General features: G+C 35.8%; 5 protein-coding genes, 1 long non-coding RNA gene and 3 pseudogenes across 8 annotated transcripts in view; 8 read left to right on the plus strand and 1 right to left on the minus strand.

The window, feature by feature from the left end:
- Nucleotides 1–4561: 4561 nt before the first annotated feature.
- Nucleotides 4562–17343, plus strand: LOC130720530 (protein ALTERED SEED GERMINATION 2). The gene is made up of 20 exons (XM_057571184.1): nucleotides 4562–4795; nucleotides 4974–5042; nucleotides 5317–5394; nucleotides 5550–5684; nucleotides 5769–5876; nucleotides 6071–6199; nucleotides 6976–7091; nucleotides 7175–7292; nucleotides 8875–8980; nucleotides 9774–9919; nucleotides 10039–10206; nucleotides 10334–10444; nucleotides 11842–11953; nucleotides 12340–12716; nucleotides 13824–13914; nucleotides 14396–14491; nucleotides 14569–14639; nucleotides 14729–14856; nucleotides 16565–16676; nucleotides 17029–17343. Exons 1-19 carry the CDS (start codon nucleotides 4724–4726, stop codon nucleotides 16650–16652), a joined length of 2319 nt encoding a protein of 772 aa, XP_057427167.1. The 5' UTR covers nucleotides 4562–4723; the 3' UTR covers nucleotides 16653–16676; nucleotides 17029–17343.
- Nucleotides 17344–23005: 5662 nt separating this feature from the next.
- On the plus strand, nucleotides 23006–24237 carry LOC130748095 (protein FAR1-RELATED SEQUENCE 5-like). Its single transcript, XM_057601233.1, has 2 exons — nucleotides 23006–23045; nucleotides 23117–24237. The coding sequence occupies exons 1-2, from the start codon at nucleotides 23006–23008 to the stop codon at nucleotides 24235–24237; spliced, it is 1161 nt and encodes a 386-aa protein (XP_057457216.1).
- Nucleotides 24238–24400: 163 nt separating this feature from the next.
- LOC130748097 (protein FAR1-RELATED SEQUENCE 9-like) lies at nucleotides 24401–25285 on the plus strand. Its single transcript, XM_057601246.1, has one exon. It carries the CDS (start codon nucleotides 24401–24403, stop codon nucleotides 25283–25285), a length of 885 nt encoding a protein of 294 aa, XP_057457229.1.
- Nucleotides 25286–37188: 11903 nt separating this feature from the next.
- On the minus strand, nucleotides 37189–40241 carry LOC130732116 (uncharacterized). Its single transcript, XM_057584228.1, has 2 exons — nucleotides 39271–40241; nucleotides 37189–38391 (listed from the first exon to the last, which is right to left on the minus strand). Exons 1-2 carry the CDS (start codon nucleotides 40087–40089, stop codon nucleotides 37189–37191), a joined length of 2022 nt encoding a protein of 673 aa, XP_057440211.1. The 5' UTR covers nucleotides 40090–40241.
- Nucleotides 40242–41185: 944 nt separating this feature from the next.
- Nucleotides 41186–43542, plus strand: LOC130720557 (serine/threonine-protein kinase-like protein At1g28390). Its single transcript, XM_057571214.1, has one exon. It carries the CDS (start codon nucleotides 41511–41513, stop codon nucleotides 43020–43022), a length of 1512 nt encoding a protein of 503 aa, XP_057427197.1. The 5' UTR covers nucleotides 41186–41510; the 3' UTR covers nucleotides 43023–43542.
- A 1677-nt stretch (nucleotides 43543–45219) lies between these two features.
- LOC130748109 (serpin-ZXA-like) lies at nucleotides 45220–47092 on the plus strand (annotated as a pseudogene).
- Nucleotides 47093–68211: 21119 nt separating this feature from the next.
- On the plus strand, nucleotides 68212–69049 carry LOC130732117 (serpin-ZX-like; annotated as a pseudogene).
- A 137-nt stretch (nucleotides 69050–69186) lies between these two features.
- Nucleotides 69187–70121, plus strand: LOC130748118 (serpin-ZXA-like; annotated as a pseudogene).
- An 801-nt stretch (nucleotides 70122–70922) lies between these two features.
- Nucleotides 70923–72089, plus strand: part of LOC130720592 (uncharacterized) — a 4717-nt gene continuing 3550 nt past the window's right edge. The window contains exons 1-2 of one of the 3 annotated variants that reach the window (XR_009013187.1): nucleotides 70923–71372; nucleotides 71666–71791. This is a non-coding gene — a long non-coding RNA (uncharacterized LOC130720592). The remainder of the gene's footprint in view (nucleotides 71373–71665; nucleotides 71792–72089) is intronic. The other 2 variants (XR_009013186.1, XR_009013184.1) reach the window with 2 other exon arrangements.

Consider the following 72089-nt stretch of genomic DNA (forward strand, 5'->3'; position numbering starts at 1 on the left):
GACAATTGAAAGAGCTACGCAATGGCTCAGGTCATAGAGACCCGAAAATTATTTTTGGACACGGTACCCAAGCAAATAGGTTTCGGCCACTATAGAAAATAGGGTTTTCGAACTTTTTCTTCGATCTAAATCAATTCCAAGGTATTCTTAGGCGATATCTAGGCCAGGGAAACTCTCAGAAAAATTATCGGGTCGAAAACTGTCGCAGGGGTATTTTGGTCATTATTTTCAGCTCAGAATTTCAAAATTGGAATTTCGAAAAACAAATTGGATGGGATCGATCCTAACGACATTTATAACAACTAATCCTACTAAAGCTAAGCTCAGTCGTGAATTTCCAGCTTAAAGAACGGAACTTTACCCAGAAATGGGTTTTTCCAACAGAAATTGATCCCGGCGACATTTAGCAGAAAACAACCGGATATTCACGCTCTAGAGCACGTAGGCAATAAGTTTAGACACTAAAATCAGCTTATTTGGACAGTTTTACAAAAAGCTCAAAACTTTGAGCACAGAAAGACATAGAAAAAGTCGACAGATCTGACGATCAGAAGTGAGGGATAGCATCAGTACCTCGATGTCTACGCGTAGCAACGAACGGAACGACGATCGGTCAAGAATTGGAAAAATCACTTTTCTTCCTTTTTCCTCTTCAATGTCTCGGCCGTGTGTGTGTTGTGAAGCTATTTTTTTGATTTTTTTTTCATTTTTCATACTATATATAGAAAATGGAAAATGCGGAAAAATGAGTATTTCGCGAATCCGATTTTTCCAACTGATTCCAACGTATTTTAGACACGATATTCTTCCCGCTGAATCTTCTAATTCTCCAAAGAAATATCAGTATGATTTTTTGTTTTCGAGGCTTGTTTTTAATGTGTACCGGCTTAAAATGCACTTTATGCACTTTATGATTTTGACCTCGGATGCAGAAACTTCCTTCTGAAGAAAGATCTGGAACGTCGATTAGAGTGGGCGTACGCGAATGAAATCTTTATTTGAAGCTCTGAATAGAAAAAGTCTTCATCGTCCGTTGATTTTAGGGTTTCTGAACTATCAGTGATTCGGTTTCGGCAAACTTCCGAGTATTGGAATTTGACGTTCTTACATTCTAGGGTTTCGTATCGAAACGCTCGTTTATAGACGAATAAGAGAAGTTCTAACATTTCTCTGAAAATTTTTGGAATTAGTTTTCATCGTGCCTTAAAGAGTAAATTAGCTATTTCCTAGCGTTCTTGACCTAGGTTAAAGCGAATACTAACTGTGCTATAACCTTTATCGACTTGGATACCATCCTTAGCTTTTTCCTGAACTTTCTCCTTCACAAATTTATTCCATTCAATAGACACTTGTTCAGGTTTTCCTTCACGTTACCTCAAATTAATCGTGAAAAGGAATTTTATTCGGTTTATTCCAAACTTAAAAACTTGGGTCTCACAGTCTGGAGAGGACTCCAGTTCTGAAGACTAGAGTCTGGAGATCAAGTGTTTGCCAAATTTGTGCTAAAAAGGGGGAGTAGTTTGGCGCAGTTTGAAGATTCAATCTAATATGGCTTGTGATAATTTGTGCTGCTACTGAGAAGACCTATGTTGCTACTGAGAAGACTATGTGTTTTGCTAGTGTTAGCTTTGGTCTGTTTATTTTGAAGACAAGTTCAAGACAGTGGCTATGTTTGTTTCAAGTTGCATCTTCTGGTTTTATGTGGTTAGCTTTTGTGCAAGTAACTTCTGATAGTGTTTTTTGGTTTGTTGAAGTTCAAGCTGATCAACTGTGAAGTCATCATATGCTAAGGATTGATAGTACTTCTGTTTGTGCGTTTTTGCTGCTAAGTGTTTTGTTCCAACTATGTTAGTTGTTGGTATGGATGCATCATGTGAGGGGGAGCAATGCTTAAGGGGGAGAATTGATTCTCTATATTTATCCTCTCGTGGTGTGAGTTGTTTTAGACAAAATTTGACAAAGGGGGAGATTGTTGGAACATGGTTCTTTGCATTTTGTCAAAACAACCGATTGTCGAAGTAGATGCTGTGGCATCTGATTCAGCGAAGCTAGGGCATTAGTCATCAGCTTGTGTTTCTGTTGTGGGCCCTCTGAAGATTTACTGAAGATATGTTTTTTAGTTACTTGAGGAGCAAGTAGCTATTCCATAAGGGTTTTTATTTATGGGTTGTTATTTGTTGAAACAATCTTTGATAAAAGATTGGTTTCTATATTTACTTGTGCAATAAGTAAACAAAATCTATCAAGATTGCGTTTTGAATTGCTGTTGCTACAATCTGTTACTTCAACCCATGCTAACCCTAGAGCCCATGCTACCGCTACTGAAGTCTATAAAAGGATGAAGACCTAAAACATGAAGACCACCGAAGCTAAGAGAGAGATCAAGTGTTTTAGGATTTGTGATTGTGCTTTGTCCTTTGTTAGTTGTGAATCCTCTTTGCTCACTTATTCTATAAAGCAAAGTAGGGTTCTGTGTGTTTGATTGCGTTCAAACTCTGGTTGTTTATTGTGTTCACCAATCACTGTGGCAGTGATTGAGAGAAAGTGAGAGGGGCTCTCATACTTAGGTTGAGATTCTAAGTAGAAATACACTGGGTAGATTAGGAAGTGAACTATGAACTGTTGTGTTCATGAGTGTCTGTAATTCCTGAATCTTGAAATAGTGGATTTCCTTTCTTTGGGTGCAAACCCTCCAAACGTAGGTGAAAGTCTTTCACTGAACTGGGTTAACAATTCTTGTGTTTTGTTGTTTCTGGTTTAAGTTCTGTTTTACTGTTAAGCGATTGTCGAACCTATTGTCCTAGCATCGTGCAGGACATTCATACTACAGGGAACCTGAATTACAGTGTAAATGATGCGTGCTAGATTTAGACACGCGTCAGGTTTCAACCAATTTATTTATTTATTTTGATTCTAATTTTACCTAATAAGTGAAGAGAGAAAGATGGAGAAATTAACACTGAATGGATTAAATGAGAATGAAATCTGAGATAATATAAGATAAAAATCAAAGGAAGTTACATATGTTTGTATAGTTTCACGGTTTAAATGACGAGCGTAAGATTTAGACTGGTGGTAGGTTTACAACCAATTTTTTTTTTTTCAATTTTGATCTTAAATTTTGCCTAATAAATGACAGTGAATGCACCAAATGAGTGTGAAAGCATAGATAATAAAAGATAAAAACACAGAAATCATATACTCCCTCTATTCCTTTTTAACTTAGTGTATGATATAGGGGCCAAAACCTTATTTAACCCTTAATTTAATTACTTTTGCATTGCATAGTTTCACTGTGTGTCCCCGTAGGATAGCTAAAGTGCTAGGAGTTGGGGACAATGGGTTGGGTAGGGGAGGTCCAAGGGTCGATTCCTGACGGGTGCAATTTATCTTTCTGATGTCCAAAAAAAAAATAATTTCACTGTGTATATGAACGTGTCAGTTTTAGGCACGAGTAAGTTTTCAACCTAATTTTTGTTTTGATCTCAATTTTTTTCCTAGATCGTTCTTTTGAGGATTTAACCCACGAGATCGATCTTATTATTCCCTAAGTTGCCTTTGAAGATTTTCAACCTAGCGAGTTTTTTTACCCTAACATTTGCATTATATGTACTCGATTCTTAAACTCGTTGAGTTTATTTCTACGTAAGCATAATATTTTTTGACGAAGTTTTTGGATTTCTACTTCATTTAGTAAATTACCTCCATTCCATATACCAATGAAAATGTGGTACTTTTGAGGAAGACCGCACAATGTGGTATTTATTATACTTTTTTTATTTCAAATTTTAATTATCATTAATAATAAATATTTTCTACAGTAGTCAATACATTAATTAAGACTAAATGCATAAAATTGTATACTTTTTTTAAAATTCATACATTAATTAATTTAAGGGTTAAATAAAGTTTTAATCCTTATATAATGCGTTAAGTTTGAAAATGGTCCCTCTCCGAAGCGAAGTTTGAATTCAGCCCCTACTGTTTGAGGAACTACCTGATTTTGGTCCTTGTGGAGGTGATGGTTCGGTGGCCTTTACCAGTAGCTCACTAATTAACATCGGCTCGGCTACCTGTCCTTTGGACCCAAAGCTCGCTTAGAAGTGGATTCGAACCACTGACACAAGGATTTTCAGTCCTTTGCTCTAACCAGCTGAAATTCGGAAGGATTGGTGAAGCCATGTGGCAACTACACATATGATTGGTGAAGCTATGTAACAAAAGTCACCGAACTTCCACCTCCGGTAGTTTCTCAAAAAGTTGAGATCGAGTCCGGAGAGGATCATTTTTAAACTTAGTGTATTATATAGGGACCAAAACTTATTTAACCCTTAATTTAATTATGCATTTTCTAATTTTCTTAAAAGTAACTTATAATTGTTCATGTAGGATAACTGAAGTGGTAGGAGCTGAGAAACATATGGGTTGGGTAGCGGATCCAATAATTGATTCCTGACGGATGCAATTTATCTCGGATGCAATTTATTTCACCGACATAAAATAAAAAAAACTTATAATTAAGGGTATATGGAGTAAAAAGTTTTGCATAGTGATGAAAAAAATTCCTTTTACATGACTCGTGAGTAAAGAAAGAAAAGTGTGCGCAGCAGCGAATTCCAAGTACAACCGACCCAGCTGCTTGGAATTCATGAAAACCACGCTGATCGTCTTGCTTCTATCAGCGATTTCTTACTTCTGAGTTCAGACCTTGCTTTCTTCTTCAATGGACTCTGTTCCCTTTCGCGATGGCAACATACACAAACTGCTCCAGACACGTTACCTCAACACTCGTCTAGTATATTCTTCTCCCCTTTACTTCTTCTTTTCAATGTCTTCTTGAAACCCTCAATAGTTCACGATTACCTTACGAATCCCTATTTTCATTTCCGTGGTTCAATTTTCATTTTCATTTTCAATTTTTTTGGTGTGTTTTGTGATTTTGACTGAGGAAATGTTCTTCTTGTTTTGTTTAGGATGTTAATCATACTTTGCAGACACACTCTTCGTTGATTCGGAGGCTTTCTCAAGACAGAGAGTTAGAGGTTTGGTAACATGCCTAAAATTACTGTGAAATTAAGCTAATCCTGTTATGCCTATTGCATGTCTCAAACATTTGATTGTTTATATTCTACATTCGTTGATTAGACTGATCATTTTCAAAGAAGCATGTGTATTTGCTGACATTACCCACACATCTATTACACACTATACTTTCAATTTTAATGTTATTCGTGTCTACTTCACATTTTACCCCTGTTAAGGTTCCATGTCTGTACCCTCATTCCATTTGTTGCCTTTTGCTCATGATTTGGACAGGGCCACCTTGGCTGTGTTAATGCGGTGGCTTGGAATTCCACAGGTTCAATGCTGATATCTGGATCAGATGATACAAGGGTATGACAGTTTTTTTGTCTTTTGTCAAGTGGACTATAATCTCATGTACTAGATGGTAGCTAAGATGTAAACAAAGAAAAAGTGTTGAAACTAGCTGCGTAATGCATGGGGTGTTCTTTTATATCTTATTGAAATGTTTGCATGGAATTTCGCAGATCAATATTTGGAGCTACTCTAGTAAAAAACTTTTGCATTCAATTGATACTGGACATTCTGCAAATATATTCTGTACCAAGTTTGTACCAGAAACTTCTGATGAGCTTGTAGTCTCTGGAGCTGGAGATGCTGAAGTAATGCTCTGATCCATTTGAATTTTTTAGTGGCTGATGCGATTTTAATTCTCTAATTTCATATTTTTTTTTTCTCTTGGGCAGGTTCGGTTATTTAACCTGTCTCGCTTAAGTGGGAGAGGGTTCAGTGATGAGGCCATTGCTCCATTCGCACTTTATCAATGTCACAGTCGAAGAGTCAAGAAATTGGCTGTAAGTTATGTGGTCTAGGAAAATCCCTAAATTAGCATAGTTTCAATCACGTTATATCAGGGGGTAAAAGATCATCAACAAAATCCAGACTTTTCTTACTAGGGTGGGCAAAAATTAATGGATTTGAGATGTGGGAATATCTCATTTGATTTGCATCCTGTAGGTTTTCGTGTCTCATGTGTTCCTTTCTGCAGGTTGAAAATGGAAATCCCAATGTGGTGTGGAGTGCTAGTGAAGATGGGACCTTAAGACAGCATGATTTTCGGGAAGGTACCACTTGTCCTCCAGCAGGATCTTCACATCAAGAGTGTCGAAATGTTCTAGTAAGTGGTTTGATCCATTTGTATTTGCTCCTACTTATCCATTTTAAATGCAAATGAACCTCATGTAGCATATTAATGTTTGGATTTAGGTTGGATATTTAACATTCCCTACAAGTGCATATGTTTAATTCATCTTAAAAAACTATTTTCCCCATGATCTGTTATATTTGAACTTATAATCGAAAGACCATCTGGTTTGCTGAAGATTAGTTTATCTGCTACATTAGGGAATCTACAATAACATCAAGCATATATGAGGCACGTTGATCTCATTAATAAGCTGTTTCTATTCTATTAAAATAGAAACTAGCCTTTGTTGGGGGTTACTTGTCATATATATCGATTGTAATCCTTTCTTCATAGTTTTTTATGGAAGGTTGGATGAAAATACTGAAATCTGCTTTAGAATATTATAGGATGCATCAAATATTTTATGTTATTTATTTTTATTTTGAGTAAAAAAAGGTTTTTTCCTTTTTACCAATTGCGCATTTGGTAGTCCTTTTACACTAACTGGGAAGTTGCTCTTCGATGGAGGGGGGGGGGCACCTCTTTTTGGTTCTTCATGTAACATTGATGACAGCTCTATGCTTCATCATGATTGTATCTTCAATTTCATGATGTTCTCATTATTTCCTTTTCTTAGTCCCTGGGAAATTTAAATGGCTTTTGTACTGATGGTAGTTAGGACGTCAACAGTCATTCTATGTAGTTCTAAAGCTGGAATACTTGGTGTTTTTCATTTATTGATTTCCATATTAAATATTTAATGCCAGCTTGACTTACGGAGTGGAGCTAAAAGGTCACTTGCTGATCCTCCTAAACAAGTCCTTGCTCTAAAATCTTGTGATATTAGCTCAACTAGGCCGCATTTGCTCCTTGTTGGTGGGAGGTAAATCTTTCCGCTGATGTTAAATGTTCTTGACTTCATTTTTTTTTACTTTGAACTGAGTTAAAATTATTTATTCATTGCAGTGATGCCTTTGCACGTTTATATGATAGAAGGATGCTACCACCCCTGAGTTCCTGTCGGCAAAGAATGTCTCCACCTCCTTGTGTTAATTACTTCTGTCCAATGCATCTTTCTGACCGTGTTAGTCCTTTGCTTTACTGATCTACTATTATCCGCTATCAAAGTGTTTATATTCAGTCAAAATCTGTTGAGTATTGGGAATATTACAAGCCCATTTTTTAGGGTGAGAAGAATTCTTCGGGAAAGGAATATAATGCAGTAGGATGACGGGGCTGGCATTGCTTATTTATGCACTTTTCTAATTTCTTCTTACCTCTGCACTGTTTTTGTGTGTGTGTGTGGGGGGGGGGGTGGGGGTATAATTTCATTTTCTTTTGCATTTCTCCTCTCTGAGATGGAAACTTCTCATTGTTATGGATCAAAAACCCTCATCTTTGTTTCTCTGAATTTTTTTTTTGGAGTTAGACTTGTAATGGGTAATGGGCTCCTCACATAAGCTGAAGAAGGAAAACACACGGAGAATCTCTGTCCCTTTCCATCTATGAATTTTACCACACTTTATAGTTTATAGTTTATAGTATGATTGTAATATGATACTTGTAAAAAATATTGGGGTATCCGTGCATGTTATCATTGGTATAAATAAGGGGTGGGGGTGGGGGTATAATTTCATTTTCTTTTGCATTTCTCCTCTCTGAGATGGAAACTTCTCATTGTTATGGATCAAAAACCCTCATCTTTGTTTCTCTGAATTTTTTTTTTGGAGTTAGACTTGTAATGGGTAATGGGCTCCTCACATAAGCTGAAGAAGGAAAACACACGGAGAATCTCTGTCCCTTTCCATCTATGAATTTTACCACACTTTATAGTTTATAGTTTATAGTATGATTGTAATATGATACTTGTAAAAAATATTGGGGTATCCGTGCATGTTATCATTGGTATAAATAATCATGTGGAGAAACTTGTGGATATTGTTGATATGGCTTACTTAAGATTGTACCATGAAAATAGAAATCTAATTCTGTTTTTAGTTATAGGAGATAGATATATCAATCCCTAAATTTTAGGGATTTTAGTATTTGAATTGTGGCTTGTTTATCATGTGTTGAGAGGGTTTCTCTCGAGCAATCTAAAAATATTCAAGTTGGTATATAAGCCTTAGAGTCATAGCATTCACTTGTGAAATCTCCAACAACCATGCTTCATGAAATTTCGTGTGAAGCTCAATCACCATTGCTCAGTCTGGCAAACCTCATCCAACAGCCTCTAAAATGTCCATCTCCCATGAATCAAGAAGGTGATGAATGATGATAGCTATGCCATGTCCTGTGATGGTGGCCATGTAGGTGATGGCAAGGTGGCTGTGGTAGTGGCAGCCATGGCTGGGGTAGAGAGAGTCGTATTGTTAATTTTATACTAGTGGTTTTGGGAAATGAACTCAAGATTCACAGGAGACTCCATATTAAACAATGCTGCAGTCGGAAATGTCTTAAGTAGTTTCTATCTCCAGAATGCCTAAACCAAATCCAAGTGGCTTGTAATGCATGTCATTCATTCTATATAACCTAACTCTAGGGTCTTCTATAAGAACTTATTCCCTCACCCTTTTGCCTCCTTTGGTATGTTATGCAGGTCTAGGTCTTTCCTGCTAAATTAAGGAAATATTTTTGCACTCAAATTGTTTTTTTGTTTCTTCCAGGGACATCCAAGCTTGCACTTAACTCATGTTACATTTAGTCCTGATGGACATGAGGTTCTTCTCAGCTATAGTGGAGAGCATGTTTACTTGATGAATGTAAATAACGGTAAAACGTTTTATATTGAATCTCATTTACTTATATGTCTCTAATAGTGTGAATCAATGTGATGTTTCTACATTCAAATTGTATGGGTATTGGGTAAATTTTAAAATTACTTTTATTATCCAATTGTTTGATTTACAAACGTCAGGAAGGGGAGTGAATTTTTCATGCATAGTGTCATCTTATTTAGTTATGCTATGCTTGTTATCATAGTAATTGTGATGTCACATAGTCAGAGATGTACAAAGAAGTGAGTGCTGGTAGTGTTTCTGAAGTTGGTTGGATGTAGGAAATCTAAATAAAGCTTGAGCAATTAAATTTTATTTCCTTTTTATAATTTTTTCTTGTGTTTTGAGTTGACTTTTGAAGAGGCCACTTTATGCTGTATTTCACTCGTGAGTCTTGATGTCTTCAATGATGTCAGTGCAAATGTTAATCTTGCATACATTGGGACTCTTCCTTTAGCTTTCTTGACCGGAGTTCTCCATGCATATTTTTGCAACCATCAGCATTTTTATCATTTTGACTCATATGATCCTAATTTCCTAAATGAGGATCCACTTCCTAAAATAATTCATTAAAATAAGCATTATTTGTTATATCTGCTGGACAGGTTTTCTTTGCTAAACTGTCAAATTTAAGTTAGGTTTTGGGTACGGTGTAGATTTGGTTGTTTTCTAAACTCTAGTCTGTAACAGTATTACAGTAGTAGCTTCTATTATGTTAGAGTCTTGTTATATTGTTTTAGAGTGGACTGTAAGAGAGTTGAGTTCATATTTTTGCAACATATATGCAGCTGGAGTGAATGAGTTGCAGTATACTCCAGAAGACGTTTCAAAGCTGATGACATACTCTCCAACAATTAATGGGGTAGAATTGCAACCGTTTGTCTCCAATGTCTTCCCAAATGGATTTTCTGTTAAAAATAACATTGCTGCAAAGGTGTGTAGTGATTTATATTTTTTAAGATGAATTTTGGAAATATGTCTACAAATGATTTTTCTAAAGATTTGTTTCTATAGTCTTGCGTAGTGGTTTGTTAACTAACTGGGGTTTTACAGCTTGAAAAGTGCAGGAAACTATTAAAGTTCGCTAAGAGGTCATTGGACGACGGGATGCCCTATCATGGAATTGAGGCATGCAATGAAGTTATGAATGGCTACAGTCATATTATTGTGCCTGCACTAAAACATGAATGCTTGTGTATGCGTGCTGCACTATTGCTTAAGGTTCTTCTTACTATGACTGAACCGGGTCTTAGCATTTTTGTTTTTCCTTTCAGTCTTGATTTTTACTTGTAATTTTTTTCCATCTTTTCTGGATGGAACATGTTTTAAAATTTACTTCCTTGTCCAGAGGAAGTGGAAAAATGATGCTCATATGGCTATAAGAGACTGCTATGCTGCCAGGAAAATTGATACTTCCTCCTATAAAGCACTTTATTATATGTCAGAAGCATTGTCACAGGTAATTTTAGATATATGAACTGCATTTTAAGAATGTATTTAATTTGAATCTTAGTTGAATAATATGTCATGCTGGCTTTCAAGACTGTCGTACTAGCATTATTACTCACATTCAGAATATGATAAGTTAGCAGTGTCATAATTGTTTTATTAAAGCAAAAGTTTCAAAATAGAGAAAAATGGGAAGTGCACTCATATGGGCGGAGTTAATAGTAGTGGGATATAGGATTTTTTGAGTTTGTGTATTTTGTCTTGATATTTTGTTTTAGAAAATCATCGTGTGTGAGCCCGTGCGCATTGTGTGTGTAAATTTGGGTTGTATAGAAGTGCTGCAGTAGTGAGAAATCGAAAAAGAAATATAGAACCAAAGAGTAGGTCTCTGTAAAATACATCATTGAAGATAAAAAAAACCAAGCATTAAGCCTAGCTTGATATGATTGAGGTTGACACCAAATTAGGGGTGTACAAGACCCAGTCTGGCCTGCCAACTGTCCTTGCCTGAGGGCATCAGGTCAGATGATTTTAAGAAAAAAAGAATGAAACCCTGTTATCTAATCACAAAACCGACTTTTAGGGTCATGTCTTGTTTGACTCTCAAGTCACCCATCTCATCCTTACTATGTATAATTTTTAACATTTTACTATTATATTTTATAATTTACTAATTTACCTAGGGTTTCCGCTTTGTCACTTTTTCTAGAAAAAAAAACTTGGTTGAAAAAGAGATATCCATTTACTATATGAATTTTTCTGTGCTTTAAATTAATATAGATGAAATCAAAAGTATTCTTTTGTCTCTTTAATATCTTTTACCTTTTTTTTTACTTGAGTGGGAAAAATTGTTATTATTTTTCAATATTTAAGGCTACAACATAAGTTCTGGTATGGACAATAGTTTTTACATAATGGATAGCACCTATAATTCTTTGATGAGATCGGAAATTTACATTTGATTTATCTTTCGGGCCAACATGCATCTTTTTATGACCCGGTCTTAGTTAAGCCCGTACCTCATTGGGTTCCTTCAGGTCTATAGACGGGTTAGAGTTTTAAAAATTTGACCGGTCAATATTTAGGATCATGTGAGGGACAAACATAACCCGTGATCATGTGAGGGACAGACATAACCTGTGCCATGAACAGGCCTAACCATAAGCTTGTATAGGATTTAATAAGCTTCAATTTAAAGAAATTCGAGACCTATAGCCTTTATTTTCTGAAAAATTAGTTACCAATATCTATATTTATGCTTTTGACTTTTGTTGTGAGAGACTGAGAGACTTGTATGGGCCTTTTGGACTTTTTTGACGCCATTTTTTTGCATCAAGCATACTTTTTTATTACATAACCTGTAACCCTTCAATGCTGATACACTTTTATTTCCTTGCACTCTTGCAGTTGGGTAGACACAAAGAAGCTTTAGATTTTGCTGTTGCTTCCCACTCTTTGGCCCCATCCAAATCTGAAGTTGCAGAAAGAGTTGAGAATGTGAAGAAGGATATTGCTTTAGGTATGGATAAGATAGGCTGAATTTATTACAAGAATCCTTGTGTTCGTCGGAATATAATATAAAACCATTCATGTAGCCCTTACCTAACAGCTTAAGCTTTTAGGATAATTGGTTGCTTAACAGTGTTGAATTATTGCATTTTTGTTTATCTCTTAGTATGTGCAAATTAGTCGATACTTATTGACTTAACCACGACCCACATTTTTTTATAAAGACCATTGAAATAAGTTCTTAAAAATTACGTTATTGTCATAACTGGTAAAGAACTTGAGTTACAAAAATTAATCTAATACTAATTATCGCTTTCTATGTCCAGAAATTATTATACCCCATTTTTTTTTCTTTTTATGATCTTATATCGATATAACTGGTTTGCTATTTAACAGCTGAAGCTGAGAAAAATCGTAAGACGGATGATGGAGCATCAAGGTCTGACCGTCGAGGTGGAAGGATATTATCATTAAGTGACATACTCTATCGTTCAGAGGCTAATAGTGATGGTTCTCAAGACGATCAAAGATCAGAGAGGGATGACTCTGATTATGATGATAATGATGATGATGATGATGATGATGAGGAATTGGAGTTGGACTTTGAAACATCAATATCTGGTGATGAGGGGCATGATCCTGAATCAAATATTCTTCATGGGAGTTTAAATCTTAGAATTCACCGAAGAGATGACTCCAGAGAACCTGCTGGTGCAGAAGACTCATGTGAATCACCCTCATCATCATCGCAGAATGGTAGAGCGGCTTACCAGGTATTTTATTATCTTCTATAGAAAGTAGGAGAATAGTGGTGTTTCTTTTCTATTTAATTTCATGCGAAAGAATACAAATAAATAGACAGAGAAGAGAGAGAAAGTGGAGATAAGGCTTCTCCAAATTTATCTTAACTCTCATAATCAAGGAAATGACAAAAATGAAACATAAGGATAAAGTACAAACTTATCCTAATGCTAACTAAATAATCCCTGTCCTTTGACACTCCCCCTCAAGCTGGTGTATAGATATCAATTATCACCAACTTGCTTATCAACTCAGAGTCTTGTATTGGGAGTTAGAGAAAATATTAGCAGTTTGTTGAGTTGTAGTAACAAAAACGCGAAGACTCCTAATTCCAGATTTTCTTATATAAAATGAATGTCAAATGTCAATTTCTACTTGTTTAGTTCAGTCATGCTGCATTGGATTATGAGCAATGCTGATTGCAGCTTTGTTGTCCACCCTATAGCATCATAGGTTCTTCAAGCTTTCCTCTTTATTTCTTCCATATCTCATTTTAGCCCTTACACTTCACAAATCCCGTGTGCCATTGCTCATAACTCTTCTTTTGCGCTACTTCTTGCTACTACATTATGTTTTTATTTCTCTTGAGTTTAATTTCTCAGCAGTTGAAGATCCAACAGTATAGACTTCAATCCCTTTTTACTTTTTCTCTTTGAACAATAAACCTCATACTAGATTGCTTTTTAAATACTTTGAGATTTGATAGACAGCTTCTAGATGGTTTATTTCAATGACAAAACACGCAGCATCCAACTGGAACCTCATACTAGATTGCTTTTTAAATACTTTTTTGATTTGATAGACAGCTTCTAGATGGTTTATTTCAATGACAAAACACGCAGCATCCAACTGGAACTACACACTTGTTTTGTGAAATAAAATGTCTAATAATTATGTTTTTTTCTTTTTGAAAATTTGGAATATCAATTATATATTTACTATGTTTATGAATTTTATATATATGCATACATGTATTGGTTCACATATATTTGTACATCACTGGTTGCTTTTATTATTAAACTAATAATAAGCTACTTATACATTTAAGACAATTTTTATTTTTATTGTGAATCATGCAGCCTGAAGCAGCTGTTGATATGAAGCAGAGATTTATTGGCCACTGCAATGTTGGGACAGATATAAAACAAGCCAGTTTTCTTGGTCAAAAAGGTATGCTGTTGTCTGACTTTGTAAACTTAATCAGGTGTAGAAGTTATTATTTTATCATAATTTTATAACAAATACACTGCAAAAGGAATGCATTCTCTCTACTATATTACTATCACGCGGTATTCTTGCCTTGTTGGAGTTTGCTGACAAGAAATTTATATTATGTACAAAAAAGAATTATCAATTCAATATCAATTACTACATTTACATGGTAAGAATCAAATCAAATCCCCTTAAAGTAGGTGAAATTTTATCCTGTTGAGTTTTTTTTTTACTCAGAATTTTTTTATTTAGAAATGGAAAGCATGCGACTATTTTTTATTTATCTTGTTTTCCTTGAGCATGTGACTGTTTTTTATACTTCCTTAATGGTTGTCCATATTTTTATTATTCGTTTCAAGAAAGAAAGTAGTAGGCTTGACTGGACAGTTGGTCTGTAGTTGCATTTTTTATTTTTGTCTTCTCACTTGTTTATTTGTAGGTGAGTATGTTGCCAGTGGAAGTGATGATGGCAGATGGTTTATCTGGGAAAAGCGAACTGGTAGACTCATAAAAATGCTGAATGGCGATGAATCCGGTAACATTGTTTTCCCTAAGGTCGGTATTTAGTAGTCTCCTTGTATGGGTGTCTGAAGCTATTTCTTCCTCCTACAGTTGTAAATTGTGTACAATGCCATCCATTTGATTTTGTTGTGGCAACTAGTGGAATCGACAGCACAATAAAGGTGAGAATGACGTTTCTATAATGCATTTTGTGTTGAGTAGATAAATAAAAAAATAATCTCTGAAGCTTTCTGGTGGTGAATTATTCTAGATATGGACTCCAAGTGCTCCAGTTCCATCATCGGTGGCTGGTGGTTCATCAGGACCAGAAAGTGGTGATGTGTTGGCTGCTATGGAGAGCAATCAACAAAAATTATCCCGTAACCGCAACTCTATCCTGTAAGGATCATGAAACCTTCTGTTTGATATTTGCATCTAGGTTAGGTAGTTTAAAAGCATCATACGTTCCAAGCCTGTCTGGAAATAAATTTGATGATGGCAGTGCTTGGCAATAAGCATGACTTACATTTAAGTTTATCACTCTGGTAATATGAGGAGTCATAATCAACGTGTCCAACTTCACTCCTACATTAATTGAACTAATTTGTTACTAGAAATTGGACATGATAAATTGTTTAATTCTTCTCTCTTTCTGCGCTGCATAGATACGTTTGAATAAATTGGCCTCTCCCTTGATGCTTCCAGAAGGAATAACCATTTAGGATAGGCTTAAATAAGTTTTTGGTCCCTAACCTTTACCATATGTTTGGCATTGGTCCCTCGCCGGAGCAAAGGTGGGTTTTAGTCCCTAACCTTTGTCAAAAGGTTTGGTTTTGGTCCCTCCGGAGCTCTGGGTCAACGCCGGAGCACCGGTGGCCCATGTGGCATGCCACGTCAGTTGAATGAGCCTACGTGGAATTTGTTTTTCTTTTTTATTTAAATTAAAAAAACCTAATTAATTTAAAAATTTGTTTAAAATTCTAAAAAAAAAAAAAAAACTTAATTTAGGCAAAGTCACTGTTTTAGTTGAACTCACTAATTAAATTATAAAAAAAACCTAATTAACCTCACTAATTAATCTCTTCCCTCACCAAACTAATTATTGAACTCAGCCACACCACCAGTACCACCTTCAACCCCACATCGTAATAAAACACAATTTCTCATTCTTTAAAAATAAATTAAACACAAAATTAGTTCTCATTTGCCAAAGGGAATTTTAGTTGAGTGCCACTAACGTTGGAAAAGCTTGATGAGGAAAACGTGAAAAAGCTTGCAAATTTAGAGAAGCTTGCAAATTTAGTTCATTTTCCAAAAGAACCCAGATGAAGAAAACCCCAGAAACCCAAATGAAGAACCAGCAAACCCAGAAACCAAAGAACTACCAAAACCCCAACTTAGGAAACCTAGATCGGAACCAGAAAACCCAAATCCGAAACAGAGAGAAGGGGGATCGAGGAAGAGAAACATGAAAGATGAGGTATCGAAGAAAGGGGCACTGAAGATGGCTCAGGTTGCTCTGAACCTTCAGTCGCCCTCATCCTCCTTTGCGCTTCTCATTTTTTGTCACAATCTGTTAGCGATCAATTTTTATATGTAAAAATCATTTGGTCATTAACATGTAGTGGCTAATTTTGCAATAGATTTTGTGAGGGTTATCACAGAGCTTCACCAAAAATGAGAACGAGGTTTCAAGGCGGTGTTGATTAGGTTGTGTGTAAAAATAAGAACTTTAATGGTTTGAAGGCGGTATTGATTAGGTTAGGAATAGTTTTTTTTTTTTTTTACAGATTAGGAATAGCTTAATTATTAATTATTTTATTAATTTTAATTAATTTCTCTTTTTTATAATTTAAATGAAAAAGAAAAAAAATAACACATGGCCTCGTTAATCCCACGTGGACATGCCACATGGGCCACCGGAGCTCCGGCGTTGACCCAGAGCTCCGGAGGGACCAAAACCAAATATTTTAACAAAGGTTAGGGACTAAAGCCCACATTTGCTCCGGCGAGGGACCAATGCCAAACATATGGTAAAGGTTAGGGACCAAAAACTTATTTAAGCCTTTAGGATATATTCTGGGTTAATTGATTGCACTTTCTGCAGGCCCTTTGAGCTTTTGGAGCCTTTCAGAATGCATGAGTTTCCTGAAGGGTCATTACGCCTGCGCCCTTTTGAATGCGCCCAAAGCTAAGGATTCGCTAATTCTCACCTGCTGGTAACTCCTCCTTTGTTCTTTCTCTTGCAGTAGTAAATATTCACATCTCCTGTGTAAGTATAATTCAGAAGCTATTAATATTATAAATGTCCAAAGTGGGTTCCCTTGGTGATTACAACAAAATTTTGATCCCAAGAAAAGAGTCCCATCATTTGGTGTAAGTAATGTTCGAAAATCGAACCAATTGGGATTATTGGTCCTGGTTTGCTTGGTTCAATTTGTTTGATTTATGGTTCAACAAGTTTTGAACTGGACCACATAAGACACATAAATCGTGTGACGTTTGATCTGAATTCTGACATGATTTTTGATTTTTTTTCCAAGACATTATATGCATTGCTTGTTTCTGCAGTTGACATTATCTATTGAACAAAGTATTTTAAGGGCGCGCAGAGTAAGTTGGAACATTGACAGTAAACCTTGGGTATCTTCTCCATTTTTTTTCCCAGTGCCAGAATATTATCCTGGGTTTATTTCCCATACCATTATTATGAAAATTTTGTACAAATTTGCGAGTTGTCAATGTTTGATGATATAGAATGTATAGTTTACTAGTTATCTGGACTCTGGATTAAAATATTGAATTAAAATTTTGTATAGTCAAATGGCCCGGGAAATTATTTTTACTCGAGGTTTATTACTCTGGTAATTTTTTTTTTCAACCTTACTCTAGTTCCTTATCTTATGCTTGAATTCTCCCTTTATGGTAAAATTAGGGATGTGAAGTTCTGTATAAATTTATATTGTAAAAATAAAATTACTCTTATTCTAATAGTTGCTGCAGAAAAGATTCAATAAAGCTCGCAAATGTGTTACAAATAGCTTAAAATCTGCTCCTGTTAAATCCACCTATATGGAGAGAATAGGAAAACACATCACTGTTTTTGGATATTTCACCAAAGAAAATCTGTCAGCAAAATTGATTTAAAGGGACGGATCCTAAATTAGGATGATAAAATTCAGGAGTGTAAAGATGATACAATAATTCACTATTGGAGGTTGGAAAATAAATGTACGAAGTAATCTAAAAATGAATGTATTTCTTAAATTTTTTATTGCATTACTATAAAGGAGCAATGACATTACTGCGCAAAGTACAAGTATAACATGTTTTTAGAAGTGAATGGAGGAAAGTTACAAGCAGTAAATATTATTACACGAGTCAAAACAAGTAACTGAAAAATGAGGTTCATTTTGAACTCATTAGAGCATCTTCAATGTAAGGTTCTTATTTCTTATTTTTGAGTTAAGAACTAAGAACTAAGTTCTTAACCATTGGAGATGATGACGTGAAGTTCTTAGTTCTTAAAAATAAGAACTAGGTTCTTATATAATAATGTTTTACTTTTGAGTTCTTAGCATAAAAAGTTAATTTTTTTATCTCTTATTCATTTAATTTAAGTATTAAATTAACATTTAAATTTAAATCAAAATTGTATGGAAATAAAAAATATGAAAATAATGGTATTGTAAGACCGGATGAATAGTGATAAAAACTAAGAACTCATGGTTGAAGCAAAATCTGCAAAAAGTTGCTTAAGCATATGTGGCAGTACGGACCCATATGAATAGTGCTAAGAATTAAAAATTAAGAATTAGCATTGGAGATGCTTATCTTCCCTGATCAAGTATTTTTTTTTTGTCAATATTATTACATTACATATGACTCAAATCAAGTCTCGTTCTATTATTTTATTATATTTCCGAAAGTTCAAACCACTGGGGTTATTATTATCCTATCATTAATTTGAAAATACTATTGAACATCATTTCGCGGCATTTTCATGTTTCTATTATGGTGGGCTTTGGAGGAACAAAAGTCAAAAGTGACTATTTGAATATAATGACGAAAATAAAGAATATAATGACCAATATAATATTTGACATGTTTTACAAAAAGAATTGACCAGAATTAAAACGTATTGGTGATTGGTCTACTATTAGTACATTAGGGTCGGAAGCATTAGTATCTCCAATGGGAGAATTAAATATCAAATACATACATCCACCAATATCTATTATCATTGGAGCATATTTTTAATTCCAACATGGCTAGTGAGGGTATGTGAGAATAGATACTCAATTTAGTCATAAAAAATGTGTTTGTATTTATTATTGCTTAATGTAAAAGGTTTAAATAAAACTTGCAATTAATAAAATAATTTTTTATATAAACTTTTAAGAGTTGTTGGGTTGGAGTAAAAATTAATAAAATGATATAGATGATGTGACATTATTGAGAGTTGTAAAAAGTAAAATGTAAATATTTTAGTGAATATCATGCTTAAAGAAATTTCCTCTCTTATTTTATGCCTTGGTCCGACTCATACATACTCTTCTAGAATAAATCTACTCTCACATTGACCTAGTTGCAGCAATAGAATCCATATCCCTAACTAATCGAATTAACATCCTATGTTCCCATATGGTATCTGTTTTCCTTTCTTATCAATTAAAATGTATCATGTGATTAACATGATTGTAGGTAGGTTACCTATGCGATTAACATTTATTTTCATAAACATTGAATTAAATTATTTCTCAGAACACATCCTATATATTCACATTTTCTACCGGCATCATATTCAATTAGTCTTTTTTTTAACAACTTCATTACTAAAAAAGAACAGGGGTCATAAGCCATTACGGTTGTGTTTCATTTTCAGTTTGAAAGTGCGTTTGGGTCGACATTAAAATTAGAGAAGAAACTTTTGACCTTCGTCGGAAGAAAGTACTTTTAAACTGAAAATCAAATAGACACAACATTCATTCTGAATGAAAGACAACATTCAGATAAACCTCTTTCACCCAAACTATATTAGGGGAGGTAAAGGATTTCCACCCAAAAAATATGCATGTAATATCTTTCTTTCTTTTTTATATTGGAAAATTAAATTACATCCGTCAAGAATTGAACTTTGGACTTTCACTTCCTAACCAATATGTCACCCTGCTTTTAAAATATGTGTATGATATCTTAAAAGAACTATGAATTTACTTTAATTTAGATGAGGTTTAAAAAAATATAGATGAAATTATATTTCTATAAAATTACCACAGATTTTTTTTTCAACGGATTTGCCTCAGAATTGAGAGTATTTACAAATAAAAAAAGGATGGGCATTGATTTTCTCCGCCGAAAAAAGCAACATCTATTGGTCCTTCCATAATTTATTTTTAAGGCTGGAATTAATTTCAATTACTGTATATAAAGTCGAAGAGATTCACCAGTTTGAAGTTGATTTTAGCCGATAAAGGTGAACATTCAATCGCTCAAAATAAAAGTTCTAAGAAACTTATCTTTCATAAGAGATAATCTTATTTAATTAAGCGGTAACATCTTCTTCCTCATCATATTAGGGAAAGTACGGGGACCTCGATTCGCACCAGATCCAACCCTCTTCCCTTCGATTCAAGCTTTTTCTCCTTCTTTTGGGTTCAAACAATGAGTTTTTTCTGGGTTGAGAATGGATATCTAGGTTGAGAATTAATTTCTGGGTTCTCCTTCTCCTATTACGGTGAGGAACGAAAATGTTGGCTAGGTTGATAGCTGGAAGAGGCTGCTGAAGACTATGGAGAGATGAAGATGGAGAGGATGATAGCTATGAAAGTTGATGGTTGCTGGGAGGAACGGAGAGGAAGGGGATAGATTCAGGAGTTCTCTGATTTTTTTAATTTTTAATTTTTATTATTATTATTATATATTTACGTGGCAGCCAAGTGGACCGGTTCATGTGTCATTTAACGTGACACATTGCATTTTCCGTCGCAGAAACTAACAGAAATTTAAGATAAGAACTCATATAACTGACGTCAACACTTTTAGATCTTTTTTAAACCATTTATGAGTTTAAGGGACTACTATAACCGGCCCCAACATTATTAGGGAACAAAATGGTGATTCACTCATAATTAAACATCCACCTGAACCAACCACATTCAATCACTCAAAATAAATAATGAATTTGATCGTGAAAAGGTGATAGGAAACTCTGGTTCCCATTTCGTGGACTAACAAACAATAGCAACCAACATATACTTGGCCACGTTTCAGATCAATGTTTAAGCCAAACAAATGCTGCCTGCCTAAGCACGTCACACTGTCTACTTTTGTCCACATTTATTTTGTGGCACCTCAGGCACTATCACTATTAAAGAATGGTTTGGACCGTCACCATGGCCTTCATGGTTTCAAGTCATTTTTCTTTTCGTTATTCCTTAAGAACACATGGTGCTCTGCTAAAAATGTTAATTGTTGCTTGTGAATATTCCACTTTATATCGGGTTTTCTCCATAACCATACATATGCCTCATTTTAAATAGTTATTTTAAATTATCTAGCATAAGCGCTTATGTAAATTACCTATAACTTATAGGATAAGATTTACATTTATCTCATCTCAAAAAGACTAAAGAGGTTCATTGACATTCACTATTTTGTAGGGTAAATTACACGCTCAATATTTAATGTTAAAAATTGGAATAAAGTGGGGGACATCTGCCCCCTTCTTTCAATGTGCATCTTTCCCAGCTGCCCATTAAGATTAGGTTATGAATACACAAGAGCTTATTCTTATCTAACTATAACTTATTTTAATAAGTTTATCAAATTAATTTATGAATAAATACTTATGCAATAAGCTCTTACAGTTGTAAACATCACTTAATTGAATTGTTTATTCAAATGTACCTATAGCTTTCTCCGACGAAAGTTGATAGGAAAGCAAATATTTTCAAAGTTACCCTCCTTGTTCCTAATCATAAAACATAATTGATACAATTACACTTATTAAGAAAATACTTCATTTGTTCTTTATTATAAGTCACTTTTTATGAAAAATAAATTGTTTTTAAATATAAGTCACATTCTAATATGTAGGAAACATTAATTAGTTTTTTCCAAAGTCGCCCTCATACTTGATATGAAAGAGGATGGTGTGAGATTTTGGAATATATATTAACTTGGAGTATGTAATGACATCTAGTAATGTATTGGAAGTGTTGAAGAAAACCTACCAAAAAAAAGGAAGTGTTGAAGAAAATTAACTACTAGTGATATCCAAACTTTAGAATTACAAAAGTTTTTTTTTTTTGAAAAGTTGGAATTACAAAAGTTTAATAAATGCAAAGATATGTGGAAAAGGCTACTCTATTTTTGAAATCTAGTAAGGGATCTTATATTAAGGGATGCCAAAATTTTTGTAAGGAGTCTTATAAAAGAACGGAAGGAGTATTTAATTTGTTTTCATTATTTGTAATAAAGATAGGTGAATCACTCTTTTTGATGTAGACACTAAAATATATGAGAGAGAGAGAGGGGGTGGGGGCAGCTAATAAATGTGATATGTAGTGTGATGTAATAGAAAAAGAAAGATAGTAAAAAATGTATTGATAGTAGTACTGTGTTTGTGGTATATGAACTGTGTTCCGTGAATGTATTATTTGGCATTTCTCAACATTCTTAATGTACATTTCTAGTACAACTATTTTTTCAATAGAACTTTTAGGTGCCCACTAGGGTGGGGAAGTAATAAACTGGTCCACCGGTGGACCAGTCTACTTGACCGGTTTTTGACGGTTTGTGGGTTGGGGGTGGAGTTTTCTGTATTTTTCAAATGAGGGCCTATTAAATACATAAATCTATTGTCCTGAAATGCAATTAAATCCCCTTAGGTCAAGTAAACCCCCTTAGGTGGATTACCCAATCCTTACCTCAGTTTTCTCGATCTTGTTTTCTTCTCATAACCGGGTGCTCATTGTCCCTGATCTTGCGTTCTTGACATCACCAGGTGCTCATCGTCGTCGACGTTTCCCTTTATTGCGTACAACATCTATTCCGATCCTGTGTGGTGTGTTACTCTTTCCGATCTCCGTGACAGGTGAGTTGAAATTGCATATTTTGTTGTTATCTGTCGGAATTCAATTTGGGGTGAGGGGTTGGGTTTGAGGTCATTGAAAGGATTTGGGCATTTATGTCGGTCTTCATTATTTGGTTTGAGCATTTAATTAATTAGGGTTTGAGGTCATTGAATGGGATTGAGCAAGGTGCATAATTTGGGACCCATAATTTGAGCATAAATGTAGTCTTGGTTGGTGCCTTACCAAGATAGATAGACAATGGGTTTGAAGTAATTGCTAAAATTAGTGCATTTATGCCTGTGATTTATAGTTTATGGGTGCATAATTAAAATTGGAGATTTGGGTTTTGACCTCATTAAAAGGATCTACCCAGTGAAAAGACGGTTTTAAACATTATGCTTGTTTCCCTCAAATTTGTTTTGAACTTTTTTCCTGTGCAGTGACATTTGGATAGTGGATAGCACGAATTGATGGAAGACTCACAAATTCCTAGTTGGTGTTCTGATGAAGGTAATTTTTTTTTTGTGCTCTGTCATTTAATAATGGTCCTTGCACCATATCTGACTTGGTTCCTTGTCTAGGGTTTTCATTCAACGATGAAGGAAAAAGTAGTGATGTTGGTGGATTACTGTCATCATCGACATCCAGCATCGCAGAGTCAATTGGTGAGGATGAAGCGGGTGAAGGTGTTGGTATTAATAGTATGGGTGATGCTGCAAATATTTTGTGGGATTCTATCAACGAGACCGAGTTGACGAAGTATCATTTTCTAAATCGGGACGTAGCCTATGAGTTCTACAACTTCTATGCTAGAGTGAAGGGTTTCTCAATAAGAAAAAGCAAGATTTTGAGAAACATTAAAGGTGTAATTATCAGGCAAGATTTTGTGTGTCACAAGGAAGGTTTTCGCGAAGGGAAAAACAAAAACAGGGAAAATCGTAAGCGTGAAACTAAAGTAGAGACAAGGTGTGGATGTAGTGCAAGAATGAGGGTACGATTGCTTGCTGATGGTGGCAGGTGGATTGTGGCAGTATTTTGGGATGCCCATAATCATGCGCTGTTAGAGGGACATCAATCTTCAATGTTGCCAGCACATCGTAAGATAAATGAAGGCGATATAGTGGGAATGAATAGTATGCGAAAAGCTGGAATTAGCACCACAGAAATCTACAATCTGATTGCTGACCAATCTGGTGGATTTGATAAAACCAATTTTTTGAAGGTAGACATTTTAAATCAAATGACAAAGCAGAAACAGAAGGAGCATTGTGATGCGAAAGCTGTTATGGTGTATTTGAAGGGACTTGGTTCCGGTGATCCCGGGATGTATTGGTCACACGAGGTTGATGAACAGGGGAATTTAAAACAATTGTTTTGGGCTGATGAGATTAGCAGAATGGATTTCCAGGTGTTTGGTGAAGTTCTTGCATTTGATGCAACATACCGGAAGAATAAATACAGTTGTCCTATTGTTGTTTTATTGGGAGTGAACCATCATTGTCAAACAATTGTGTTTGGGACAGCAGTTTTAACAAATGAGAAGGAGGAAAGTTATGTCTGGGTCCTTGAGCAATTCTTGGCAGCAATGAAGGGTAAAGTGCCTACTGCAGTCATCACTGATGGTGCCCCTGCAATGCGGAATGCCATTACTCGAATATTTCCTGAAGCTCATCATCGTTTGTGTGCATGGCATCTTTTATAAAATGCTCAAAGAAATGTTGGGGATACTAATTTTGTGAAAGGTTTTAAAAGATGTATGTAGGGAAATCTTAGCGTTGCGCAGTTAAAACAAATGGTTTGAATTGGTTAGCGAGCTTAACCTTCAAGACAATCCATGGGTTCAAGGATTGTATGAGAAGAGACACATGTGGGCTACGAGTTTAATGCGGGGAAAGTTCTTTGCTGGTTTCCGAACTACCTCACGCTGCGAAGGTATGCATTCACAAATTTGTAGGATTGTGCGTTCCCGAAATAGCTTACTTGAGTTTGTGCAGTACTTTGAGCGCTATGTGAATTACATGAGTTGGAGAGAAGTTGATGCAGACTATAAGTCAGTAGTTGGAGATGCTGCTTTGCAGACAAATGTGCAAGCCTTGGAACGATGTGCTGCAAATGTTTACACTAGGACTGTTTTCCTCAAATTCTGTCCCTGGCTAAATAGTGGTAGCGTAATGAAGGTTGGCATGATAAAGGAGACTTCATCATGTGTGATATACTCCATGTATAAGTATTGTAAACCGGGTAAGCTGTGGCATGTGGCTCATGACGAAAAATTGTCTACGTTTAGATGTTCTTGTCAGCGGATGGAGATGTTTGGTCTTCCTTGTGATCATATAATTGGTCTGCTGGTGCATCTTGACATTGACGTCATACCAGATTGTCTATTATTGCCAAGATGGGGTAAGGCAGCGAAGGAATGTATGAAAGGCAACAATGAATCGACCTTCAAATTCTGGGAGTCCACAGTTTTGGCTAGATTGGGTTCCTTGGTAATGAAAAGCAGAGAAATGTTTAACCTGGGCTGTGAATCTTTGGAGGACTATCTGGATACCGTGGATGTCATGGTGAAGCATATAGCCAAACTGAAGGCTAAAAAGGATGCTGCCAACACAACATGCGGTGATAACGGTGACACCCCAAAGGAGGGGGATGGGTTTGTATTCTGCCACAACATTTACATCACACAAAATCCATCCATTGCATATAGTTTAATTGACTTTATTTATTGCAGGTTGGAATATGGTGGCTGATGATATTTATGATTATGTTTGAAGTCTGTAGTTGAAGTAAGATAAATGAAGTCTTCTTAAGGCATCTCCAATTGTAATATCGATGACAATATTGATTTGGTTATGATGTATTGTTGAACTCAAGTCTGTAGTAGCATTGTCTATTTATCTTGGTTATGTTGTAGTGTTGAACTGAACTCTGTAGTAGCATTGTCTATTTATCTCTGTAACAGATAATTTGATTAGGGTATCTTAATGCTTAATGAAGATTCACCATTTTCAGGTCCATTTCCATTATTTGCTGGTCCGGATGATAGGAATGATGCCATTTTTTTTTTCTGTGTCCTAATATTAGGTTGTGTTCCCACCATGACATGTGTTTTTATTTGATGCAAATTATGGCCCATAATATGTTTGGAGGATCACAGCATATGATGCCCACAACGAGGCTTACTCATTTTATTTGGCTTTGTTACAGCCCATGTCCAAAACCATCAGAGGATGGTTGTCTATATTTTTTAGGTAACTTTGTATTACAATTTGAGCATTGAAAAAAGGGTCCCCCAGTTTGTGTAAAAGTGGACAATTTGAATAACCGGAAAGAGTGCAATTAACAACCACACACCATACAAATCAAGATGAGATGTTGAATTACAGACATAGTCAATAAAAGGACAACATGTTCATACGCATCATGCAACGAAGTTGTTTGGACCCCAAACCTAAATTATACAACAAAACGGGCCAAATTCTTAAACAACAACTCGTGTTGCAAACTAAGTTCTTGTTCCTAAAATTAATACTTCCCATTACATATACTGAGCACAAAATATATTTTGTAAACCACATCCCATCTTAGGCAAAGTACTTCACGAATCAGTGGTACCCAACGCAATGCCAACTACTCCTCATAAGCCATTTGGTTCGCCCAGAATTTATCTGCTTCTCCTGTGACCATTTGCAGAAATTCATTGTGTGGCCCATTCATAAGGGTCATGGCAGCCTTCATTCTCACTAGTTTGTCCTCCACCTACAATGCACATTTTCGTAAGAGGTAAGATTTTTTTATCATTCCAGGTTATAGTACAAAAAATGTTGTAAAAAATTTACCCGCGGAAGTAAGTTCGACATGAACACATTATCCATCTGCAGCCACTCCAATGTGCATATTGTTGAGTGTTGAGTGCTTTACATGCACAGGAAAGACAAGGAATTTTAGGTCTAGGTCCTTTATATGGCCAGTCAATAAAAATAATGCTTGTCAATTACCTGCTAGTATTGTCCTCACTAGACCTGGCTTCTTGAATATCCTACGTCCCAAGTTCAACGTAACCTTCAAGGTAGTTGTGAGGGTAGTATGATGAGAACATCATGCGCCCAATGATTTTGCCCTGTTAAATATATAATGGCATTAATATGTAGAGGACATTAAACTATTAAATGCAAAATAAAATTGAACCAAGTAAACTAGAATTACATACAGTTGCCCTTATGGATTTCTTCCTAGCCGTAGTTTGTTGTGAGTTGAGGTAAGTGTCAACCATGTAAATTACTGTCTCATCCATAGATGCAACCATTAAATACCATTCACCATTTGCCTCTATAATAGGCACATAGATCTGTACAAACAATGATGCAAAGTTCTTATTTCGCAAATTTATTTTAAACAAAGGGTGCCCAATTGAAACGGGAACTTACATATTTTAAAGTGGGAAACAGTGCCATCCATTTGGTTGTAAATTCAGGAAGCAGATCCTCTGCCATCTTCCCCTTCATTACAGCAGCCTGGTAGTGAATTTGTATTAAGCATGCGTAATCAATGGGAAATAATGATTTACAAGGGACAAGTGAATGTTATTAAGTGACCACATGTATTACCGCGAATTGTGGTGGCAAGATCCATGCTGGCTGAGCTTCCGTATTATGTTGAAGCCAGGTAAGCTTTACAGCCATTAGCTCAATAATCTGAGATAGAAAATTGTTAATATAGACAATTATAACTTGGGGATACATATCAAGTTTTGCAAGAATTCAGGACAATTGTATTTCCCACCTTGTTGTCAATTAGTTGGTCTGGGAAAAGACTTAGAAACATTTCTCTTGTCCCAATTGAATCCCCTATTTTCAATAACTCTTCCCTGCATGTGTCATAATTGTAACATTTAATGTTCAACCCTAAAGGCAATTGTGAAGTGAGCAACAAACTAGTTGTATTATTGTTGAGAATGTCAAACCTTGGGTCACCATGTAGCTGAAAGACATAGGCACATAAACGCAACTCAGTACTTGTTAATGCCATCTCCGGTGTTGGTCGAAATTTAGAATCCATTGTCTATTAGTAAGAGAGGTGAACATATATATTAGTAAATATTCTACTCAATACGCAAATGGCTTGTGAATTGTGTCTGGTAATTTTAAATTGCAAACATTTGTGTCACCTTTGGTAGTGTGAGCCCTTTTGCCTTAGAAGTCCTTGCTATCTTTCTTGGCCTGGCTGTAGGGGTATATGAGGTGGCGATTTTTTTCCCTTTGTCCTATCATGACATGTGAGGACATCACCATTAATCCCTTATTTGAAATTAAAAAGTAGTACCACACACTATAAGCAGCATATCTAAGTATAACAAATAAACTGTGCCATTAAAGACATAAGTGAACATCTTGTGTACCTTGTTCTCTTTAGGTGCTTCTTTGTTGGGTGTTACCTTAACCCCAGGATTCATTTTTGTTGTTTGTGTGGGTGATTCAACAATAGTACAATCCTCATTGTCTGAATCAGACATGTCAAAATCAACCTCCAGGGATTTGAACATTTCTTTCCCCCCTGACAAAGCCTTTTTTGCCATGGGTTTGGGTTTCTTCAGACATTTTTTGTTTTTTGCATAGCCAGATTTTGAACTTTTTGCAGCATCCATGTGCACATTAACTCCCTGGTTAGGTGTTTGCTTTTCATTACCATCTTCATCGTCAGACAATGTGAGGTCTACGCACATGTCCAACTTCTTTTTTACCTCACCAACAGTTTTTGGATCCCTGGGGAGTACTTTTGATGCAGATCGAGGAAAAGTACCAGTTGATGTTTCAGTGTCATACACAGCAGCACTTGTGTGCTGTGAACAGATCCCATGAAATACATTGGGTGAGGTCTTTGTTGCACTTAGATCGACAGTGCCCTTTTGAAGCAAGTTGCCTATTTTCACATCCAGACTTTCTAGAACCTTGGAGTTTTTGGCTATTTCCTCATGAATCCTTCCCACGTGCCTGTTTATCGCCTGTGTACAAATACTGGTCATTAGCGGAGGTTGAAGACAACAAAGTGTTTGTAATGAACTAGTTTTCCAGATGAAGACTCACCTTCATGTAACCAATGAGGCTATTTAAGGCCTTAAGGAGGGTGAATAAACCCTCAAGGAAGTCTTTTCTTCCCACTTGATTAAGCTGCCAGAAAACATAAAATAAAGGATTTAGGGATGCAAGTTTCATTTCAACAAATAGGTTTTTTCTACAGATATCTTTATGAAATAAAGGCGTGGATAGAGAAGGGAAGGTATCGTACCATGTCTTGCAGGTCATGCATTTCCGCCTCAGCTTCAGCTTCAATTTGCTCCTCTGTTTTAGAATTCGGGTTCCTTGCTTCAGCTTGATCTGCATCAACATCCATGTAGTCTCTTGTTCCACTATTGCCTTGCTGGTGACCTCTGAAACAATCCATCTCGTTCATTACTAAACAATGTATGAAACTGGTGATAATCAAGGAAATTAATTACAGTTAATCGGACCATACCTTGCCATGTTCAACGCACTGAAGGAAAGAAATGAGCTTCTCAGAATATGTGAGTGTGTGATTTGTGGTTTTCGTAAAAACGTGAGATCTGGAAAACCATAATGAAAATTAAGATCTTTAGGATCTTCTGTTGCTCCTCTGCTGCCTAACCCGTCACTCTATGAAGTGACATTCACACACAGACATTATTTTAAGCTAATTGAGATGCACATGAAGCTGGGGAAATGAAATAACACGTTGGAGAGCCAGTCAACAAATCTAAGAAGGCAGTAAGACTTGTCAACACTTACAAAAACACTACTACTATGCATTACATGGCCAGTTGCATGAAAACTTGTTACATATTAGAGTTGCACATTGCATGAAGTCTGACATGGTTACAAGTGTATTATCACCCTAACCACCAATTAAAAAACCCTAAACACAAGTCGGAGGAGAAATTATTCATTCTTTAACCCCGGAACGTCTTCAATGCACATAAACGTCAAGGCTTTTCATGCTGCAACATACCCCTCAAGTCCAAATTTTGTTGTCTTAGGCTTGAATTTTCCATGACCAGGTCAAAGTTCTCATCCTCAAGGCTTTTAATTCTTTCATTCTTCACCTGGACCTTATGATGGTTGTAGTCCACAATACCTAAGTTATGAGATTTCTCCAACCTTGTTAACCACTTGAGGGACACTTGTTCTATTGCATGGTAAGGAGAGGTCTCATAAAGGCCAACTTCAACTGGTGTGCCATCGATCTTTGTTGAACGCAGGTAACCCATATAACTGTGGTGCGGTACCCCATTCAAAATCTTCGGGGGATAAGGATAAAACTCAGGTGTTTCAAAGCCCAGGACCTTGCAGGCTTCCATTAGCCATTGCTGCATGCTAAATGCAAGGACAACTTGTTCACCCTGAATTCCATGTGACGTTCCAGGCGTGGCTTGAGAAGTCATATCATCATCTGGACATAAGTAAAAGGTTAATGGTGGTTAGTCAAATATAATACAAAAACACAATACATTGGAAACGAAAATGGGATCATCAGGGTACGTAGCTCATTTTGCACCGGTGAAGAAGTGCTGAAGTCGTAGGCAGAGCTAGACTCACGACCAACATGATGTGAGATCTGAGTTTGTCCACCATGGTTATGATGTGAGCTCTGGTTTGCATCTGCACGTGCAAAGTACGTAGCTAATGCCTCCTGAGCTTGTTGTAGAGTCAGATAACATTCATGCTTATTGTTCTTGAAGCCAAGCACTTCTTCTTTGGCATCATCCCAGGAATTGTAAATCCCTGGGTTTCTTCCACGAAAGACAACGTAAAACCTCTGCCTTTTAGCAGACATACTTCAGCTCTCAGGATTTCAGTAGCAAGGAATGGTTCTGCTTTGTTATATTCGTGTATGTGGTATGAATAAAAGGTTAATAAAACCAACACATGGGTTCAAAGTGTTTATACCCATTAAAAGGACCCACCCACCATTCTGGCACCTAAATCATGTGAGGTGGAAAAACTAGTCAAGAATCACGTGCTTGAGACTTACTTTGGAAGAGGATATTTTGCTTTTGCAGCCGCACAGTGTGTTGTCATATCTATCAAGTCACCTTTGCTTCCCTTGGAATCCTCTTGACCGAATGGGTTGGGAAAAATTGAAATTCCTTGGCACTTAAACGGGAGGGAATTGGAATTGTCGATGGGCTGGCATAAAGCCAAAATATAAATTTTATTATTACCATAAAACAAACCTAAAACGATTATATATTCAAGGATGTGAATGACCTAAGAGACGTAAGACATATGAGTCGCAGAAGGGAAGATGTCAGTTATGGATGTGAATGACCTAAGAGACGTAAGACATGTGAGTCGTAGAAGGGAAGGTGTCAGTTAATGATGTGAATGACCTAAGAGACGTAAGATATGTGAGTCGCAGAAGGGAAGATGTCAGTTATGGATGTGAATGACCGAAGAGACGTAAGACATGTGAGTCGCAGAAGGAAAGATGTCAGTTAAGGATGTGAATGACCCAAGAGACGTAAGACATGTGAGTCACAGAATGGAAAGATGTCAGTTAAGGATGTGAATGACCTCAGAGACCTAAGACATGTGAGTCGCAGAAGGGAAGGTGTCAGTTAAGGATGTGAATGACCTAAGAGACGTAAGACATGTGAGTCGCAGAAGGGAAGATGTCAGTTATGGATGTGAATGACCTAAGAGACGTAAGACATGTGAGTCGCAGAAGGAAAAATGTCAGTTAAGGATGTGAATGACCTAAGAGACGTAAGACATGTGAGTCGCAGAAGGGAAGATGTCAGTTATGGATGTGAATGACCCAAGAGACGTAAGACATATGAGTCGCAGAAGGGAAGATGTCAGTTATGGATGTGAATGACCTAAGAGACGTAAGACATGTGAGTCGTAGAAGGGAAGGTGTCAGTTAATGATGTGAATGACCTAAGAGACGTAAGATATGTGAGTCGCAGAAGGGAAGATGTCAGTTATGGATGTGAATGACCGAAGAGACGTAAGACATGTGAGTCGCAGAAGGAAAGATGTCAGTTAAGGATGTGAATGACCCAAGAGACGTAAGACATGTGAGTCACAGAATGGAAAGATGTCAGTTAAGGATGTGAATGACCCAAGAGACGTAAGACATGTGAGTCGCAGAAGGAAAGATGTCAGTTAAGGATGTGAATGACCTAAGAGACGTAAGACATGTGAGTCGCAGAAGGAAAGATGTCAGTTAAAGATGTGAATGACCCAAGAGATGTAAGACCTGTGAGTCGCAGAGTGGAAATATGTCAGTTAAGGATGTGAATGACCTAAGAGACGTAAGACATGTGAGTCGCAGAAGGGAAAATGTCAGTTAAGGATGTGAATGAGCTCAGAGACCTAAGACATGTGAGTCGCAGAAAGGAATTAACCAATATAATATCCAAAAATATGTTTTATTTCACCTAAATTTGTAATTCGGTCATTTGTTTATTAATAGTATATTATTTAATCATTATTTATACCAAAATAATAGACCAAAATAAGTAAAAAACCTAACACTAATTTTTTTTGTAATAGTCAAGGAGACCCACACACAAATGGGCCAATTGACAAAAAATAAAACTTGGATGGCGTACACCCGGTTCGGGTCGAGTTTGTGGATTGAAATAACTCATCACCAATAGTGTGCGTGGCCAACAAAATCCTTATCTACCTTAACTTCGTTCTCCCCTCATCTTCTACCACCGTGGATACCAGCTGCGTGAGGCTAGACGGAAGGATCTCAAGGGAGGAACAAGACTTGAGTCTTCAATTTCAAACGTCACTGCCTGTTCGAGCTTCTTTGCCAAAAAAAGGTACTGTCATTCTCTCCTTCAAAACCCTAGGTGACCCTGGTTGCACAACGTTTTCTCTAATTCGTAACCGGTGGAATTTCTCGGAATTACTCCAACCAATCTTAACCATTTCTAAAATGTTTGGCAACCTGCTTATGCCCATTATTGTGAAGTAATCAACATTCAGAGTGATAGTGTACACCCACAATTGTGGCCACAATTGTTGACGTTCACTACTATATAATACTAAGAGTTTTGTCGCTTTCAAACTGTGGACCACTTATTGTTGTCGTTTTTTTCCAATTATTTTCATTTGCAGCCTTTGCGACATATTGGAACCTGCATGTTGTCTCCATTTCCCCTTCTATGCTGTTTTTAATTTATAACTACTTTGTCTCCTGGCATGGCATGTGTTCTGCTTTGTCCTACACTTTTCTTTATGAAAATTGCCTCATTTGTACGTCAATTTCTTGTTGCAGTAATAGCAAACACAATTCTTTCTACCTCATATAGAATTGAAAATCGTACCTTACTTTTTTCTAAACTGATATTCGGGTGTATCTATTTAAGAACCAGACCTAGACTACTTTAACCATGATTTTTCTGCCACTTTCTGTATCAGTTCAATCATTGTTGTAATGGAGACTCCCAAAACTGTCGGTGAAGATCCATTTCACAAACAATTTGGAATGTGGTGGACACCAGATAAGCTATTATACAACCTTTTTTAACTGCTTATCATTCTCTGCTTACGATTATAAAATGTTTATAATTCTTTTAACTCCATTGTCAAATGCAGGACTTCATCTACATAAGTAGGAGGTTCTATTCACACTGGGAATCTGTCCTTGCTGGTCATGAGGTTGTGGCTGCAGACCCCTATGGAAACATAAGACAGTTTACCATAGGGTTGAAAAATGGGAGGCCTACATTTACCAATGGGGTGCAGCAGTTTGCTGATTTTTACTCATTGAAGATCAAAGCTTTGTGGCACTTCAACTATATCGAACCTCTAACTTTCCACTTCCGCATTTTCCCTAACGGTGGACCAGAAATTGAATACCCAGAGGTCATACACATATTGTCTGATACTGATTCTGAAGATGATGACTTTGACCAAGACAATAATTGGCATAAGGATGTGAACAGAAGGATTGCAGATGGTAGAAACCCTTTGGTAAGATTCCATAACTCCATTTCATTTTCTCTAAGTTAAATATCCCATGTTTGCCTCATCTGATGTGATGCCTTTTTTTTTTTACAGCATTTACCTGCAAGGGTGGCAAGTAGGGTCCTGCAAACTGGAAGGGAAACCATTAATGTGAGGGTCTTAAACAAGAATGTTGTTGCAGATTGTCAGATTCGTCCAAGTGAAAGAAACAGAAATGGGGCTTATTTATGTGATGGCTGGTACGGGTTGTGCAAGGAATTACATATGTCCCCTGGAAACACAATGTTCTTCACATTTCTCCGAAATGAAGTACGACTGGACATGAGTGTAGTTCGCAACAATTAGTCTTGGTTATCATTTACATGCCTCTGTTTATGTACTTCTTGTGTTCTAATGAAGTTTGAGACATCCTATATATCATTAATTTGTACTTCTTCTGTTTAAGACCACTTTAATTATGAACCACTTCAGACTTCTTGTTAGGTATTTATGTATCACATTTTGTGTTCGACCGTTTGTACTCGTTGTTTGAATTTCAATATGTAATTTCAATTAATGTTACTACTCTTAAGCTTTCCGTAAATAATCGTTATATTAGTATATAGATGAGGTGATGAATTACCCAACAATCACAATACTAATATCTTGCAAATTAGTCAATCTTCAATTGTGGTCAGAATTATCTATCCTTAGGCCTTGTCCTTTTGAACAGGTGAAATTCTAAATATTAGTCTGTAAACATTTTGTGACTTGCAACATTTTCATCATCTTGGGTTTCTTGCTGCACATGTGTATCCATGGCAATAGTTGTTTGTGCCCCTTACAGAATGCGTGAATATGATCATCAATAGGCCACTGAATAGGGTACATACCAGACTCAATTACTACATGGAACGCATCTACCTTTCACAAAAACATTACTATGGGATATTGACCATTTACAAAACACATTTCTTACATCACAACGTGACTTCCATTTTGGCACATCACAGAAACACATTGCGATTGCTGTAACAAAATCAACCACTTCACTTAAGATAGATAGAAACCATTTTCATATAATCCTACTACAAACTGGGTATTATGGCATATGGAGTATATCAACATAGACAAAGCAAGAATACAGTGAAAATCCTCACAATCAACACTTAGTTCATTGGGGCATTTTCTCGAACATCTAACATGCATCCCACGCCAGCTTACGAAACCCCAATTTTTCCGTTGTTCCCGACTTACTCCAACTATTCGTGGCTTCTTCTTCTTGCAAGCATTGGTATGCTTTGGGTACCTATGTTTTGCATGCTTCTCAACCTTCGCTCGCATCAATCAATGCCATTGCGACCAGTTTCAAACACTTAGATTATATTCAGATTCTCAAGCTCTATGCAACGATGTTGGAAAAATAAGCATATTCGTAGCCTCGTTCGTAGCCTTCGGGATCAGATTCAAAGCAATCGACAGAAATGGATATGGAGATGATATGAACACAAATGGAGATGCATTCCAGAGTGGGTTACAGAGACAAGTGACGTCATGTCACATCAGAGAGAGAAACAAACTTTTTTTTTAAATAAAACAAAGTATATTTCAGATGGGTATCTTTGCAATTTTCCAAAAATACGTCTCTAACATCTACCTAACCAAAGTGCCAAGTAGAAGGTAACTAATCCTGACCGCCGGGTTAAAATAATATATCTGAACGGTGTGGATGGGTGGTCCACCGGTGGACCACTTTCAAACTTGACCACCCTAGTTTCAACCGAACTTTTACAATCAAGAAGAACCTTACTCTTGCACACATTTTTTTACGTCTATTTGTTTTGGTGAGCTCAATACATTTACCGTTTACAACAATGTCTAATATTTTCATTATGAGTGTTCACAATACGTAGTAAATGATTGACCACAATATGTCTTTCATTCTTATTGGTGAAGGCTATCTTTGAATAATTGTTTTGAAAAATAATTAAATGCTATTTGAAGTAATATTTTTTTAAAAGCTAAATAAAATTAGCTCATTTATTTAGCACATAAAGTACTCTTTTGAGTCTTTTCTGATGTATAAAAAAAGTACTCAAAGTAAAATACACACTCAGTGCAACTTGTGAGGTGTGAAATAAAGTGATTGCAAAATTATCGTCATAAAATTGTTAATTAATTATCTCATCATTTTAAAAATGAATAAGCGGGAGTGCATCCCACACTGGTTTGGACTATAATTAATCAATTATGATCATACTTTGTCCTTTACAGGTGGAGTATATATCCTAACGTGAGATTTCACCATGCTAGAAAGAAACATATTGATTCAGATGTCGTCCCTACACAGCCAATCATGTATGTAAAAATCAAAAAGAGTAAACCCACTTCCTGTGATTTCAAACTTTGGAATATATGCTAGCTTAGAACTTTAGACACGGTCAAAGAGGGGTAGGTATATATCTAACAGTGTCAAAGGCAAGATAAACTACCAAATGCAGTTTTCCGTTGTTCTAGATTTTATTCAAACAAATGATCACATTATTCACAATTAGACTCCAGCAAGTGGAGTGTGAAAACATGACAATTCCAGGAACAAAATCTTCATTTTTCAATCAAAATCTATCTGTTTTCATGAAAAATAATAAATTAAGGGTTTTCTTCCTTTTTTTCTCTAGAATAAGTCATGCCCTTTACTAGAGTTGGACATTGGATTTGACAGTGAAGGAAGAGCTGCAGCAATGAATGAAGGCCAAAAAGGGCAATTAATAATTCAATGTACTAGTAATAAATAATTGCTAGAAACTTCAATGGATAATGTTTCATCCACACCTCTCTTTTGAGGTGGAGAGGTGGAATGGTGAGAGAGATAGAAAGAAAAGAAAAAGTAAGAGAGAGAAAATATGAGATGTGATAAATGATAAGATGAGAGAGATAGAAATAAAAAGATATGGAAATGAAGTGTTTAAAAAATGAGGTGTGTATATATCATTACTCAACTTCAATCACAAACCAGATAATTCATTTTGAATTTCTTCTTGGTTCATGAAACACATCGAAGGCAGCATATTAGAAACGTAAAAATGAATGATTAATTTAACACGTTAACATACGCATTTCAACAATACTTTTTGACATACAGTTTGGCGACGATTTCTCACTAAGACTATCCACAATGGTTTCAACTTTCAACACCACTTTTTCTCTTCCCAACACTCCACATCACCTTCTCTCTCCAGTTCAACACTTCATTCAACTTTTACCCACTCCAATGGTTTTTCATTCAACACCCTACCCCCTACCCCACCACTTTTATTTCATATTTTGATTTAATTTTATATTTTTCTTTTTATGATTTCATAAAATTAAAATTTACGATAAAAATTAAATTAAATAAACTATTATCGATTTAATTTAACTTAATTTTTTTTATTTATTTAAATTAAATTAAATTAACGTAATATTTTTTTAACATAATTTAAATTAAAACACTTAACAATTTAATATTTTTTAAAAAAAATATACACAATATTTTATTTTATTTTATTAACTTCAAATGGAAGAAAAGTAACAAAGCACACAATAATACATTTTATTTGCTTAACTTAAAATGCAAGACAACAAACTAAACACACAACACATAAATAACGTAATTAGTACGATACAAAGCATATTTAATCATCATACATTCCAAACTTTGTCCAGATGTGCTTCACTAGATCTGCTTGTAGTTGGTGATGGACATTTGGATCACGGAACTCGGATCTAGCACGCACGTGATCCGCAAAAGCGGGTAACACCTCGGTCGAGTATGGTTGCGGTGTACTAGATCCACTTCCCTCAGCTTGCTCAAAATCGGTCCATCGTTGAGCATATGTATCTCGTTCATCCTCAACAATCATATTATGTAATATGATGCATGACCTCATGATGATACCCAAATCAGTTATGTCCCAGAAGCGAGCTGGTTCACGGATGATTTTAAAACGAGCTTGAAGCACTCCAAATGCACGTTCGATGTCCTTCCGACATCCCTCCTGATGTTTTGCAAAGCACTTATCGGGTTCAGTTTGAGGAAGTCTAATAGACTTGACGAAAGTTGGATAAGAAGGGTAGATACCATCAGCTAGATAGTATGTCATATTATAGGGACGTTGGTTCACGATGAAATTCACACGTGGAGCGTTTCCCTGTTCCAATTCATCAAACACTGGTGACCGGTCTAGAACGTTTATATCGTTCAAGGTTCCCGGACATCCAAAAAAAGCATGCCAGATCCAAAGATCAGGAGATGCAACTGCTTCAAGAATAACTGTGGTAGTTCCCTTATCCCCTCTAGCAAATTGACCTTCCCATGCTTTAGGACAATTTTTCCACTCCCAGTGCATGCAGTCAATACTCCCGATCATGCCTGGGAACCCCCGCATTTCACTAACCTGTAGTATTCTTTGCAGGTCCTCTTGGGTTGGTGCTCTCATGTACTCTTGCTCATACAATCGTATGATTCCTTTACAGAATCTACGTACACACTCCAATGCTGTAGTCTCTCCTATTTTGATGTACTCGTCGACTGCATCTGCTGCCACACCATATGCTAACATTCGCATTGCTGTGGTGCATTTTGCTAAGGGCGATATACCTTCTTTCTTCGCTGCATCGACTCGCTGGGTGAAGTAGCTATCACTACTTGAAAGGTCCGCAACGATTCGAAGGAACAAATGTTTTTGCATCCGGTACCGGCGACGGAATATTCCATCGTCGTATGTAGGCTCATTGGCAAAGTAGTCGTCAATTAGCCTTTGGTTTGCCCCTGCATGATCTCTACTGAAATATTTTCTACCACGAGGTGCGCTACCCTCCAATATTATATTTCTACGCTCCCTAAAGTGGTTGAGTACATAAGTGTCTTCTCTCTTGCTTTTTTCAAGGTAAGCTTCGAGATCAAACTCTGGTGGATCCATTTTTTGTGAAATTTGAAGTAGATGGGAAGAGATGGGAAAAGATGGGAAGTAGATGGGAAGAGATGGGAAGTAGATGGGAAGTAGATGGGAAGAGATGGGAAGAGATACATTGAATGGTGGATCTATGAGTCCATATATATAGATAACTTGAATGGTGGACATTGACGGATTCGAAATAATATGAACTATAGTTAATTATCGGATAAGGACTAGATTCGAATTGAGTGATGCATATTCAAACTCGGTAACCCATACATTAAAGCCACTGACAACACCGACAAATTATTAAAGTAAACAGTACAGACTTGACAAAACACTGACAAATTATTAAAGCAAACACTACAGACTCGACAACACTGACAAATTATTAAAGCAAACACTACAGACTTGACACCACATGAAAAATAATAAAGCAAACACTACAGAAAATTAATTTCCAAAGAGCTCTTGGGACAACCGCTTCAACAGCTCTTTCTTGTGGTCACTGAGATGCTCCTCTTCACTTAACTTTAGAAATAATTCCATTTTCTTAGCTTCAGTCTCCTCTTTCCTCAATCTATTAGTCTCTTGTTGCATCGCCGCCATCTGCTTCAATTGTTCAACCTCTATCTCCTTGACTTGTTTGTATGCAATCCAATCTTTCTCCATCGCCTCCAAGGCAGCTGTTGTGCTCTTCTTTTTACCCTTTTTTTTAGCTGCATCCCTACCCATTGGACGGGGAATCGATCCTATAGAGTTTGAGCCACATGCATCACTCTCGCGAGATCTCTTAGATCCACTACTTCCTGAGCCAACACTTCCTCCTGCTTGACTACTGTAACGTGGTTGATCGCGGAGAGCCTCCCATTCTGCCATCAAATTAAATTGACCCTTCTTCCCATCTGCGTATAATTCTTGCGCTTGGGTCAAAATATCATTCTCCGACCAACCGCTTCGTTGCATACGCTTAGCGCCTTCATAAGCGCCAATCCATTTATTTATTTGCTTGCTCATATAATTATAACGGTTTCGGCATGCATTTCCATCCCGCGGAGGATTGAATGAGCAATGTTGATTACAATACTCAGCAATTTGACCCCAAAATGTTTCTCCTTTTTGGTTTCTCCCGACAACACTGTTTGTTCCATATTTAAGCCACCCACTAATTAACACCTTATTTTGATCAGTGTTCCATGCTGGTAAGTGACTTCTCCTGCTCGTAGGAGTTGAATCCTCTTCATTTGGAGTGGCTTCATTACCAGCTGTCATGCCAGTAAGATTCATTTGTGTTGAAAACTCGGGAAATTCAGGTGCACCATCATTAGACGACGGTGTTGGAGATGGATATCTGAACATAGATCCATGATGGGGATGAGGACGTTGGTTGAGAAATTGAGTTGGATCTTGAAAATTGTTGTGATTTTGGTAGTTGGAAATTTGATTTGGATGTTGATAAATGTTGGGATTTTGGTAGTTGGGAAACTGATTTGGATGTTGATAATTGTTGGAAATTTGGTTGTTGGGAAACTGATTTGGATGTTGATAATTGTTGGGAAACTGATTTGGATGTTGATAATTGTTGGGAATTTGGTTAGAAGAATTCTGGGTGTTGAAATGGTAGTTGTTGGGATCCATTTCAAAGCAAAAGGGATAGTTGAAAGATAATAAGATGAATAAGATGATGGAAAACTTGGTTTTTTTTCTGTGTCCAAATCAAACGAACCAAGTCTCTATTTATAGAGAAAAAAAAATCATGAATTTTGGTAATTTTTTTATATTTTTTTAATTTTTTTTTTAATGAAATAATTGAGTTGGAAAGATTAGGATAAAAGAAAATCGCCCGGACGAATTAAAACGCGACACGTGTCAGCCATCAGAACATATCTCTCTCCTCTGACGCGTGGCACGCACGCGCCTGTCGGTGCCCAACCGACGCGTGCCACGCGTCCCACCACCGCAGTCCCTGGGTCCCACAGCCTGCCATTTCTGCAGGTCACGCGTCTTGTTGGCGCGTGTGTGGCACGCGCCTGGCATTCGCCAACCAGGCGCTGCCACGTGTCACCGCACTCAGGTTTAAACTGTGTTGAAAATTTTCAACACCTCTCTCCTCCTTTCAACTTTCAACACCACATTTCAACACCATTAATCACCCATTTCAACATTCAACATTCAACATTACACACCATTGCTGATAGTCTAACATTACCTGCTCTTAAAATCTGTCATTGAGGTGTATGTATGATGAGTGTTTAGTGAAAAGTTAAATGTTCATATTATTTTTTTAAAAATATCTCACAGTTATTTAATTGGTAAATATAAGATTAATCTCTTTGAGAATCAAACTGTCAAACATCACATCAAGTGAGTATATATCTCCAATAAATCTTTTCTCATTCGCACCACCATTCAAGAATTCCTAACTAGGTATACCCAGTGAGATTTTTCCTTATAAGATTTTAATGAGGTTTATTCTCTAAGATCCTTCTTCAAGGGATGTGAGTTTAGTTTAGTAGTAGAGAATTCTTTTGCTTTCTACAAGTGTTTTGAGTTAAAGTACCCCTTGTACTTCATTTCTATATATTTCTAATTGCTTATAAAAAAAATACTAGATTAGATACTTAAAAATTCAGATTATCTATCAATCATGTTAGATCATCGAGTAAAAGTAAATGTTTATATATTGAATTTAATTAAATAAAATAAAAATGTGCGTAATATTATTCTGGGGGCAAGTCTCACTGTCAGCGTGTTTGCTGCACGACTTTGCATGCAGAAGAAACATTAAATTAAATTATTAGAAAGCACATCGCATCTCATCACACATAGAAAAAGAAAAAAAGAAAAAAAGCAAACGGTGCGTGGTGGTGGATTGCATTCACAACAATCAATTATCGTCCTTCAAAGCTGCGAATCATTCACCACTTTAAACACCACCCTTTTTCTTTCCCTTCCTTTCCCGTTATGGGTTTTACCGCCCCACGTTCTCACTCTCTCTCTTCTTCTTCTAATTCCCTCCCTCTCTTCTTCACTTCCTAACTCCAAATTCAAATCACGTGATGGGTTACCTCTCTTGCAATGCCGAATCCGCCATCGCCACCTGCGACCCACACTTCACCAGAACCACCACCACCACCCGCCGCCACCGCAACACCATCACCGAGTTTCACTACACCGACCTCCTCGCCGCCACCAACTCCTTCTCCGCCCAAACCTTCTTAGGCAAAGGCAGCCACGGCAAAGTCTACAAAGCCACCCTCCACAACAACCACCACGTCGCCGTCAAAACCACCAAGCATCCTCCCTCACACTCACACAAACAAAAACGCCACACCACCACCTGCACCGGCTGCGGCAACTGCACCAGCCCCGCCGAAAACGAGATCGAGATTCTCTCCCACGTCCCAAGCCCCCGCCTCGTCAACCTCATCGGCTACTGCACCGACCCGAACGGTAACAAGCTCATCGTCGTTGAGTACATGCCAAACGGTTCGCTTCATGAACTTCTTCACAAATCGGCTCGACCGCCTGGCTGGACCAAACGGATCCGGTTCGCGCTTCAGGTGGCGAAAGCGGTTCAGGCGCTTCATTCGTCAAACCCGCCGGTGATTCACCGCGATATCAAATCGTCGAACGTGCTCATCGACGGCGATTGGAACGCCAGGCTCGGCGATTTCGGCCTCGCGCTCCGGGGACACGTGGAGGACGTTCGCGTCAAGTGCACGCCGCCGGCGGGGACGTTAGGGTATCTCGATCCTTGCTATCTTGCGCCGGGGGATCTGAGCGCTAAGAGTGACGTCTTCAGCTTTGGGATCTTGCTTCTGGAGATTATCAGCGGGAGGAATGCGATTGACGTGAACTTCAGTCCGCCGTCGGTGGTGGACTGGGCGGTGCCGTTGATCCGGCGCGGGGATTTCGATGGGATTTGTGACAGGCGGATCGGCACGCCGTCGGATCTTGTGGTGACGCGGCAGGTGGCGGTGCTGGCGGCGAGGTGTGTGAGATCTTCGGCGGAGAGGCGGCCGGCGATGGTGGAGGTGGTGGAGTGTCTGAGATTGGTGAGGAAGAGGATTCACGCGTCGCCGATTTGGAGGAGGTTGAGGCGGCGCGTGGCGCGTGCGGAGAGTGAGAAGATGAAGTGGGAAGTGTATGAGGGTGATTGTGATGGGAGTGAGGAAGTTGTGAGGGTGGTTAAGAGTGGAAACCGCAGGAATAGGAAAGTATCCAGTGTGCCAGGTGTAGAGTATGAGGGTAGACCCTCTTCCAATAAAGTGGTGAGATCTAAATCCATTGGTTCTGGTTCTGTGATGAGGGGTGGTAGTAGTAGGAGTGGGGTTAAAAATGAGAATGAGTTTAGGAGATTGAAGGGTAAAATGGGAATGATGAGAGAGAGATTGGATAAGTCCCATTCAATGGGGGTTTTGCAAGGAGAGGTCCTTTTACATGATGGCAATGAGGGGATTCAATCAAGAGAGATGATGAGAGCAATGTCCAAGTTGGTGATTACGGATAAGTTGGAAAGGAAAATGCTTGAAAAGCCGTTGGTTGACTCCTATCATTGGGAGTCTTAGTCAAAGATTCAACATGAGTTAATCTGCTCACTGCGGATGCTCGTGCTAAGCCGTGAATGATTTGTCATAAAACGCGCTTTATTTCTATAAGCGAGGTTCATATTTCTTACCTCATGATTAAGAGATGATTAAGAGGTGAAGTGAGCTACTCGCACGCCGCACCTCATGGTTGATAAGGAAGATTTCTGAATGAGCATTAAATTGCCTAGCAAAGAAAAGGGCAAGCATTGGATTATTGCGCAATTGAATTTGAAGGATTGTTAGTGAGATATTGGTTAGGTAGTGTAATCATGCGAGTGAACTATTCTTTCATTACCATCAAAACCTGTTCAGGAATAATGGGAGGGAAGTATTTGTTGTTTATTATATGTATATCTGTTTGTGTATAGTTTGTCCAGGTTTGAAAACTCAAATTGTTTTGTGTTTGCTGCACTTCTTTGACCAAATGTGTAACTTAATTTTGCACTACTAATATTTTAGAGAATCCGTAAATTTTGTTATAGACTTGATTTTGAAGGAATTGATCTATTTTTGTAGGATTATGTTCCTCATATAGTAGACTTTATCACGGATATAACTCTAATTTTCATTATCTTTTCAGAGTTTTTTTTTTGGGTCAACTTTTCAGAGTTTTTTTTTTGGTCAAACAACTTTTCAGAGTTAAGTGAATTCCAAAGATCTTGCATTTGTGCTGACCTGGACCGACTAGCAACATGATTGTGGATCAGAGGGTTGGGCCTCTATTATAGACCTCAAGTTCTAGGTCTCATTTTGTAATAAACACCAAAACTTACTCTCGAGTGGTTTTTGAGGCCCAACTTTCAGGCTAGGTCTCATATGTGTAATCTGTAGCCCTGTTAAATGGGTTGCAGATGGGCATCGGCCCTTTTCAATGATCTTCATTTGACCTTCGAAAAAACAATACAATGAAATAATATAGTTAAATACTTAATAAACTTTTCGAGTCTCGGGGGATTAATATCACCACGACTTTCGAATGTTGGGATACCTAGAGAAAAAAAAAACATAGCATATATAGTAAATGAGTTTTGGTGTTTATTACAAAATGATTCTTGTTCACGAAAGTAATGAAAACAAGGTTTGTAGATAAAGCGATTTTGCTAGTCGGTGTGTCTCATCAATGTTGATATGATCTATTTATATACATAAAATTAGGGTTTCTCGTTTTGATAGACCTAGATCTAATGTGTTCTCTAATGTTGCCTTGTCTTGTGCGGTACATCAGGGAATGTCTTAACTGTGCCTGGATTTTTCAATTGCTTTAATGACATAGATCATGTTGACGGATTTTCGGGCCTTCATGGCTTGAATAACTGAGGCATTTAAGTCCTATATGTCGGTACAATTCTACAGTATGAGAAAAAGTTAAAGATCTATATACAAAAAAAGAAGATGTACAAGCTCTTTTTCTTTGGTTTTCTAATGTATTCTTATAGTCAGTAGTCATGAGACTAATTCATTCGAAACTCAAAAATCACATTAAATGAGTAGGCCTTAAAAAAAATGTACAAGATTTCAAATAAGCATTATTCTCAGGAGTAACTCAAGTTATATATTTTTTTACATTGGCCTATTTTAATGCATACTATCCTCTTGATGAATCCATGTTGTATTTTCTTTGTTAGTAGGTAACGTGTTTCATGATGTACGTTGCAGATTTTGCTGTGCTGTCTTTGAATTGGTTTGGTGGGGTTTGGGCCGTTTGGTTTTTTCATGGATGGTGTATCGGCTTGTTTTTTGGAGGGTTTTTTGGCTCTTGGCGATTTGGGTACTCTTTTTCCTTACTAGGTTTTTCCCATTGGGTTTTCCTAGTAAGGTTTTAATGAGACTCTTTCCCAAGTGTGCTCTTTCAAAACTGGTACAGTTGTGGTTGGTTACATGAGAGACTTGTTCTCATGGTTCCTATTTTCTCTTGATTAATAAAGTTTCTTTTTGCTGTAAAAAAAAATTAATTCAAATCAAAGTATTAATTTCTTAACTCATGAAAAATTATAAACTGACATTATCCCATTTGTTCCAATTCCTTGTTACAATTCATAGGCTGATTTTACCTACGTGTAGCATCCTGACTGTTCCTTTGTTCAGTGCTAGTGATCAGCCATGCCTTGTACAGTTATACTAGAGTGAAACTACCCACTTTCCTTCTACTCACACGTGATCACTCAACTTCACTTGATCTAACGTGGTGTTTTCGCCATTGTCGCTTCATGTCGCAGTTAGCATGGTCGTCGCGGGCTCAAAGGGCCACACGCTCAATGAGTTACTCACCTTCCTCCGAGCTGAATCCACCGACCACCTCAACTCCTTTGCCTCTAGACTCGCCTCCTATGTGCTCCTGATGCTGCTCCCGATGGCGGTCCTCGCCTCAGTTTCAGTAACGGTGTGTGGGTCGAACAATCCCTTCCTCTTAACCCTTCCTACAAACAAGTGGTTGCTACTGATTACAAGGCCATCTTTGCCTCTCTTGATTTCAAGAACAAGGTCAGTGAAATGCATTTTCTATTTTGAGGCTTCATGACCTAATTTTCCAACTGCCTTATAATTTTGATTTTGCATTCATACTACTTCTTACTTAGTGTCTCCTCATTTAGATCAACATCCATGAACATAGTCAGGCACTCCAATTTTTAATCTATTCAAGCACACACACACACACACACACATATATATATATATATATATATATATATATATATATTACATGGATATACTGTAAATGATGTATGTCAAACATGTGAAGAAATTCCTTGTCATAATATCCGCCTCTATTTATATGCATAACTGATTTTAAATATGATGATGGTTTTAAAGGCTCATGCAGTGGTCAATGAAGTTAATTTATGGGCTGAAGAAAAGACAATGAGCCTTATTAAGAACATTCTTTCTCCTACGTCAGTTGACACCTTAACTAGGCTCATCCTTGCAAATGCTCTGTACTTCAAAGGTGCATGGCAAAAGTCGTTCATTGCATCAAGTACGAGAGATCGTGATTTTCACCTTCTTAATGGCACCTCAGTCAAGGCTCCCTTCATGACCAGCAAGGAGGACCAAGCTATTGGTGTTTTTGATGGTTTCAAAGTTCCTAGACTCCCTTATGAGCAAGGTAACGGTGATCGTCAGTTCTCTATGTACATTTTCCTTCTGGATGCAAATGATGGACTGTCAGCTCTCGTTGAGCAAGTGGCTTCTAAATCTGAGTTCATGGAGCGCCATCTCCCTTTCCAAGTAGTGAAAGTTGGTGACCTCAGGATTTCAAAATTTAAGATTTCTTTCGGACTTGACATTTCTGATATAATGAAGGAGATGAGATTGGTTTTTCCGTTCTCCGTAGATTATGCAGATTTTACCAAAATTGCAGCTCCTCTAGATGAGCCTCATCTATTTGTTTCCAACATAGTACAAAAGTCTTTTATTGAAGTAAATGAAGAAGACACTGAAGTTGCAGTTGTGACTGGATCAATCAAGTCCGGGCGTCCAAGGAATCATATTTTACCAAAAGTGATAGATTTTGTAGCTGACTGCCCTTTTCTCTTTTTAATTAGAGAAGATTACACTAGAACAATTTTCTTTACTGGACAAGTGCTTAATCCTCATGACTGAAATGATATCATCCAACAAAATCATTAGTTATTTGAATACTGTTATTTGTTTTTTTTCGTTACAACATTTTGATAGGATTTTAGTTGCTTTAAATGTGATGATAGGCAAGACATGTTTTTTTTGGTACATTGAAAAGATAAATTGCACCCGCCAGAAATCGATCCCTGGACCACCCCCTACCCAACCCATATGTCCCTCCAGCTCCTACCACTTGAGCTATTCTACAGGGATAGGTAAGACATGTTTAATTTAATCATGTATAAGCTTTATAATTTACCTTAATATTTTTCTCGATTTGTTGGCACCTAAAAATGCGCAAGGGCTAAGATTTTGGTTGCCAACGTGGCAGACGAGACGAGAAGGCGTTTTAGCCGAGGAAAGCAAGCGGCTAATCAAGAAGAGCAGGAATCGACTAATGGTTCAAACATGGACAATATTGGAAAGGTACAAGTGCCTCAAGCCCACAACAGAGTTATTTTGCAAAGGTTCTAGAAGGCCTATACATGCAGAATCATATGAGCCAGTGACATATATGATCTAAAATGATGAGAAAGGGAAATATAAAATGTTTATTTCAGACCAATCAGAAGAGTCACATAATATCAACGAATAGTCTAAAGAATTCAAAGCTCAGCATATGTAAAAAAATTTGATACATCCTTTAACTTCTTATAGAATTCAAAGGACACAAATTCAATTGTAAACACCCTTATTATTTTGCTAGAAATATAGAATTGTTACCCCTGCATAAAGAAACTCAGAATTTATAAAGCCTTAAAGTCGTTACCTTGTCATTGAAGGAGAGCAGATGGCACCCTAAATCAAAAAGTTGTGTCGATTAAGAAGATCACATGAAAGGCGAATAAAAGGATTGAATAAAAGAAACCGACATAAATCACATTTTTACCTCAGCTGACTGGGATGGAGATATAATATAATCGGTCATTGAAACAGTCAATAAGATTGGTGAGCAAGAACACATAGAAGGGTCGATTGTTGGAAGAAATTAACACTAACCAAATGGATAAATAATAAAAGAGGGTTACTTGGGAGTAGTTGGAGGATAGAAGGGTCGATTGTTGGAAGAAATTAACACTAACCAAATGGATAAATAATAAAAGAGGGTTACTTGGTAGTAGTTGGAGGATATGAGATGGCACCCTAGTCAGAGTGCAGTATCGATTACAAATAACACATGAAAAGGCAAATCAATTGGCCTGGTTATGGCTGTTGGATGATGCAACCGCTTATCCGGTGGAGACTTCATCTCCATTAATAACTAAGGCGATGTCGTTTCGGTGGGCCTTGGCTATGGCACTAGATTTACACCTTATGGATGTGTGTTTTGAAACCGATAGTTTGCAGCAGCTGTATGAGGCTTGGGAAGAAGCTGTTACATATGGTTCTTCGTATTTTGTTTATATTCTTAGGGATTGTAGAGATTAGATCTCATATTTTAATTCTTTTCGGTTTTCTCTTGTTTGTCGCTTTGGGAGATTTGTGGTTGATCACTTGGCTAAAGACTCTTTTAAGTATCCCAATGAAAAGTGACAAAATGTCTAAAAAGCAGGTTTTGCCCCTGATGTTTCACGTATGTGTAAAAGTCGTCCCTACTCTTTTTTCCTACGTTTGTACCCTCAGGGTCTGTTTGGATTGATGGTACATAATGGAGCGGAGCGGAATGGAATGTAATGGAACGAAATGGAGCGAAACGAAATGGAGTAAAGATCCTATTCCACTGTTTGTGTATTTTGTGATGAAACGGAACAAAGTTACTACTCCACTGTTTGGATAACGAAAGAAGCAGAATGAGTTATAACCTTATTATTCCTATATTACCCTTAATATAAAATATTAATTTTCTTTGAAATCCAAAATTCTGTCATTAAAATTTTCTAAACCGACTTCAATTCATGATAATGAATTTAGATCTATCCAGAGGCTTGTACTAATAGCTCGTTGTATTTTAATTAAATATGACTCAAGGATGCAGAAGCCTTGTTCATGTAGGCACAAAATCAACATCTGTTTTAATTAAGAGAATAACATATGAATGCTAATTTTTTAACAGCAATTGATTGTGAATTCTCAGTGACCAATACACATTTCTCTAACAAAGTATAATAAACACACATCGCAAGAAATTGGACAAGGCATTTGAAAACTCTTGTTTACATTCAATGGCTGCCGAGACAGGGAGAAGGAACATATGAGCAGGAAAGAATACATTTCAATTACATGGTTTAACGTGGGGCAAAAAATTAGGGTCACAAATATGATGAGTTATAGAGGGAGGTTACCAAGGGTAAAATAGTATTTTCATAATTTAATGAATATGCACAGTTTTCTTTCGATTCATTCCCATCCAATTTTGGGGGGAGCCAATTTGAAGGAAACCAATGGAGCATGATGGAACTTGTACCATTACTTACCACTCCCTTCCATCATATTTTAAATAAAACAAACAATGAAACCCACTCTCCTTCCCCTCCCCTCCACTCCACTCCTTCCCCCTCCCCCAATCCAAACAAACTCTCAATGTTTCTAAAAAGTGCAACGAATGCCCCTCCGTCACTTCCGTTAAAAAATGGACGATGTGGCCGCTAAATGTCATGTCAGCACATAGTTTTAAAACTCGGCTCAGACCGGCCAGTCCGATCGGTTGGACCGGGACTCGATCACCTGACCGGTCCGAGCCTCTTAACAGATCGGTTAAGCAGTCAACTCGCTGTGAACTGGCTTGGCTCGGCCGGTTCGTCGATTGAACCGGTGACTCGGCCAATTTTTGGTCAGACCGGAAGTCACCCTTTTTAATTTTTTTTTTTAATTTAGTTGATAATGGGTCAGCATGTGAGGCCCAATAATTAGACTAGAGTAGAGTTGGCTAACTATATATAACACAGTGGGCCTTTCATTATTTTTTTTAAATTATGTTAACAACCGTTTTTGGTTACTTGGGCCTTTTTTTTAATTCTTCTTACATGAGTTTGATAAAAGTAGAAAAAACGTAAAATTATATTTAAAATCTGTTGCAAGGAGGATTCGAGCACGGGACCAGAAGGGAACCAAGGGATGTCTTTACCACTAGACCATGATATTGTTTGACTATATCTCATGTCTGTTATAATTTATACCTTAACTTCACATTGCAATGGATATTTTTAGAACATTTTAATATAGACCGAGTCAAGTAGTCCGCTCGTTGACCCACTGGTCCGACCAGTGACTCATTGACTCAGTACCTCGACCGAGTCGATCACCGAGCCGAGTCTTAAAACACTGTGTCAGCATCCTACGTGGCGTGACACGTCATTAAATGAAAATTAGAACTTGAAAAAAAGAGGTGGGGGATTCAAACCCAAGACCTCAATATGGCAAAACACTCACTTAACTAGTTGAGCTACGTAGATAATTATTCGATTTAGCAACGGAGTATTATTTATATCATTTATCTTCTTCATCTTCTTCCCTCAACGGAATAGGAACACTTTTCTTCCCCTTCTCCCCTCACCATTGATGACCCGAGGTTTATTCTATTTTATCGAGTCCTTCTTGTTTCTTTCTTTTCCTTTTTGAGTCATTTATTAAGTTTTAAGTCAAGTTGAGTCATTTTTTAATTCATAATTGCACCTGCATCAGTTTATGTGTTTTTTAACAATTTATTTGGTCTTTATATTAGTCTAGTTAGAGAGTAATTCTTATGGTCAGTTTTGAGCTGAAGTCCTTTGAATTCATGAGTGTTGATTGCACATTGGGGGTTTTATTTGTTGAATTGAATGCAGGGATGGTGAATTATCATAATTAATGACATGTTCCCATGAGTTACATTGTTGTTTTGATGGTTTCTTGAGATTCTTTTCAGGTTTGATAGGTTTTTGATGGCTAATGATGATGGTTGAAAGCTAAGTTAAGAGTCATGATGATAGGAGAAGTGGGAGTTACAAAATTGAAGAAAAACCAGATGAGCCACGCATGTGCGCCATGTATCCCACGCACATGTGTGAGGTACTGTTGGAAAAACATGATGGCCACGCATGTGCGCCGCCTGATCCACGCACATGCGCCGTGGCCTGACCTGATGCTGCGATTTGTGCGTTTTGAGCATTTTTGCCCACACATGTGAGTGGAGAAGGCCACGCACATGCGTGGATGACCGCTGGAAACTCTATAAATAGGGCTTTTGTTATTTCTTTTAGGTATCTTGTAATTTTGGGAACAAAACTTAGAGGTTTAGGTGCTTGGAGCTTGTGGGAGGCTTCTTGGTACTCTTGTTTTAGGTTTTTGTTCTTTTAATTTGCATTATGAATTCCCTAGCCATGTTTGGCTAGTTATCTTTGTACTTTGGGTGAAGTGAACCTTAGTTCTTACTATGGTTTGAACTTCTGAGTTTCTTATATGAATAAAGTTTCCTTTCTATGTATCTCTTCTCTGTTTCAATACTCTCTTGAATGCATGCAAGTGTTTGACTTTCTTCTTGCACAATGGAAGTTGGTAAGGATTAAGGGACTTGAGATTAGATTGATTTGTTTGCTACCACTTAGGTATAAGGGTGGGAACTTATTGTGTTGGCCTGAACATAGAACAATAATTCTTCAATTGAATTGACTATGTACTAAGGTATTAGGCTTAGCAACCTGAGATTGAATGATTTGCTTTATTATGGTATTAACAAGTGAAGGTAAAAGCTACATCACCATAGAAGGGGTTCTAAAGTTTATATAAGGATTTGGTTGTAAGAAACATAATTGGACTAAGTGAAACTTTACCCATAGTACTTCTTTATCTGAATTACAATTCTTGCTTTTCATCAAAAGTGTGTTAAACACAACAAAACCACAAACTTATATTGCTTTCTTTTTCACATTCTGAACACCAAACTCTTAGAACAAATTGTTAAATAACTATCCTCGTGGTTCGATCTTTTTATTACTTCGATCAGTTCGTACACTTGCGAAATTGCTATCAAGTTTTTGGCGTTGTTGCCGGGGATAGTTTCGTTTTGTTGATTGATTCTTGAGTTTTATTGTTTGGAATTTTTATTACGATTGCTTCATTGAATCGGTGCTACTAATTTGTGTGTGAAAGTAATTTTTACAGGGTTCAATGGATGCTTTTGATTTGAGTGGATTCCATGGATATGGCCAACGTCAATACTATGACCAAGGATGGGAAGGACAACCCGATATCTTTTGGGAAGGTGATGACAATTTCAATCCATGGGATCTACCAAGTTATCAATACTATGGAGATCTTGAACATCAACCATTTGATCAAGAACAACCTCATCAATATCATGGGAGTGAAAAGAAGAGCTTGGAAGAGATTGTGGCTAATTTGGTACTTACCAATTAGAGTTTCATGAATGAAACCGGTACCAGCTTAAGGAATCAAGAAGATTCTATCAAGAATTTGGAGACTCAGTTGGAACATATAGCCAAAACCATAGCTGAAGGGGTCCCAGAATATTTCTGCTCTCAAACTTTGGAGGAGGGAGAGCAATCACTTGCTATCCATGAAAGTGACATTGTGGAGAAAAGTGAAGAGCCACAAAGTGAAGAAGAATCCCCAAAAGGAGACTTCACCAATGTTCTTGAGACAGAAAGTGATAATACAATGGGTGAACAAATGGAAAATGTGATTGATTGTGGTGATGTTCATGATGTATCCATAGATGATTTTGTCTTTGGAGACAAATTGCAGAAAGATGAGGAGGAAACTCCAAGTCTTAGCATCAATCTCAAGGACCTGTGGATTAATGGAAAGCATGGCAATGAACAAACAAGGGGATAGAATCTTCTCAACACACCAAGGAAGCAAATCAGTGAGAATTTTCTTAAACCCTCTACTCTTAATTTGATTTATGTTGCCATGATATTAGGAAATGCAGGTAACATGATGATGCTGTTGTATCAAAATTTGCATGATCTAAAGGATCTAATGCAATTTGCTATAAACCCCGGATAGAACTTTGAGTCCGGGGTAGTCTATCAAAGACTTAAAAATTGAGCTTCTTGGGAGACAACCCAAGCCCAGGTTTGCTTTTCTTTAATTTGAGTTTGCTTTAATTTTGTGTTCTTCTATAAAAATAAAAAAAATCGTTTTCTTTTTCTTTATAGGTAGTTAGTGCATCGAGTCTTTTGCATATTTTTCTTTTTACATTTGAGTCGGTATGAATATCCTTGAGTTTCTTGTTGCTATGCTGAACTTGCTTACGTGTTTTCACCCTTGATTTAGTTGCTTCCTATTAAAAGTTTTTGATACTTCCATGTTTTTATCTTGTGGTCTTTGTACATGCTATTGTGATTAGAAGGTGAGGTAGCTTGATCTTACTTGCTTGAGTTCATAAGAAAGGGTGTTTCACTTCAACACCCAATTGTTTTTGTTGAGTGCTGAGAGTCTCAATGTTTATTCCTAACATGCTTATACATGCTTATCTCTGCTTTGAAATGCATATTGGTTGTTGCACAATACTTGTTCTTTGAAGAGACTTGGTAGGAGTTCTTTGTTGGCCTCAGAATTTGGATTGTTATCATATTCCCTTAGTTGCCCATGTTGAGCCTTAAGACTGAATATTTTTCTTGGTCCCTGAATTATGGTGAATTGAGCTTTGGTGACTGATTTGTGGTTGTGATTGAGCAGGGAAAATATCAAAAGGACTTCCTTCATAAAAGTAAAAAAAAAAAAAAAGTATGCTGAATTGTCAAAAGAAAGGCAAGTCCCTTGACAATTGAAAAAGAGAAATGACAAAAGTTGAAAAGAAAAAAAAGAAGGAAGGAGTCCCAAAGCCTTAAAAATTCTGCTCAGGTCTTGTTGAATAGAAGAATCACTCACCCCAAAATCTGTTTTGAGCCCTTGTGTTTCCCTTTTCTTGGCATCCCTACCAACACTTTACCTTAGCCAAAGTTACAACATTTCGAAGTCTCTCTTGTTCTTATTATTGTTGCAACTAACTTTGAATTGATTGATTATCAGGGCTGAAGTATTGTGTTTGTATGTTAGAGCACCCAAAATGTGAGGAGAGTGCTTGATATGTGAGGAAGTTGATGAGCTCTTGCTTGGAAGTCTTGCTTACTCTTGGTGACCTCTCATCTTTAGTTGTGTGCATTTGACCTTTCTTTTATTTTGTGAAGTATCTTGTTTTCAAAAGCTTAAGCAGCTGAAGAAGGGGCGATTTGTTTTGTGCTTGAGGACAAGCATCATTGAGTTTACGCTTGAGGACAAGCTGTCGTTGAGTATAATGGTGTGATGACCCGAGGTTTATTCTATTTTATCGAGTCCTTCTTGTTTCTTTCTTTTCATTTTTGAGTCATTTATTAAGTTTTAAGTCAAGTTGAGTCCTTTTTTAATTCATAATTGCATCTGCATCAGTTTAGGTGTTTTTTAACAATTTATTTGGTCTTTTTATTAGTCTAGTTAGAGAGTAATTCCTATGGTCAATTTTGAGCTGAAGTCCTTTGAATTCATGAGTGTTGATTGCACATTGGGGGTTTTATTTGCTGAATTGAATGAAGGGATGGTGAATTATCATGATTTATTACATGTTCTCATGAGTTACATTGTTGTTTCGATGGTTTATTGAGATTCTTTTCAGGTTTGATAGGTTTTTGATGGCTAATGATGATGGTTGAAAACTTAGTTAAGAGCCATGATGATAGGAGAAGTGGGAGTTACAAAGTTGAAGAAAAACCAGATGAGCCACGCAGTCGCGCCATGTATCCCACGCACATGCGTGAGGTACTGTTGGAAAAACCTGATGGCCACGCATGTGCGCCGCCTGATCCACGCACATGCACCGTGGCCTGACCTGATGCTACGATTTGTGCGTTTTGAGCATTTTTGCCCACGCATGTGCGTGGAGAAGGCCACGCACATGCGTGGATGACCGTTGGAAACTCTATAAATAGGGTTTTTGTTATTTCTTTTAGGTATCTTGTAATTTTGGGAACAAAACTTAGAGGTTTAGGTTCTTGGAGCTTGTGGGAGGCTTCTTGACAACCATCACCATGGAAAAACCAGCAAGAAAAAAAATTTGTGTTGTGAATTTCTTGAAGATTTGTATCGTGTTGTAAGAATTCTTCTCCTCAACCTCAAGCCTAAGCAGTTTCTCTTTTTGTTTCTTGAAAATGCGATTCTAGGCGTGAGGAATTATAGTTTGACTGGAAGAAATTTTATTCTGCTTCCTTAGTAGCATTTGAACTATAGCTTCTTATGCTTTGATGTTGAAATTTGATTTATTTATCTTTGGTTGCAGACATACAAGACATATAGTTTGAAAATAAATGTTGTAAAACAGGTAGTGGAAGATTTGATTAAGTTTTTGTTTTCATTCTCCCAATTAATTGGAAGATAAATAGTTTTCATTTTCGTTCACAACACAATTTTTTCTCTTTCTGGTTGTTCCATGGTGATGGTGAGGGAAGAAGAGGAAGGAAAACGTTCCTATTTCGGTGAGGGAAGAAGATGAAGAAGATAAATGATATAAATAATATTTTGTTGCTAAGTATAACAATTCTCTATGTAGGCCAACTGGTTAAGTGTGTGTTTTTCCATATCAAGGTTTTGGGTTTGAATTCCCCACCCTTTTTTTTTCAAGTTATGATTTTCATTTAATGATGTGTCACGCCACGTAGGATGCTGGCGTGGCATTTAACGGCCACGTCGTCCATTTTTTAACGTCAGAGGGGCATTCGTTGCATTTTTTAGAAACATGGATGGTACAAACGTAGACGAAAAAATAGTAGGTACGACTGTTACACTTACGTGAAGCATCGAGAGCAAAAACTGCTTTTAAGCCTATTATTTAGGCACTCATCTTGTGTAATTATGAGAAATATCTTGTAAATTTACTTTCTTTTGATTATACTTGAAGAAATGTGAATTTTGATCTAGAATGTGTTTTATACATGATATCAATCTCAATTTAAGTTATAGAGGATGAAGATTTGAGAGGAAAATGCATGTTCGGGAAGAAAATAAAGCTTCAGAATGAAGAAAACCGCTGAACATCTCAAAATTCCACTTAGCCCATTGGAAGCCTGGACGAAGACATCAATTTTGTCAAAAACATGCTTAGCACCTAAAATGGTCGCTAAGCACCCCAATGTGATGAAGGTAAAACCTAGCCTTGATTCCCAATTTAGTTTGGATAGAAGAGGTGCCCGAGTATTTTAATTTGGTTATGGCTGATGTAATTGATAATCCAAGATACGCACAAGGAAGGGGGGTATTTGAATTGTGCCATTCAAAAACTTTAAGATCCAAACGACTGATGATGATTAGACGATATATGGAGGTAAAAGTGACTTGAGACTTCTTCCTTGGGAAATGGATGAGTTGCAAATGTGTCAGTGACAAAGGACTTCATCTTATTTCCAAGGAAAGAGAGAAGGAGGGAAATCTTTGAGTTTGAAGGTTATAATGATTTCCCTTTGTCATTGTGCATATTTGATGGTTGCGTGAAGCAATGCACTATGACCTCTCTCTACTGTGTCGTCAGAGATCTCTTCCATGTATGAGAAGATGTTTGCTTTCTCTGACCTCAGTTTCTTCCGGTTGGCTAGCTTAAGTTGGACGATGATCCTCCTCTGCAAGTTCTCCTTCATTCCTTCTGCAGACGATCACCTTTTCTCCATAAGACAATCTTGCTCTTATGCTAGAAGGTCTTCTGATCTTCTGTTGACAACTCTTCTTTCTGATGTGTGTTGTCTTATGTAACACCCCATTTTCTGTTATTAGGTTATTTATTATTTTATTTTAATTAGTATTATGGTATATGGTAATTAAGTGATTTTGTTAGATAATTAAGTGATTATGTGATATAGATAAATAAGGTTTTAGGGTTTAGTGTGAGTAATTGAGAGTGGGGCCCATTGTATGGCTATTTAAGGGTTAGGAGTGAAATAGAAAGAAAGAAAAGAAAAAAAATAAGGATTAGAAGAGAAGCAGAACAAGAAACACGTGAAAGCAGAGAAGGAGAGGAGAAAAGAGGAGAAAACTTAGAACTGATCTACAAGAGGTATGGGTTTGAATTCATGTTTTATGGATTGGTATGATAGTGGATAATGATAGAAAGCATGATTTAGGAACCCTAGGTTGCAAAAATTCCCAAATTGAAATAGTTAGGGTTTGGCTTTTAGATGATTTTGGGGGTAGATGACAGGCTTGCATGATGCGCAGAAATTTACGTTCTCTTGTACCCTTTTTCGTGCTATGTTAATGGCCGAATTTGAAGAAGTAGTCTTCATAAAAGTTGTAGGTGTTTCTGTTACGAAACTTTTGCCACTGGTTTCACGTCATTCCGACGTCTGTAGCTCGAGTTATGTGTATTTTAGTGAGTATAGGTTAAGCTGTCCAGTTTCTTACGAACTGCGGTTAGTGTACGATTTTTCCTGATTTTTGTACTTCGAATTGTGACTTGAAAATTTATAGAGGTTTACAAAACGTGTATACGGAACCATGATAAAAATATTAGATTTTTCTGAGTATATTTGATAATTTACATCTGTTTAATAGTTCATTAGATGTGTGGTGCGCGCACATGGCGAGTTGCGCAGGAAGATGTCGCAAGATGTCGCGACATGGCGAGTTGCGTAGGGAGATGTCGTGAGATGTCGCGACATGGCGAGTTATTCAGCGACATGGCGAGTTGCGTAGGGAGATGTCGTGAGATGTCGCGACATGGCGAGTTGTGCAGTGAGATGTCGCGAGATGGCGAGCATGAGCATGTAGCGAGTTTTTGGGAAAATTTAGAGAGAAATCCAGTCTTTAGGAAATAGTTGCAGAACCTGTTATATATGAATTATATTTAATTTACATCTATTTTTAATAATCATTATATGATGTTGTTTCTGAATTGATGTTATGTTTGAGATGCTAAGTTGTTGTGATTGCAAGTTGTATAATTGATAACATGTAATATGTGTTTTGTGCAACTGGTGATGAATATGCTAAAATAATTAGGACTTGGAGATGGTCTGAATATGCATATGTTAGTTGAGTTTTGCACAATACACTACATAGTTGTCAAGAGGCAATGTTTGCTAGTTCTCGTGGAGGCTAGTGACTTGTCCCAAAACTGGAGTGGCTTTGAAGCCTAGAGCGAGGGCTTTATTGGTGGTTATCTGTCTGGAGTGGACGCGGTGATACGGCTAAGGATAACAACTTTGGTACCAAAGGCATTTGCACGGGTCTCACTTGAGTCATATGTGTTATGATGATATTTTTGGAGAGATTTGATGTGGTGGTAATTAGAGACTATTATATATGTTCTAATTGAGCTATAATTTATGGAGTATTTGCCATAACTGTGAACTTGATTAATTATGTTAAAATTACATAATTTATTATTTGTTAGTGAATGTGAGTAATTTATGTGGAGCATAGATAAGCTTTTACATTATTTATTATTATGCTTATCCATATGATATGAGTTCTCACCCTTCTGTTGGAATGATGTTCTATGCGACATCGCTCAGGTACCGAAGATAGTGGAGCTTCTCGCGAGGGTTAGTTGGAGGAGCTAGTCTTTCATTTACGGTTTAGTTAGGGGAGTCATGCTCTGTTATGTAACACCGGGAAACGTTTAGTTTTGTACCTTGATGTTAAGAGTTACCTATGAACTCTCTTTATGTTAAATTTTGGAGTTGAAATAAATCCGCTGTGCTATGCATATGATGTTGCGACATTAAAGTTGGAAAATTTATATATTTATTATGAGCATGACAGGTGTTTTGATTTATGTTTCTGGAGAATAAGTGTGACACCCTCTGTGTTATGCATTTTACTCTGATTTATGATATATTATTATGCGGGGTTTAGAGGGTGTTACATCTTATCTTCTTTTCAGCTCTGATTAGAATCTTCCCGTTGAAGAATCACACTTTGAGATATTTGCAATATCTTCTCTTGATACGATCTTCAACTTTCTTCCTAAGCTCCTTTATCATCGTAGATTCAGACGATGATATTCCTTCGTGAGCTTTGTCTTTTCCTTGTGTAGACGATCCTTGCAGATATGGTTTTTCCTTAAGAGGATCGTATGAGCAGAGGACTAATTACTTAGACTGTCCTTGTTTATCCAAAATTTCAATTCATTTGAAATCTAAGATAAACTAGTGGATCATAAGTTCTCAGCCTTTGACCGTACTTGTTTGTCTTGAAATTCAATCATATGAAGTTCCAAGATATAACAAGTAAGTCACATTTGATTTTCTCCTGAAAAATATACAACCAGGATTCATTAGATTGTATTTGGAGACTCTTGAAAATTTTTATCATTCAAAACAAGATAAACGATGAAGACGTTTGAACTTAACAATCTCCCCCTTTTTGATGATGACAATTTGAAAGAAAAAACAAAGAGAAAAGACAAGATATTGTTTTTATCTAACTCTCCCAGATTTTATTACTTATGTGCTCCCCCTCACATCATTAACTTTTCTACTACTCTATACTATTCTAACATATTGTTTTATCTGACTCTCCCCCTTTGGCATTATCAAAAAGGTAAGAACTAAACCAAGAAAACTGGAAAAGAGATAGAATGAGATGCAGAGATGCATAATAGGCGTTTGAGATAGATGACAATTTATGCAAAGAAAGAAGAAGAAAGTAAATAAGTAACCAAGAAACAGAAAAGGAGACAAAGCAGGTTAAAAATGTGCTTCTTTAAGAGGTTTTTTTTTCTTTAAGAGTTGATCAATATCAATATCAATCAATATGTATTAGAAAAGAAGAACTTCCATCAGACTGATTTAGTGACGTGTCACTCTCACGTTAATTCTTAGTGACGTGTCATTCTCATAAAAAAAATTCCACGTGTCATTCTCAGGTTAATTCTCATAAAAAATACATTTTTAAATTTTAGATTTGATTAGGATTTATTTTTGTTTATTTCTTGATTTTATCTTAATTTATTTTTGATTTGTTTTTAGAGTATTAATTAATTTTTATGACATTTTTATTTAATTTTCGAATTTTTAATTAATTCAGGATTTTATGAGTTTTTATTGTGATTTGCTAGATTTTGATAGTTTTTATCAATATTTATTTAGTACCTTTTTAAATTTTAGATTTGATTAGGATTTAGGTTTTTTATTTCATGATTTTATCTTAATTTATCTTATTATTTATTTTTAGAGTATTAATTAATTTTTGTGGTATTTTTATTGAATTTTCGGATTTTTAATTAATTCAGGATTTTATGAATTTTTATTGTGATTTGCTAGATTTTTGTAGTTTTTATCTATCTTTATTTATTTAGTTTAGATTTGTTTCTCTATTTTGTAATAGTATCTATTTAAATAGAGATAGGTTTAGATAGATTTAGTTTCTTTTTATTTCTTTGTTAGATTAATAATAAACTAAATCTTAATAGATATTCAATAGAGTCCTTATATGTATTTGGCTTCTCTGCATTTTTCGGACTTTTGGATTAAATGACATTTGTGACTTTTTCTCTTTAATTTGTAGGTTGAAGAAAGTATTCGTAATGACGAGGTTAATCCCATCGCAGAGCGGTGTGATTACCTTTAAGACTCACGATATTGTTCAGGTTGGTGCTACGATCTATGATGAAAAAACTGATGTATGAATTCTCATATTTCTGTATATTTAAATAGTTAGTGTATATTTTTTTAGAAGGAAAAAATTGTATATTGGAAAACACAAAAAGTCGTTTGAATTAATTTTTTTAATAGGTAAGTGGATTTAAATTTAAGGCATTTATAAAAAAAAGCACATGTTGACCAAAAATATGAAGAAAAATACAACAAGTTATCCAAGCCCGTAAGTAACCAAAAAAAGTTGTTCAGCCCGTGAAAAACACACCACCAGTTCACAAGCACCTTTCATAAGTTCAAAACCCTAAAGTTACATATTTCATTTAGAGTATTAATTTTATCATATTTATATTGAATTTTCAGATTTTAATTTAATTCAGGATTTTATGAGTTTTTATTGTGATTTGCTAGATTTTGGTAGTTTTTATCTATCTTTAATTAGTATCTTTTTAAATTTTAGATTTGATTAGGATTTAGGTTGCTTATTTCTTGATTTTATCTTGGGTCTTTTATTTTATTTTTGATTTATTTTGAGAGTATTAATTATTTTTATGGTGTCTTTATTGAATTTTTGGATTTTTATTTAATTCATGATTTTATAAGTTTTTATTGTGATTTGTTAGATTTTGATAGTTTGTATCTATCTTTAATTAGTACTTTTTTAAATTTTAGATTTGATTAAGATTTATGTTGTTTATTTATTGATTTTTTCTTCATTTGTCTTATTTTTATTTAATGTTAATTCCAGGAAAAGGGAGTTGATCTGGTACTGAGGGTCCACAAAGCTACCATGGACACGCAGAGATTTGATGGTTGCTAGGTGAATTTGGCAGAGTTTCTCATTAGCTGCGAACTGTGTTGTTTCTATATTGTTTCCATTTATCACCTAAGAGAAGTGTGTTTCCTTAAATTTTCAAACTCATGTAAAGATATAACAAAAAAAGAAATTAATCAGGGACTGTTAGGTTATTTAGATGTTATTATAGTAGTTACTTAGTACTATGACGAGATGAGCTATAAATAGAGGGAAATCAAATGAAAGGGACACATTATGTAGCATTATATATCTCTCATTAAATATGTCATTTATATTTGAAAGTATTGCTAAAGTATTGTATTAAACATGTCTTACGCACAAGAGAAAGTTCTTCGTGCAACGTACGGATAAAAAGTGATTGTTTGAACTCATAGGTCGAAATCTAATTTCTATGAGTTGTAAATAAAAAATCAATATGATGTCATTACTTTTTTCATAACTTTTTGAAAGTTTTAAAAGGAAATAAATATAAAGGCATGATAATTTGATGATTAAAATGTGTCGTGTGAAAATTAGAAAACATTAATACATATATAGTGTATTTTGTTATAGTATAGGGTTAAGAGTCCCCACGGGGATGAACATTTTACATGAAAATTCATGTAAAATTAACAGAAAAATAAACTTTAGTAAGATGTCACTATTTTACATTGTAACTCATATTAAACATATTCTACATAACAATATAATCTATTTTTATTTTATTTTGCTCAAATTACAGGGCAAAAACCTCCTACGGGAAATAATATTTTAGCATGGAAATGCTTTAATGTCAAACATAGTAAGAAAATAAAATTTCATATATGATTTAAGTAAATTGTTCATAGTTTTTCTAATGATTTTAAGAGTAAATATACATAAAAATTATGTGAGATTTCACGAGTTCTGTGGTATTTCATTTGTGTTGTGGAGTTGTTTTATTAAATGGTTATCTTTTTAGTTTCTTAATTCCATCAGGTAATTATGAATGTATTAAGGGGTGGAATCACATTGTGGTAATCGGGATAATCGTCACCTGTAGACACAAAATTGTTACTTAATATACTATAAAAGATAATAAACTCCCTATATATTTCGGCCTTTCTCCCTTAGAAGACAAACTTCAAGTAGACTAATCAATATATATCTCTTACACATTTTATTATTATATGCAACAAAAGTAGTACTAACAAACTACTAATAAAAAAGTCTGATATATTTCATAAATTTTGTAGGTACCCTGCAATATTGGCACTAATATGTGTTCTGACTGCTTTATTGGTGATTCCTTATATCTATGATTTGTGCTATTGTCTTCATGTTCATGAAGAGTGTGAAACGATTTTCATGTTGATATGAATCAAGCTTAGGTTATTTTACTATGTGAAAACGGAACCCACATAATCACGTTCATAAATAATTTTTTCTCTTTTTTTCACTATAGCTATTGTTTATTAGCCATCATTAAACAATCCCTTGATATGTTTTGCAGAATTTGAGATTTGGCTAAGCAATATTTTTATTAGTTATTCAATTGTACGAATTTCAATCTATTTTTTTATACATCGGAAAGATAAATTGCACCCGTTATGAACCGATCCCCGGACCTCCCCCTACCCAACTCATATGTCCGATAGCTCTTATCACTTGAGTTATCCTACGGGGATACGAATTTCAATCTATGCAACAAGAGTCTCAATTTAAGACTTTTTGTCCACTTTGCTAATCATTTCAGACTCTTCTATTTCATTTGTTGTTTATTATATTTTTAATAACCAAGGTATTGATTGATTTATCAAATACAATAAACATATTCCCCGTGTTGCATGGGTAAAAAACACTAGAGTTTATAGGTTTGGTGTACATTTATGGAGGGTGAAAGGATATTACTCCAGCAAATCAACCATTATTAATGTGATATTAATGTGATTGCAGCCATTATTAATTTTAAAATCTTATTTTTAACTATAGATATTTCTTTATGTATATGTACATGAGATTTTGTTTTATATAAAAACTATCATTGTAAAATCTTCTTTTTAAATGTAGAGATTTCTTTATGTATATGTAACGTGAGATTTTGTAAAACCCCAAGGATTTCTCTATACAGTTAACTTCTTTATTTCTCTGATAAATGAGAATCCATTTAGTAAGATGATTTACATCTAAGGCTGCTCTGAAACCTAAAAGTTGTTGTTGTTTGTATTTGCGTATAATTTTCAATTGGTATGTTTTAATTTTAAACTACTATAATGCTACCTACGTGAGATTTTATTTTATATATAAGGTACAATTATACTTTTTTTATACAATCATTATATTCTAAACTAATTGATTGATATTATTTTAATAGAAAAAATTTAATATAATTAATTTTAGTATTGTTTTCAAAATTGTGAGTGTATATTTAAATATGTATGTAACTATAATAATTTGATAGTAAGAAAAGTACTATGAATAAAAAATATTAATACATATGGACTATAAATTTATGACCTAAATTTATTAGTGCTAACAAATTAGAGTTACGAGATCTCACGGGGAGAAACATTTTACATGAAAAATGAAAATTTGTACGAGTTAAAAGAATTAAAAATTCATTTTTCTATAACTTAAGTGTATTTTTAATAATTTAAACAATATTTATATATTTATGTATTATTACATATCTAAAACACAAAAGCATTACCTTTTATGCAACACGAGTATACATCTTCACAAACAAAATTCAGTACATATGTAAAACTTAAAGCTTTTGGCTTATTAACTTATGTGTTTTTCAAAATCTTTATATTAGTTAATTCAGTGTATGCTTACAAAACACTAAAATTGAGTGTTTGAATTTGTGTTCTTTAAATATCCACATCTTTATTATGATTGTTCTTACATTCTTAGCATCTTAAATATCTTATAATCAATATATATTAGAAAAGAAGAACTTCTATCAGGCTGATTTAGTGACGTGTCGTTCTCACGTTAATTCTTAGTGACGTGTCATTCTCACGTTAATTCTCATAAAAAAATTCCTTTTGAGTCTCATATTCATGTTGAGCACCTCCCTAACACATAAGGTGACAGAAATAGCTCCACGGAGTATAATTCCTTTTGCAGAGAAAACTTCGCAATATAAACAAGAGTAACCGTGAGGCAACCAACCAAATAACATGGATGATTTAACATCAAGCAAGGTAGGTGTCCATTAGGACCTCTCTAGGATGTTTGTTCAATACTTTTTATTTGAGTATTCAGGCAAGGTGGGTGTCCATTAGGACCTCTCTAGGATGTTTGTTCAATACATTTTTATTTGAGTATGCGAGTGTCAAAATTTATAGTCTAACATGTTGATTTCTTTTTGTTTGTTGGCCTAAACTATTTATATTTTTAAAAGAAATAAAAAGGCTCGAATGTAGGATGGGGTGGTCAACTGCTGGTTGAATTCCACTGTTACTGTACTCCTCGGGAACTATCAAATATGTGAGGTATGTGGAAAGGTAGTGTGATTCATTTCACCTTGCAATTTAGATTTTTTCATAGCTTTGGTGGGATTCTTCTACAACTGAATACCTATAGGTTAGTGTTAATTTGGAATTGCCAAAACCTATTGCTAGGTTGTATTTTTTTTCTGGAATGGTGAATTTTCTTTAGAATTTTATGGTCCCTTATTTGCTTCAGCTAAATCATGAGAACATTTATTTATTTGTTTGCATATGAACTTTTTGTTGTATATTTTATTAATATTTCAAAATATTTAAAGTCAATTTAAATTAAAAATATTTATCTATTTATGATTGGCATCCCGTTTATGTTAACAATTAAAATATTGATTACATGGTCAATATGTTACCATTCAATATTTCCCTCTCTGTTCTTGCATCAGTTTTCTTTGTGCCAAAGGTTACCTTCCCACTCATAATGTACATGGTAAAAGGTTTTCTATTCCTAACCGTTTAATGCATTGGCATATTATAATGCTCTTAATATTTCTCTTACCCGTTTTTTCATTGATTATTAGAAATAAAGCCTATTGTAAGTTACCTATACTATTTGAATTTTGGTCATAAAAATGATTGAGTTACGTTGAAGTTTTCCTGCATATATTGGATGTACGTGTTTTGCAGAAAAGGGAGAGAAAAAGCAAGAGAGTAAAACACATAAGTTCTGAAGTTGACATTTCAGTGGTTCTTCTTAGTTCTGAGTCCTAATCAATTGGTTAGTAGAGTTTGTTGTATCCTAGGGAGTTATCGCATCTTGAGCGAATAGACTCTTGAGGACAGTGTAATGTGACACGCCCCAAACTATTGTGATTACATTTGTAATATTTGGTTTGATACCAATGTAATTTTATTGTGTTCTCACTGCAATATTTCCAACACTTCATATATAATTAAGTGATTGAAAAATTTATACATTTTATCATTTATGTGAAATGATTATGTTACAATATTTAATATTTAATGTGATTTTGTTTTAATATGTTACAATATTTAATGTGATTTTCAGATTTTGTTTTAATATATATATCTACCTCTTTAATATTAAATTGTTCTTTAAACCTAAATTAAAAGATTCTATCTCATTTAATCATTCATTGTTGTAATCACGTAGACTTATATCTAAAAAAAGATCTTGCCTTTTCAAAAAAAAAAGATCTTGCCCAATTTAATTCTAAGTTAAATTAGTTAAAAAAATAAAGACAAACCTGTTTTGAATGAGATCAAATTTTGAGAAAATCAGTTTTTTTATTCAAAAGGGAAGGTAAAAAAAATGAGTTCCCTAGCATATCAATGTACAAACTTTGTTTTTGTTTTGAAGAGGAAGCAGTTGGTGCAAGGAATGGACTTTTACCTCAAAGCCGTTACAGGCATCCTGGCATTGACAATCATGATGCAAATGCGGTAAATTCCTCTCTTATGAGGAAACTCTTTAATTCAGTTTTACTATTTAAACTCGCCAAAAAAAATATGTAATGTTGAGATTATAATCCATTAAAATTTAAAATATTTGCCTTAATTATCTAAGATTTAAACAAACACGCATAATTACATTCATGATTAATTGATGTATCAAATACAATATACATATTCCCCGTGCAACGCGCGGGTAAATAAACACTAGTTTAAAATATTAATCGATGTATCAAATACAATAGACAAATTCCCCGTACAACGCGCGGGTAAAAAACACTAGTATACTTAATTTAAATACTTATAGTTTTTTTGAAATCTAAATACTTATAGTTAATAACAAATAATTTTCCTCTTAAAAATTAAAATATTATAGTCAGAAAAAAAATATATTAAAACACTAATATCACAAATTTTGTTGGTTTTTTTTTTCCAAATAATTCTCATTGTTAAATAATTATAATTTAAAATTGAATGAAATCACATTTTATTTCTTATTTTAAATAAATTGATCATTATAGTGTTATAATATTTATTAAGCATGATTACCTGAAGAAAATATATTAATTAAGAAAGTAAAAGAATAAAGTACAAATCATGGTATGGAAGAATAAAGTACAAATCGAATCAATGGGTCTTCTATATTTTATAATAGCAATTATTTTATAACTCTAATTACCTTATTCTAAATATTATTAAATCACACTCCTTGATGTTGAATGTTTTAAATTGTTTCAAAAAAAAAGAATATGTTTTAATTTTTTTTAAAGAAATATTAATCACAGAAACACAGTTTCAAAATATATTGAGATGCACTTTCAAAAAAAATAATATATTGAGATGCTAAAAGAAGATTAATAAATAACAATACAAAATTTAAACCAGTTTATATGGAGTAAGCGGTAAAATTTTGGCCCCAAATTTTCTGCATAAATTCAAATCCTTAGTTTTTTTTTAACGTAAATTTAAATCCTTAGAGCATCTCCAATGTGAGTGTCTCACACTAAAAAGATTATCCTATTAGTGTCTCATACCATTGGAGAGAAATGATTCTTCCACCATGTCTAATTTGAGTGTGGTAGTGTAGAAATTTCTCTCTCATATGTCTCTCATAAATATGTTCTTATAAAATATTATTTTATTTGTTTATCATTTTATCATATAAAGTGTGTAGTTGAATGTGGGGTCTACTAGAGAAACTTTTAAGAGTTTTTTGGTTGGAGTAAAAAATTAATAAAATGGTTTAGATGATGTGACACTATGCGAATTGTAAAGAATGAAGTGTAGACACTCTAGTGAGTGTGATGGATAAAGATACTCTGAGGAAAGGGAAAAGGTCAAAAAGGTGTTGAATCAAAACAGATTATTAATTTGTCAAAAAAAAAAACAGATTATTAATAAAACCATAAAATAAGACATATTTCCGTTTCAAAAACCCATCCAATCCTCTAAATTAGGTAATAGATATGATAGGATACTCGTTACAAAATTCAAATAAAAGATTTCACTTCAAAATCTATCAATTCAATCGGTTATTAAAAAATAATAAAATTGGATAATTTTTCACTTCAAAATCTATTAATTCAATTCCAGAATTTTTTTTTGAAAGTAGTTCCAGAATAAATCTAATGTCTATCACGTTCAAAATAAAAACTCTAATGTCTATAAATTAGGTAATTTATAACTTCGTCAAGAAAAAAGTACTCTCTCCTCTCCGTTCCTATTTATCTGTCCAAGAGAAGATTCACACAAATTAAGGAAAGCAATTAATTGTGTTGATTTTCATAAAAGTATTACTCCCTCCGTTCCTCATCTTTTGTTATTTTAGCTTTTGGTCAAAATTTCAAAACTTTTATTGTTTTACAAACCCAATGCATTTTTTCTCAATTTATTTCATGTATACCCTCATTTAATATTATACCTCTCACCTATCACCTTTTATTTTCACCAATTAAAACCATAACAAGTTTTTTAACCAATAACTATCATTCTCTCTCTTCATTCTAACTCAACATTAAGTAAGGGTGTTTATGTCAACAAATATATCTATAATTACACTCTTAAACAATGTGCATAACCTTAAACAACAAAAGATCAGGAACGGAGGGAGTATTTGTTTTCTTATATCATCCTTTAGAATGCATTTTATATTTTTTCATTTATTGTTTCTTTAAGGGCATTTCTTGGAAAAATATCAATTAATGCTCTCTTGAAACTCTAAATGGACAGATAAATATGAACAAATTTTTTTCTTTAAAGTTGACAGTTAATAAGGAACTGAGGGAGTAATATATAACTGATTGATAGGATACTAGTTTAATTCAAATAAAAGATTTCAGTCATGGGGCTGCCTATATAACTAAAGTATTAAATGTATTTGTTATCCCTCTCTCATTCTAATTGTCAAATCCTAATAATGGCCTCAATCGTTAACAATGGTTTGCAGCTACGATTACATTCCCGGGATCAAGGTTTCAAAGGTCATCACAATCTTCCACGAGTTTTCAAACCATCAAGAATTTCCATCCCGTCGCAACACCAATCAAAGGTTTGCAGAGCCATGGTTAACAAAGGTTTGCAGCTAGGAGGATTACATACCCAAAATCAAGGTTTAAGAGGTTTTCACAATTTTCCATCACAACTACTTGATGAAACCTTAACAAGCAATCAAACCGACGCTGCTCTCAACATCACAAAAAAACTATTATTGGAAGAAGAATTTAAGAACAAGAACGTGTTGTTTTCGCCATTGTCACTCCATGTCGTGCTTAGCACGCTCGCAGCGGGTTCAGACGGCCCCACGCTCAATGAGTTTCTCACCTTCCTCTGAGCCAAATCCACTGACCACCTCAACTCGTTCGCCTCTAAGGTCGCCTCCGTCGTACTTCGCAATGCTGCTCCCGGCGGTGGCCCTCACCTCTGTTTCAGTAATGGTGTGAGGGTCGAACAATCCCTTCCTCTTGTCCCTTCCTACAAACAACTGGTGGCTACTGATTACAAGGCCACTTTTGCCTCTGTTGATTTCAAGAACAAGGTCAGCAAATGCATTTTCTATTTTGGAGCTTCATAACCTAATTTTCCAACTGCCTTATAATTTTTATTTTGCATTCATACTGCTTCCTAATTTGATCAATATCCATGAACATAGTCACACACTCCCAATTTTTAATCAAGCATGTATATGTGTTAAATTGATAAACTGTAAACGATATGTATGTCAAACAAGTGCAGAAATTCCTTGTCACAATATCCGCCTTTATTTATTTGCATAACTGATTATGATGATGGTTTCAAAGGCTCATGCAGTGGTCAATGAAGTTAATTTATGGGCCGAAGAAAAGACAAAAAGTCTTATCAAGAACATTCTTGATCCGATGGATGTTGATAACTTAACTAGGCTCATCCTTGCAAATGCTCCGTACTTCAAAGGTGCATGGGAAGAGCCGTTCGCTGCATCAAGGACGAGAGACCTTGATTTTCACCTTCTTAATGACACCTTAGTCAAGCTAGGCTCCCTTTCATGACCAGCAAGGAGGACCAAGTTATTGGTGTTTTTGATGGTTTCAAAGTGCTTAGACTCCCTTATGAGCAAGGTAATGGTGATCATCAATTCTCTATGTACATTTTCCTTCCAGATGCAAATGATGGACTATCAGCTCTCATTGAGCAAGTGGCTTATGAATCTGAGTTCGTGGAATGCCATCTCCCTTACCCTTACCGAGTAGTGAAAGTAGGTGACCTCTGGATTTCAAAATTTAAGATTTCTTCCCGACTTATCATTTCTGATGTGGTGAAGGGGATGGGATTGGTTTTGCCATTCTCCAAAGATTTTGCAGGTTTTACCAAAATTGTGGCTCCTCTGGATGAGCCTCCCCTATGCATTTCCAAAATAGTACAAAAGTCTTTTATTGAAGTGAATGAAGAAGGCACTGAAGCTGCAGCCGTGACTGTACTGGCTAAGGAGTCTATGGGTATGTGTAGTGCTTATTCAAAACTTATAGATTTTGAAGCCGATCATCCTTTTTCTTCTTGATTAGAGAAGATATTACTAGAACAATCCTCTTTACTGGACAGGTGCTACATCCTCTTCAAGATTTCGTAGAATAACAGATAGTGATATGAATACTCTTTCGTGATTTTGTTATTCATTTTTATTGGTTACAATATTTTGATAGGACTTTAGTTACTTTGAATATGATCAAAGTAAGACATCTATCTATCTATCTTGATCTATTTTTTGAATAATGGAGAAGTTTTTGCTATTGGAGGGTAAAACCGTACTTATACAAATCATTATCCATTGTTGAATGTTTTGAAATGAGTATTTTTGTAATTGTGTTATTTATTGAATAGAAACTCAATCATCGTCGTCCATTAGTTTTAATCTTCACCATTCATTCTTTTGTGCTCATTCATCGCCGTCCATTCGCGGACTGATTCTACGGTGCGCCACCACCGCTCTATTTCTCAATTTCATCTATGCGGAGATTTTGTTTTCAGTGAGTGCATCAGATCATCATTATATATAGGTTTTCCTTAAACATACAATTATTTACATGCTTCATTTTCTCTAATCATTGTTTCTACTTTCACCAAAGAATGTTATGTTCTACAATTTTTATTTTTATTACACTCCATGATGCGGTGTTTCCCCAAATTTCTCTCCCTAGGTCTTAGTCTCTTGAGAATTTCCATAACGACTCGAATCCGGATCCTCTTCTGCAGCGTACCCCCTACAGCTCCATCCAGTATTTTGAACTGTTTGATGCATCCTACGGTAATAATGAAAACTGCCGCATGTACCTTTGCTGTAGCAGTGAGAAACAAAACAATCAAAGTCAAATCATATCAAGCATGATGCAAGTCATGTCCGCATGTGCCTGTTTTATTTATTATTTATTCTTTATTTTTTAGTTTTTAACGTTATCTACTACTTCTTATTCGTCAGTCCCATTTTTACTGTAGCTAAAAGACAACCAATTGGGTTGCGACATGTGTCCAATTTTGCTGACCTTGCCTTTTATTTTATTTTTCCCACCGGACAATGCAAACGTCGACGTTTTCCTATGTTCACTGTTTCTCCCCATCTCTCATCAACGCTAGCTTTCTTTCGCGTGTTCCTCTCCCTTTCTACCTACTCCACCGTACCATTCATCACCTTCTGATTTCGTGATTTCTCTTCAACAACCTCCCTTTTCTGCACATCAATTTGAAACCCTAGCTTTGATTTCGTGTTATCGTTCCTCTTTCCACCCACTTCTCACCCATCCATCAATAGAGTCTTTTCCCACTGATCTGATGAGGTTTTACTTTCGGCCGCCGGTTGATGTTTGGCTGACGATTTCGCTGCCACCGTGTATGGGCGAACTATTCACGTATTGACATCTCAAATGCTCAACTGTTCATTCGACATCAGTTCCCCAACTATTAGGGTTGAATGCATCAGCTAGGTTGATTCTTTTATCAAATGGTCAATATCAATCCAAATCCTCATTAATTTTGTTCATTGGGTTGAATATATTTCGTACTACTCCAACTTTTTATCTCTGTTGTTGATTTTTGTTATTGAAATCTCATGATTTTTTTAAACATTCATATATGATGATTACCTTCAACTCATTGAGGCAGTGTAGTTTCAAGGCTATAAATACCCCATGTTGTGAACTCCCATCCACACCATTCCCATATTCCAATCCTTCCGCTTGAAACCCCCACCTCTATTTCATCTCATTTCACTGATCTGTTTGAACTCTTTTATTTTAGATGAGCTTGAAACCATGGTAGAGAAGCATGGAAGATCAGAGAAGGGTTATTAGGAAGTGGGAGATGTCACCTACTACTAAACCTTCTAAACCAGATGTTTTGCAACTTGTCTTGATTGATGCTGAGGTAATTTTCTCTTTTTATTTGTTTTTAACTGGTTGAAAGGCTTAAATGGAATGTTGGAATTTTACAATGTTGATGAGCTTGAAACCATGGCTATTGCTGAACATTTTATGGCAACAGATTTTGAATGGGATCCAATTGGAAGGTATATTAGTACTGGTATAGCAAATAAAGGAAGAATTTTGTGGCTTAATCTTGTGTAAAATCAATCTAAAATGGCATTTTCCTTAGAAGTGTTGGATTTTTGTTACCTTTTTTTTACAATGGATTTTTGTTACTTATGAATACTGAATCTTGACTT

Source organism: Lotus japonicus, chromosome 1, assembly GCF_012489685.1.
Source record: "Lotus japonicus ecotype B-129 chromosome 1, LjGifu_v1.2".
NCBI classification, from domain to species: domain Eukaryota; kingdom Viridiplantae; phylum Streptophyta; class Magnoliopsida; order Fabales; family Fabaceae; genus Lotus; species Lotus japonicus.

Coding starts and splice junctions, on each gene's coding strand:
- LOC130748095 (XM_057601233.1), top strand. CDS start 23,006: ATGGAAGACTCACAAATTCCTAGTTGGTGTTCTGATGAAG. Junction 23,046..23,116: donor TAGTTGGTGTTCTGATGAAG/GTAATTTTTTTT, acceptor TTCCTTGTCTAG/GGTTTTCATTCAACGATGAA.
- LOC130720557 (XM_057571214.1), top strand. CDS start 41,511: ATGGGTTACCTCTCTTGCAATGCCGAATCCGCCATCGCCACCTGCGAC.
- LOC130732116 (XM_057584228.1), bottom strand. CDS start 40,089: ATGGATCCCAACAACTACCATTTCAACACCCAGAATTCTTCTAACCAA. Junction 38,392..39,270: donor GTAGTCAAGCAGGAGGAAGT/GTTGGCTCAGGA, acceptor CACTTTAGGGAG/CGTAGAAATATAATATTGGA.
- LOC130720530 (XM_057571184.1), top strand. CDS start 4,724: ATGGACTCTGTTCCCTTTCGCGATGGCAACATACACAAACTGCTCCAG. Junction 5,685..5,768: donor CTGGAGCTGGAGATGCTGAA/GTAATGCTCTGA, acceptor TCTCTTGGGCAG/GTTCGGTTATTTAACCTGTC. Junction 6,200..6,975: donor AAGAGTGTCGAAATGTTCTA/GTAAGTGGTTTG, acceptor ATTTAATGCCAG/CTTGACTTACGGAGTGGAGC.
- LOC130748097 (XM_057601246.1), top strand. CDS start 24,401: ATGTGGGCTACGAGTTTAATGCGGGGAAAGTTCTTTGCTGGTTTCCGA.